The 53,175-nt window shown below is 36.7% G+C and overlaps 1 protein-coding gene across 1 annotated transcript; it reads right to left on the bottom strand.

Moving 5' to 3' along the window:
- Window positions 1-26,193: 26,193 nt before the first annotated feature.
- LOC128552864 (putative methyltransferase C9orf114 homolog) lies at window positions 26,194-42,341 on the bottom strand. The gene is made up of 5 exons (XM_053533934.1): window positions 42,216-42,341; window positions 30,645-30,675; window positions 28,501-28,632; window positions 27,069-27,265; window positions 26,194-26,235 (listed from the first exon to the last, which is right to left on the bottom strand). Exons 1-5 carry the CDS (start codon window positions 42,264-42,266, stop codon window positions 26,194-26,196), a joined length of 453 nt encoding a protein of 150 aa, XP_053389909.1. The 5' UTR covers window positions 42,267-42,341.
- Window positions 42,342-53,175: the final 10,834 nt, after the last annotated feature.

Genomic DNA, 53,175 nt, shown 5'->3' with positions numbered 1-53,175 from the left:
TAGCAGCCCTAAAATGCAGTCAAACAAAACCATTTGCACAATCAAGTTTGATGTACATCCATCAACCGAACACATCTGAAGGTTTTTTGTATTTTTAGCTCTGGCTACTCCAATATGCAGTCAAGACATCATTGGTACAACAAAGATGTTACAGACTAAGTTTGGTGTACAACCATCAACAAAGAGAAGAAGTTGTTCAAAGGTTTTTCTATCTTTGTTTGTTTGTTTGTTTTGGGTTTTACGCCATTTTTCAACAGTATTTCAGTCAGGTAACGGCGGGCAGTTAACCTAACCAGTGTTCCTGGATTCTGTACCAGTACAAACCTGTTCTCCGCAAGTAACTGCCAACTTCCCCACATGAATCAGAGGTGGAGGACTAATGATTTCAGACACAATGTCGTTTATCAAATAGTCACGGAGAACATATGCCCTGCCCGAGGATCGAACTCGCGACCCCGCGATCCGTAGATCGACGCTCTACCTACTGAGCTAAGCGGGCGGGTTTTTCTATCTTTAGCTTCAGCGACTCCAAAATACAGTCATGCTAAACCATTTGCACTTACAAAGATGCTACCACACCATGTTTGGTGTACATCCATCATGTGGTTCATGAGAAGTTGTTTGAAGATTTTTCTCATGTTTACAGGTCAAGTTTGATGTACATCTATGAGAAGAAATTATCTTAAAGTATTTCTATTTTTAGCTCTGGTGACCCCAAAATGCAGTTCAGCCAAACTATTTATACATACTAGGATGCCCAAGGTCAAGTCTGATGTACATCCATTAACCAAGAGAAGAAGTTGGTTAAAGGTTTTTCTATCTTTAGCTCTGCTGACTCCAAAATGTAGTGAAGCTAAACCATTTGCACTAACAAAGATGCTACACACGAAGTTTGGTGTACATCCATCTAGTGGTTAATGAGAAATTGTCTGAATTTTTTTGTTCTTTTTATTTTTATCTTTGATGACTCTAAAAAACGCTGTCAAACAAAACTGTTTGTACAAACAAGGAAGCTACAGGTCAAGTTTAGGTACATCCATTTAATGATTCATGAGAAAGTTGTTAAAACTTTTTTCTATGTATAGCTTTGGTGGTCCTTACATGCAGTTCAGCCTAACCATTTGAACACATTTGAAAAATGTCAATACAAGGGTACTTCTGACTGCCAAAGCTAAAAATAGAAAAAACTTCAAATAACATCTTCTGACGAATAACTTGATGGATTTTCACTAAACTTTGCCAAAACCGTCCTTGCAAGAACCATATTCAAGTTCGTTCTAATGGTCCTGTTCTTTCTTAGGTCATAATTACCATATTTCAGGATGAATATTTTTCGCGACACTCAAAATTGTTGCCTTTCATAATATTGGCTAGATAAAAACAAAGGAAATTATTCCTTGCATCATAAAATTTAGTAACTTCAGGTCCATATTGGTGTATTTTCTAGATTTTCTCTCAACAAGACATCTAAACATTTTTTTTTGCACTTAGCATGACAGCGACCAAGTATGGATGAAGGTCAAGAAATTCTTAAGATATCAAGCGGAAATATTTTTTTTGTATTAACAGTCACTTTGACTTTGTTTTTGTCTGGTTTAATGTCGCACCAACACAATTTATTATATTGTCATAAGGTGACTTTATAGCTCTGATGGTGGAGGAATACAGGCAGGTACCTGGGAAGAACCACCGACCTGAGGGCCTGTACGTGAGCTGGTAATCACTGTCACGTTGACCCACTGATCTAAGAAGCAATACAAGTCATCCACTGCCTACAGTTCTTGTCCCTGACAAGTTGATATATCCTAGGAAAAGGCATTCTGTAGACATTGTACAGAAATGATTTTTGTATTATTAAACACTGACCTTGATCTTTGACCCAATGACACAAAATCGATCAATAGATGTGTCTACTTCCATCAGTAATATGCATATTAAGCTTGAGGATCACAGGACAAGGCATTCTTAAGTTATTGGGCAGAAACTAAGTTACTAACAGAGAGACAGACAGATGACCAATGCCATTATATTATGTCCCTTCAGGCATATAAAAACATTTTGGTCTAATGACAGGGCGCTCAACTATTTGAAGTCCTCTCCGCTAAAATTAGCTTACCTACAAAACTTTAAAGCAAACTTTTTCAATGGGAAAATGGGGCATAAATTTGCTAAAATGTAAGCTAGAGTTATGGAACCTGTCAGGTGAGGTCATCCCATGATGCAAAAAAAAAACGTGTGGAGAATCTGAAAACATTTGGTCTAGTCATAATATTTCTGAGAAACATGATTAGACATGCAAAATTGTCACATAAAATAAAATTATTTTCTTAATTTTTAAGCTACAGTCACATATACGGATATTTCCATGCATTGAGGTATGGTGCGGATCGGACTGATCTGTGGGGGAGTAGATACGGATAAGAATGGAGCAGTGCGTCTTAGTACGGTAATAATGGTGAGAAACGTGGAACAAAAAGATACAGGACGCGAATAAGTATGGATAGGTACGGCGTACTACGCTGAACTACATTTTACTGCACCTGACAACTTGCCCAGCGTGTTGACGGTTCTACAGTTAACTACGTTGAACTACGCTTAAGTACGGACAGCCTCGGATAACTATGTTAACCTATGGATCAATACGCATGACTATGTTTGCATTAAGGTTTAGCAACAGGTCGCTAAGTTTCATATAAATAGGCCACGTGTAGCCAGCATTTTCATTACGATTATCTTTTTCATGTCAAAGTCTGAAACTGTCAGGCCTTAAAGTTTCACAGTAACCTGCTATACATACAAATTTTTAACCTGAAGTTCTAACTTAAGATGGGACAAAATTTTGTCAAAATAAATTCTACAGTTTTGTAAATGGTTCTGCTGGGTCATCTTATGATGCTGACAGCATGTGTGAAGTTGGAAGCATTTGGCCTAGTAGTATCTATTTTAAGTCTGAATCAAATCCATCTAGTAATAATCTCATAAAATTTTTACCTGAAATTCAAAGCAAAATGGGAGCCTAATTCATAAAATATTTAAGCCAGAGTTATAGATCTTGTGTCATGTGATATATAACAACATCTTTAAGTTTAAATCAAATCTATTAGGTTATAAGAGAGCCAGAGTGAAAGTGCATAAAAACTTATACCAGAAATTGTAAATAAAAAAGAATACATTAGATAATAGTGCTAGAGTTATGGCCCTAGTGTCATACAATACTGGTGATGTTGAACAACTATACCTTTAATTTGAATCAAATCCATTTTGTAATAACAGAGAAAGAGAGAAAGTGGATCAACACCTAAACCTGAAATTCTAATCAGAGCAAATCATTCACTTTTTTTTCAGAAGTTTTTTCTCTCTAAAATATAGGGTAGATAAAATGTGGGTGCTGTGATAGTGATAACAGGTACAAACTGATTGACATATGAATTTTGCAAGTCATCTAGAAATTACTAAATATATAGTATAGAAGAGGAGTAAACTACTGCAATGCTTTTGACACAATGGGAGAAAACAGTCTTTTTTTCTATTTTACAAACTTTTATCTAATACTTTATCTCTTTTCAGTGTCACAAATACACTCTACACAAAACTTTGTGGAAATGAACATGTTGAAAAATTTCCCCGAAACTGCCCAGAGTAGGGTTAACATAACAATTTTCATTAAAAACTAAACAAGTATGTGATTTTGGTACTCTCTGCTAGTAATGAAAATGCAATTTTCTTTTATGGCCGAAGGATTCCAGCTGAATTAACATACGAAGAATTAATACATAATCCCACGAACACAAATGAACATTCACTTCCTCAAGAAAAATTCAAATATGCTTGTTTCTGTTAAAATACATGCTAAAGTCACATTAACGTGCAAGGATTTCAATGTTATTGAAGCGAACAAGAAAGAGTGCTACTATATTTTATTAAAATTGAATTAATATACAGCAAAATCATGTTTTACCTAAATTAATAGACTCAACTCTTTCCCTCCATTTATAACATTAAAACATTGTTTTTCTATGCATTATTTCTTAAATAAAACAAAATCTATGATGTGATCAACTTCAACTGTTCATTCAAGTTGGCACTAACTCTACTACAGTCTTTTCTATATTCAATAACATAGTCTGTATCTGTCACCAACAATAAAAGTCAGGCAACACCAAATTGATTACTTGGTCAACGAATTCCCCGCTCCATTTTTTTCCAAAATCAAAAACAAATATCTTTTTTTTGAAAATCAGCTTCCGCTCACTTCAGCAGTCAGGGGTGTAACTGTTTTAAGTTATATGTAACCTATTTCAGTTACTTTTTCAAGCATTATAACCTGTATTAGTTATAAAATATAGTTAACTCAGGTAAGTTATTCAAAAAAAGTCTTTCTGCTGTTCTCACAAGGTGACCATTAAAGTGACATTAGTAACAAACTGTGGTTAATCAAATTCACTTTGAGCCTGATCATGACCTATTAAGCATAAATTGATGATAATGGGATGTTAAGAGTTTTACTACTTTAAATCTTTTGCGTAAAGTTTTATCAGCCTTGCTAAAAAAATTTACTGCATAGCTGGAAAGATAAAGGTTCAAGGATTCAGGAAATAATTGCATTAGTCTCATTCAAAATAAGGAATTGGCACAGGAGGGCTTTGTAATATTTAATGATAATTGAAACAAGTTATGAAGGAATAAGCAGTAACTCAAATGGGTTATAAACTGCGGTAACTTGAAACAGTTACACCCCTGACTGTTCAGTTTTTGCAGACCGATTTCAAAATTTCAGAGCGGGCATTTTTCACTGTTTAGGGGCCTTATTATCACTGTGAAGCGACAGTAATTCATAAAATTTAATACCTGTTATCATAATTGTCCATTAAATCACCAGAACATATTTGAAGCTCTGTGTTGCCCAAGTTTGCAAAACTGACAGCCGAAATGACAGTTAGATTGTGTAAATAAATCCTTGAAAGATCATTAGAAAGAGTTTCGGCAAAACATTTTTTTCTTCTCAAGACGAACATCAATTTCTCATCAATTAAAACTGTATCATTTAATAATGGCTCGTGATTAAAACGTTTTGCTGCAATCCTTAAAATTATACACATATATCAGCAGTAATTTGGTAGTACTTAAATGATGAACAGGCGGTATAATTCAGTTTGGACTTCACATATAGTGTTACATCATAAATAATGTATTATTGAAATACAAGGGGTGTTCCAAAAGTAATGTCACTTGCATCGGTTCTCCTATACTGCAAATGTTCTGATCATTTTAACTTGCTCTGCCCTTCAAAATACTCTCCGTCAGCCTGAATACACCTTTTGAGCCGATCAATCCTCTTTTGGAAGCATTGTTCGTTCTCTTCTATGGGAACACCCGTCAGATACTGATAAACAGCAGATCCAAGGGCATTTCTCGATTTGTATCTCTTTGGGAAACAGAAAATAGTCGCAGGGGGGCCAGGTCTGGCGAAAACGGAGGGTGTGGAAGGACGGTAACCTCTGACTCCAAAAACTCGGTCACAATGCGTGCCTTGTGAGCGGGTGCATTATCATGCAAAACTCGCAGGTACTTAAGTCCTGTTTTGGGGCGGCGACTTTTGTAGCAGTTCTTCAATTTTCTTAGAACAACTTTTTTTTATAGAATTTTCCTATGACCGTACTGCCTTTTGGTACCGGAATTTGAATGATTGGACCATTATGAGTGAAAAAAATACATACAAAACCTTCTTCACCGTTCATATTCGTTTGGCAATACTTGGGCGTCTCACATTTTTGGTGATCCAAATTCGGTTGGAATACTTCCGCTTTGGTTCAAAATAGTAAACCCTGAGGTTCCATTACCAGTAACTATATTATCAAAAACCTTTTTGCTGTATTTTAGGTACATGTTCAGAAGTTTTTCTGCCATTGTTACACAGGTCCTCTTTTGTTCATCTGTTAACAAATGGGGTATCCATCTTGCATTTATTTTTCTAAGTTTTAGGTGTTTCTTTAAATTCCATGAACTCGTGCTAACGACAAGTTTGTCAGTCGGGCTAATTGCCTTACGTTGAATCGGGCATCCTTTTTTAGCAAATTGAGGATTTTTTCGATGTTACCTTTCGACGTAGTTGTTGCAGGACGATCTGTGCGAGCAGCATCTTTGAGTTGCTGCTGTCCGGTCCTAAATTTAGCTACCCACCTACAAATAGTCCTATGAGACATTTGACCTTCCCCATAAATGTCGCACACCTCACAGTGAATATCTACAAGCTTCATGCCGAGTAGTGACCTATCTTGTATGTAGGCCCTAATTTCAAGCACATTTTCAGCTCTTTTCCCAGTCATTTTGTGTAAAGTGTAATGAATACGCTATAAAGTAATGTACATGTACCAAAGTCAGTGAACGTGTGAGCGCGATATTTACCTATGTTACGATTCAGTGATCGTTCTATCGACACGAGGTGGTTTTGTGTACACATGACACGATTTCCGCGAAATAAAACACAACTGACATTATTTTTGGAACACCCCTCGTAACTTTGATTTTAAGGACTGGAACATTGCTTCTGTCAGCTATGTAAAATAAATACAATTTTTTTGCGGAGAAGGGGTATGCACATGGAACTTTATTAGGGCAAAGGAATCCTAAAGAGCTTACAAACTCACAATCCAAGAAAACATGCATTAAAGGCTTACTCTTTTATTTTTCAAGTAGAGTTGAAAAACAAGAATATTATATAACTGTTTGTAGATCCTTTTTCAGATTTGTTTAATGGGTACCATCAGATCTATTTATCAAAAAGAAACTGAAGATGATAATGCATTTATTGTTAAGACTTGCGTCATCAAAACTAAGTATTTCCTTATTTGCCAAAGTTAAATGTGAAAGCAAAGAACAACAGAAAGTGCAAAATTTGTCATTAAATTTACAAGTAAATTTGGCCATCAGCGGATGATGGATTTCCTGGTATCCTGTGAAATTGCATTAAAAGTTGACAGACACTAAGATATATAGGTCATGAGTATACCTAATGTACTGGTGAGGTGATTGCAGAATTTTCCATATCTGTTATACACAACATGAGAGTAACAGCTTTCTTATTCTTATGTAGTGACATAAAATCGAAGGCAAAACCCTCTATGTGGCCAGGGTACTGGCTTGCCTGGATAAAACCCAGCAAACACATGAGTTCTATACACTAGAAATACGGTCAAATTGCAAGACTTTATGGTATCTGCCTGTTGTCCCTCCAGTTTGTTTAAATGTCTAAATGTTTAGGAACAGTTTGTAATTAAACCTTCAACATTTAAAGATCTTTGGTTCTTTTATGCATTATCAAGCCATTTTGGTATGTTTTTGCAGTGCTTGTTGACTTTTGTGACAAGGTTTTTCATTTTTTTCTTCAAATCGCTCCTTGCCCACTCCAAAATTAGGTGAAATCCAAAAACAAATATTTTTATTTTTATTTCGCTCGCTCGCTCCTAAATATTTTGGAAAGATTACAATGACCAAGAAATTAATTTGGTGTGGCCTCACTGTCTTTTTGTTGCACATCCACATTTGCCCAAGAATTACTTGTTCTTTCATACAAAGTAGTGAGGTTATCCAGATACATTTGTGACACAGACTTTTTTATTCTGTCTCTATCATAATCATAATTGTTGTTTTTATCTGACTTTTGCAATGACCTGAAATACACAGTCACAGATTGGAGGTACGGTACCACAGGTATTGGGTATTCTGCATCTTCAAAACCAAAAAAAAAATTTCCCACTTGACTAGTGCTTTCAAGAAAGTTTGTCATAATTTGCATTGCTGCTGGCACATGACTGGCCAGCCAAGGAAAACTGTCAATGTCTTCATATTCACTCATTTCATCTAACACTTCTAACAAACAAGCTCCTATTTTATTTGGGTCAGAATTTGTACATTTATAATGATGGCGTACCATCATTTTTTTCATCATATAGGAAGTATAGACTTTCTGGTTAGGCATTACTTCACGCATATAGCAACCCAATTTTTCACCATCCTCATGACCATTCACAAGATATTTAAGGATCCTGTACACCTTAATGTGACCTTTGGCCAAAATACTTTTCATAAATCGTTGCTCTGTCTCAGTAAACGTGACACCAAGGCCGCCATCTCCAATAAGTAAGTAACTTCCTGTGTGCAAGACCTCTGTGCGGAATTCTGTAAGCTTACATGTTGCATTTACAGCCTGTTCAAGCTTGTTCCCAGTTACTTTAATTGCCGGAACAAAGTCTACTTGTATATCTCTTTTTTCATCTGACCTACACTTGTAAACAAAGAGTAGTTTCCCGGCAGGGCCTTTTGCATCATAATGTTTATCAAAATATAGTTTTCTTTTCCTATCAGCTGATGTATATTGTAAAAGATCTGTATATTTATTAGTTACATACGATAATCCTGTAAATGTTATGAAGCAAACTTTTAGAGTTGTAGTTCCAGGGATGTGAATACCCCCATCATCTTTGCTGCAATAAAGTGAATTATCACTGCTGTAAAGAGGAAAAATGAAGTCAAATTCATCTGGAAAGCCATTCTTTGTACCGTCGTAAAAGCTTCCCACTTTGATAATTTCGTTCGGAGATGTTGTATGTTCTCTATTTTTCAAAATTTCACTAAGACCTTCATCTAAATTCTGCTGTAACTTCTGTTCTTCAAAATAGTCCAGTATCCAATAAGCAATTTTATTCACAAGAGTTTCTATTCCAGTCTGAATAAATTCAACTTCCTCTTCTTCTATTTTGAACACACATTCTCTTTCAAATACATCATTCAGGTATAATTCCAGAGTATCCACTTGTTTATCTAAATATAACTCAGTTTCCTTCGACGCAGTTTTTCTCTCTTTCACACAATAAACACCCATCTGAAAGCTTTGTCATGTTATGTTTTAAAGTCTTTGAATAAAATTATTTTAAGGCTTCCATTTTGAAATCCTCTTAGACTTATGTTGTTTTTTTCTATCATTCAAACCCTACCACAAATATTCTGTCTAAACTGAGATTCCAAATTTAATCACTTCTATATCCAAACATAACTGGTTTAGACACAAAGATAGAGAGGTGCTTTTATTTCCTTCTCGAGGGAGGGCAGAATATGATAACAAATAGTTTCAGGTAGACATACATGAGCATATATGAATTTCATATTTTGGTAAACTGTACCCAGACAAAAGACTTACAATCAACATGTTCGATATTTCTAGAAAATGTCACTCAACTTTTCTTTGTCTGACAAGTAGTTGTTCAATGCAGGTCAACTGTTCAGGCTGATAATGTTCTTTTAAATCTGCACAGTGTATGTTCTCTATTTTTCAAAGTTTCACAATGACCTCCATCTAAATTCTGCTGTAATTTCTGTTCTTCAAAATAGTCCCGTCTCCAATCAGCAATTTTCTTCACAAGAGTTTCTATTCCAGTCTGAATAAGTTCAACTTCCTCTTTCTCTATCTTGAAGACACATTCCCTTTCATATACATCATTCAGGTACAATTCTAGAGTATCTACTTGTTTATGTAAATATAACTTCTTCCTGACAGTTTTTCACACAATAAACACCCATTTGTAAACTTTGTCATTTTCATTTTAAAATTATTTTAATGCTTTTCGTTTGGTTATCTGCACAGACTGGCGTTGGGCTTTGTTTTCCCCCACCGATTTTTAAACACATATTTATTAATATAAACAGGCTTAGCACAAGACTATCGTATCTTGTTATTTATTTATATACAGTTACAATAGTCTTGTGCTATGCTCTTGAAATGACTGTTTATATCCAGTTACAACTGGTTTAGATAAGACCTGTATCAATAATGACAAAAACTACAGTGAACAGAGGACTCAAATAGAAATTCTGGAATGTTCTCAGTATGCTATATTTTAAACAGGATGTGTTTGTTAAGCATTTCCCCATGATGGCCTCCCATGCTTTGCCCTTTGACCAACAGACCCTAAACAAGAGGACCATGATGGTCCTGAATCACTCACCTGTTCTCATCAGTTTTGAGTATGACATCATTTTTTCTATTATTTGACATAGTGACCTAGTTTTTGAGCTCATGTGACCCGGTTTTGAACTTGACCTAGATATCATCAAGATATCACAAGGATTTTCTATTATTTGACCTATTCACCTAGTTTTCGAAGGTACGTGATCTTGTTTCGAACTTGACCTAGATATCATCAAGGTGAACATTCTAATTTTCATGCAGATCTCATGAAAAAAATTACCTCTAGTGAGCTCACAAGGTTTTTCTATTTTTATACCAATTGGCCTAGTTTTTGACCGCACGTGACCCAGTTTAGAAAATGAACTAGATATCATCAAGTTAAACATTCAGACCAATTTTCATGAAGATCCACTGAAAAATATGGCCTCTATAGAGGTCAACAGATTTTTCTAATTTTAGACCTACTGACTTAGTTTTTGACCGCAGTCAACCCAGTTTCAAACTTGACCTAGATATCATCAAGATGAACATTCAGACCAACTTTCATACAGATCCCATGAAAAGTATGGCCTCTAGAGAGGTCAAAAGATTTTTTTATTATTTGACCTACTGACCTAGTTTTTGATGGCACGTGACCCAGTTTCAAATTTGATCTAGATATCATCAAGGTAAACATTCTGACCAATTTTCATGAAGATCCATTCAAGGGTATGACCTCTAGAGAGGTCACAAGGTTTTTCTATTTTAAGACCTACTGACCTAGTTTTTGATCGCAGTTGACCCAGTTTCAAACTTGACCTATATATCATCAAGATAAACATTTAGACCAACTTTCATATAGATCCCATGAAAAATATGCCGTCTAGAGACCTACTTTTTGATGGCACGTGACCCACTTTCGAACTTGACCTAGACATCATAAAGATGAACATTCTGACAATTTTTTATGAAGATCCATTCACAAGTATGGCCTCTAGAGAGGTCACAAAGTTTTTCTATTTTTAGACCTACTGATCTAGTATTTGACCGCACATAACCCAGTTTCGAACTTGACCTAGATATCATCAAGATGAACATTCAGATCAACTTCCATACAGATCCCATGAAAAATATGGCCTTTAGAGAGGTCACAAGGTTTTTCTATTATTTGACCGACCTACTGACCTAGTTTTTGATGGCACGTGACCCAGTTTCGAACCTGACCTAGATATCATCAAGGTGAACATTCTGACCAATTTTCATGAAGATCTTGTGAAACATACAACCTCTAGAGAGGTCACAAGGTTTTTCTATTTTTTGACCTACTGACCTAGTTTTTGACTGCACGTGACCCAGTTTCAAACTTATCCTAGATATCATCAAGGTGAACATTCTGATCAATTTTCATAAAGACCCTATGAAAAATGTGACCTCTAGAGTGGCCACAAGCAAAAGTTTACGCATGCATGGACGCACGGATTGACGACGGACGCTGCGCGATCACAAAAGCTCACCTTGTCACTAAATTGTGACAGGTGAGCTAAAAATTCAGGGGTTACTACTGACCACAGATGATCATCCTATTAATTATGATACCTGTCTACAGTTTTTTATGGAATACAGTTTTCTGTCTGAAGGTCTATCGTATGATCTTGGATCAGTTGACCCCAAAAACAATAGGGGGTCATCTACTGACCACAGGCAATCTATGATGTATGACAACTGTACCCTAAAGCTTTCTCCAGATATAGATTAGTTGGGAAGTTGGCAGATACTTGCAAAGAACAGGTTTGTACTGGTACAGAATCCAGGAACACTTGTTAGGTTAACTGCCCGCCGTTACATGACTGAAATACTGTCGAAAAACGGTATTAAACCCAACACAAACAAACAAAACAAAGAAACTATTTTTAGTCTCAAGGTCATTGTGACCCTGACCTTTGACCAACTGACCAAAAAGGAAAACAAGAGGGTCATGATGACCCTGGATCGCTCACCTGAGTAATATGAGCTACATGTTTCAAATGTCAAACTGATGATTTTTAGAAATTGTTTGGAAGATTTTCCGATGTACAATCAAGTAACCCCTGGGGCGGGGCCAATTTTACCCCCGGGGTTCATGATTTGTACAAAGTTTGTAGAAGTCTACTAGGCAATGTTTCATATCAAATATCTAAGATCTCGGCCTTCTGGTTTATTTTTAGCAAATTTATGAAGATTTCCTTATGTACAATCAAGTAACCCCTGGTGCCGGGTCAATTTTGACCCCGGGGTCATGATTTGAAAAATTTTAGTAGAGGTCCACTAGTCAATGCAACATGTCAAATATCTAAGCTCTAGGGCTTCTGGTTTTTGAGAAGAAAATTTTTTAAGTTTTTCCTTTCGGTTGCCATGGCAACCAGAGTTCTGCATGGAATTCAATTCTTTGAATAAATTTTGTAGAGCTTCAACCAAGGAACATTCCTGTGAAGTTTGGATGAAATTTGCCTAGTGGTTTAGGAGGAGATGTTGTTTAAAGGAAAGTGTGGACAGACGGACGATGGATGGACGGTGAGCGACCACAATAGCTCACCCCGAGCACAAGGATCATTCAAGCAATCATCCTATGAAGTTTGATGCCTGTAGGCCAAAGTTTTCTTCAATTTACAAAATTCATAAAGTAAATAGTACAAGTTCTGTTTATTCTTTATATAAGAAACAATATTCATCATATTTCAGACATAATAAAATATGGGTGCTGTGAAAGTGATTACTGGTACTAATATGCTTTGATAATGTGGCAGTTGAGTCCAATAAGTCCAGGGGTGTTCAACGATAATCCGTCACAGATCTATTGTAAAGCAATCGTTGGATTTACCTGTATTGGAAAATAAACAGTGTCGATTGTATTGGGGTCAACTGCCACATTATCAAAGTTTATTAGTACAAATTGATTGACATATAAAATATAAATTACTAAACATAGTGCGCAGAGGAGAATAAGCCATTGCAATACTGCATACATAATTGGAGAAAACCTTATCTTACATAAAATCATTTTTAAGAGTCACAAATACATTCTATGCCAAATTTGGGGAAAATAAACATATTGCAGAATTTCACCAAAACAGCCAAGACTAGCTTAACAACTTTTATTCTTTTTTTAACATTAAAACTGAAAGAAAGACAGCTAAATCCCCCGCCACTGCTATGGATAGTGAAAGGGTAAACCTTTGATTTTAGCTGTGACCTTGACCTTGAACTGACATGGCTGACTCATAAATTCCGCACAACGTCTTGATGAGGTGATCATTTGACCCAAGTTTCATGAAAATCCTTCAAGAGGTTTAGGAGATACAGAGCTGAAACCTTTGACCTTCAGTTGACATGACTGACTCATGAGTTCTTGATGAGGTGATCATTTGACCCAAGTTTGATGAAAATCCTTCAAGGGGTTTAGGAGATACAGAGTGGACACAAAATGGAAGGCTCAAACCTTCGACCCTTAGTTGTGACCTTGACCTTGAGCTGGCATGGTTGACTCATAATTTCTGCACATTGTTTTGATAAGGCAATCATTTGACACAAGTTTTATAAAATTCCTTCAAGGGGTTTAGGAGATATAGAGCGGACACGAAATGGAAGGCTCAAACCTTTTACCTTGAGTTGTGACCTTGACCTTGAGCCGACAAGGCTGACTCATGGGTTCTGCACATTGTCTTGATGAGATGATCATTTGACCCAAGTTTCATGAAAATCCTTCAAGGGGTTTAGAAGATATAGAGCGGACACAAAATGGAAGGCTCAAACATTTGACCCTTTGTTGTGACCTTGACCTTGAGCCAGCATGGCTGATTTGTGGGATTTGCGCATCGTCTTGATGAGATGATCATTTGACCCAAGTTTTATAAATTTCCTTCAAGGGGTTTAGGAAATATAGAGCGGACACAAAATGGCAGGCTCAAACCTTTGACCTTGAGTTGTGACCTTGACCTTGAGCCGACAAGGCTGACTCATGGGTTCTGCACATCGTCTTGATGAGGTGTTCATTTGACCCAAGTTTCATGAAAATCCTTTAAGGGGTTTAGGAGATATGGAGCGGACACGAAAGTGTTACGGACAGATGGACGGAAGGAGACCATTCCTATAACCCCCACCACTTGTGGCGGGGGATTACAATTGTTTCAACATCCACAGTATATAATAACATAAAGACAAGCATTATTTTTTGGTAAAGAGGTGCAAATCCAAATTTCATGATAAGGAAATGTACCCCCAATTTAAGGAATTGTCAAAATAACTGCGTAAGTGAATTTCCAGTCACCTTGACAAGCCATTATAGTAAAAAAAAAATCAAAATCAAGAAATTTTTCCACTAATGTGTAACGTCTGGAAATAGCACTTAGCGATTATTTTGAACCATGAAAATATGCAAATATACAGTAAATACCTTAACAATATTAAATTGATAATGAACTTTTTTTTTTTTTGTCTCTTAAGGTAGAGGGCCCGTGAATTCAGCATTCTTCAATCATTATGAAAATGCAATTTTCAGTTACGGCCGAAGGACATCGAAATAGCATGCAAAGAATATATAATTGCACGGATATTACAGAGTACCATCACTGGTCAACTACCTTAAGAACAAGAGCTGTCATTATTGGTGACAAATGCCCCTCGAAGCATGCCCACGAATGCTTCAGTTGTCTGAATTTTGTGACCTTGACCTTGGCCCAAGAGACCCAGGTCATAAGCGTGACACACCTCAATATGGTTAAAATTTGTGTCAAATTGTTTTCAAATCCCTTGATAAATGGCATCAATATTGACCAGGCAAGAAACATATCTGACTTCTAAGAGTGACCTTGACCTTGGAGCTAGGGGACTGGGTCTTGTGCATAACACGTCATTTCAATATAGGGAACATTTATGCCAAGTAATTTTAAAATCCCTTATTCAATGGCAGTTATGGACCAGACAAGAAAGTTGAAGAAACAGTCCATGTTTACTTTTAACCTCTCTGACTTTGACCTTAGAGCTAGAGATCTGGGTCTTGCGCATGGCACATCATCTCATTACGGGGAACATTATGCCAAGCAATCTTAAAATCCCTTCATCAATGGCAGAGTTATGGACTAGACATGAAACAGACCCTGTTAACCTCTGACTTCTAATAGTGACCTTGACCTTGGAGCTAGGGGACTGGGTCTTGTGCAAGTTATGTCGTCCCATTATGGTCAACATTTCTGCCAAGTTATTCAAAAATCCTTTCATAGATGGCAGAGTTATTGACTGGACATGAAACAGACCCTGTTAGCATCTGACCTCTAAGTGCAACCTTGACATAGGAGGTAGGGGTATGGGTCTTGCACAAGACACATCATCTTATTACGGTGGTGAACATTTATGTCAAGTTATTTCAAAATCCCTCTATGGATGGCAGAGTTACAGCCTATCAAGAATTTACAGTTGGACGGATGGACGGATGCATAGTGCGGTTTATATATGCCAATCTTAGGGAGGCATAAAAAACAAGAGCAGTCACTAATGGTGACAAATGCCCCCACATCACCTTGACCTTTAACCTGAACCTTTGACCTGGTGACCCCAAAGTCAGTAGGGGTGGTGTACTCAATAAGTACTATCAGCATGTGCAGATTGAAGGTCCTAGGTGAAGTGGTTCGCGAGTAAAGTGCCTTCATGCAAAAAGTTATCGTTGACCCCTGTGACTGTGACCTTTGACTTGGTGACCCCAGTCAGTAGGGGTGGTGTACTCAATAAGTACTATCAGCATGTTAAGTTTGAAGGTCCTGGGTGCAGTGATTCGCGAGTAAAGTGCCTTCATGCAATAAGTACTATCAGCATGTGAAGTTTGAAGGTGCTGGGTGCAGTGGTTCGCGAGTAAAGTGCCTTCATGCAAAAAGTTAAAGATGGTCCCTGTGACCTTGACCTTTGACCTGGTGACCCCAGTCAGTAGGGGTGGTGTACTCAATAAGTACTATCAGCATGTTAAGTTTGAAGGTCCTGGGTGCAGTGGTTTGCGAGTAAAGTGCCTTCATGCAAAAAGTTAACATTGACCCATGTGACCTTGACCTTTGACCTGGTGATCCCAAAGTCAGTAGGTATTGTGTACTTAATAAGTACTATCAGCCTGTGAAGTTTGAAGGTCCTGGGTGCAGTGGTTCGCGAGTAAAGTGCCTTCATGCAAAAAGTTAACGTTGGCCCCTGTGACCTTGACCTTTGACCTGGAGACCCCAAAGCAAAGAGCTATTCAAAAAAATAGATTGGCAACTTGAAAGGCAATAGAGCAAATCTAGCACAAAAAAAACGTGACAACTGAATGAGAACACGTTTATTGGAAGTGACGCGTTCTCCCCGCACCATTTTGTACGCAAAAGCAATTATTCATCGGTAAATTAATTATCACCGTATGACCACGCTTCTTTTGTTGGTAAAAAACATGTACTTTGTGTGTTAAGACTATTTCACATTAAACTTATGTTGTTTTAGAAGCTAACATGTATTTTAAATGTAGTTTTAAGGTACAAATTGTAACTCCATGCTCGCAGATGTTTGTTTTTACTATGATAATGCTATGATAATGCCGATTCACGCTCTGACACGAGATTACAGCCATTATGTGTATTTTATGCTTCTCTGCCCAAAGTCAGTAGGGGTGGTGTACTCAGTAAGTACTAACAGCAAGTAAAGTTTGAAGGTCCTGGGTGCATTTGTTCACGAGTAAAGTGCCTTCATGCAAGAAGTTAACAATGTGATGAATGAACAAACTAACGAAAGGACAGACAGTTGAAAACTAATATGCCTCCCCTCCCTTTGGGGGACATAAAAACAGAATCTGTGATCTGATAAATTTCAACTGTTCTTCAATAGGGACTAATTCCACTATAACAGTACAACATTTTCGACATTTGATAACATAATGGATTCCCCAGCCATAGAAGTCATAATATTATGTCTTTTTGTTGCACGTCAACATCTGCCCAAGAATTACCTGTTCTTTCATACGCAGTAGTCAGGTTGTCCAGACACATTTGTGACACAGACTTTTTTATTTTGTCTCTATCATAATCATAACTGTTGTTTTTATTTGAAATTTGCATTGACCTCATATATACAGTCACAGCTTGGAGGTATGGAATCACAATTATTGGGCATTCCGCAGCTTCATCACAAACTAAACGTTTATTTATTTGACCAGTGCTTTCACAAAAGGTTGTTGTACAAATCAGCTGCCTAGCCATGGTGCGTGAAGTCAGCCAAGGAAAACTGTCATAGTCTTTATATTCACTCATTTCATCTAACACTTCTAACAAACAACCTCCTATTTCATCTGGATCAGAATTTGTACATGTATAATGATGCCATATTATCATTGTTTTCATCATATAGGAAGTATAGACTTTCTGATAGACTTTCCAGTTAGGCACTAATTCATGCACAAAGCGTCTTAATTTTTCACCATCGTCATGACCATTCACAAGATATTTAAGGATCTTGTAAAGCTTAGTATGACTTTGTGACAAAACGTTTTTCATAAATCGCTGCTCTGTCTCAGTAAATGTGAGAAAATCTGCCTCTGAAACAAGTAAGTAACTTCCTGTGTGCAAAACCTCTGTGCAGAATTCTGTAAGCTCACAATCTAGATTTACAGTCTGTTTTAGCTTGTCCCCAATTACTTTAATTGCAGGAACAAAGTCTACATGTATATCTCTGTTTCCCCCAGACCGACACTCGTAAATAAAGAGTAGTTTTGCAGCCGGACCTTTCGCATCATAATATTTATAAAAATATATTTTTCTTTTGCTATCAGCTGATGGATATTGTAAAAGTTCAGAATATTTTTTAGTTACATAAAATAATCCTGTCAATATTGTGAAGTAAACAAAAGGAGATGGAATACTGATGTGTACACCCTTCTCATCTTCGATGTAGTGATTTGAACTCTCACTGCAGTAAAAAGGAAAAATGAAGTCAAATTCATCTGGAAATCCATTCTTCGTACCGTCGTAAAAGCTTCCCACTTTGATAATTTCGTTCGGAGATATTGTATGTTCTCTATTTTTCAAAATTTCACAAAGACCTTCATCTAAATTCTGCTGTAACTTCTGTTCTTCAAGATAGTCCAGTATCCAATCAGCAATTTTCTGTACAAGAGTTTCTATTCCAGCCTGAATAAATTCAATTTCCTCTTTCTCTATTTTGAGCACACATTCTCTTTCATATACATCATTCAAGTACAATTTCAGAGTATCTACTTGTTTATCTAAATATAACTCAGTCTTCTTGGAGAGAGTTTTTCTCTCCTTCACACAATAAACACCCATCTGTTAATCTTGTCATTTTCTTGTTTACAGTCTTTGTTTTTAAATTAAATTATTTTGATGCTTCTTCTTTGTTATCCTCATATATTGTATTTAAATCCTAATACTTTATGAATGAAAATGTTCCAATGAAAGGTAAAAAATTCCGAGCTTCAAAATTCCATCACTTTGGTTCTAATAAAGATATCTTTAAAATTTAAACAGATAAATGAATGTCTTTCATAGCTCTTTCTGTTTGTGTCATTATCTTCAATATGTATGGACACTCTGACAAAATGACCTGCTGTTGCTAATCCTATGACAAATGTTTTTTGTAAACTGAGATTCCAAACAGAATCACTTTATATCCAGTTTCAACCAGTTTAGATTGACAGATAGATAGTTGCTTTTACTTCCTCCTAGAAGGGAAGTATAACATATCTATAAAACATTTTATGTTAAATATACAACAAGCTAATAGGAGGATGAACCCCATGTTTTGCTAAACTGTAACCAGTATGAAGAATTATGTACCGTATCAATATGTTTGATACTGCAGTCACGCTGATCCACATTTCTTTTCACACTTCCTTCTTTAACAAGTACATGTAGTTGTGTAAAAACCTGTTATGTTTTACAAAGATTCTGTTTTAGATTCGGTTTTAATCTTTCTAGATAACGTCGGTTAATATTTCTTAACCTTTGTTTTCTAAGGTTTTGTTAGCTTGGTTTCTAAAGCACATTCTTGATCCAGGTTGATAATAGTCTTCTTTCTTTTAACATCTGCACAACAGTGCCTGTTTCTGTAGTTGCCTTTTACAAACTGTACAATCAGTATTATCCAGGGAGCTATGGGTGTTTTGGTTTATAAAGCATTAAATAAACTGGCACCATCTTATATTTGTGACACTATTGGAATTTGTGACAATACATACTATAGCCTTCGTTCTAATAAGAAATTTGATCTACAGCACCTTCGACCTAAAACAAACTTTCTTAAACGTTCGTTTTCTTTTATGGCTGTAGAAATTTGGAAAAATATACCTTACTCAATATGAAATGCTAGCTCAGTAAAGTCATTTAAATATTTACTTAGAAACTTTCCTTTAATCAATACAGTCACGGTGCAGAGTTATGTTATGTGACTGTTAACATGACTTGTGTTGTTTTTTTCTTCTTTACAAGTCTGCTCTATGGAATGACTGTGACATTTTCATTTGTATGAGTAAATGGTTTTGTGTTTGTTAGAGGGCCTCATTGAAAATAAGATTTGTATGTTATGTATGAATCTTAATGAGTCTTACCCTCTTTAAATAAAGAATTTACTATTATTATTATAATTACAAGATAGTTTAATTCCCATTGTTTCATGTTCAAAAATTGGTATCAACAAATTCATATTCCACTGAAATAACTGTTTTGGCCAAAACCACTCAATTTCGTGCTCACGATATTAAAGTTATGACTGCTCCTCTATCTAACATGTATACTATATTCCTGTAAAAACTATAATTTGTATCTGTAAGACTCTTAAGTTTTAAATTGTTTCTATTTTTAGCTCTAACACTACCTAGGAAGTGCCAAGTGCCCACCCCACACAAAACATCTGGAAGAAGACCTAACAATGATGCTACAAACAAAGTTTGATGAAAATCCATCAAATGGTTCATGAAAAGAAATCACTTAAAACTTTTTTCTGCTTTTATCTCTAGAGGGACTAATTACCCTACATTTGAAAATAATCTGAAAGAACATGACAGTGAAATAAACTAGAGCTATCACTGAAGTGATAATATCCCAGATTTGGATAATGATGTGAGATAACAGTGATCAGTCTGAGCCAAATCCATTTAGTAAAAATACAGATAGTGGACGTGCATCACAACGTCAATACAAAATGGACATAAATCAAAAGTGCATCACAACATCAATACAAAATGGACACAAATCAAAAGTGCATCACAACATCAATACAAAGTGGACATAATCTGGAAGTGCAGCAAAACATCAATGCAAAATGGACATAATTCGGAAGTGCAGCAAAACATCAATAAAAAAAATGGGCATAATTCATAGAATATACATATATATTCCTTCCAGAGTAATGTATCTTGTGTAATATGATCTGTGGATAATGTTGAACAATCGTTTCAAATTTGATTCAAATCAGTTTAGTAACAAGAGCTCAAAGAACACGAAATGCCCCTTTGATGCATTCAGTCACTGAACAAGGACCAGAAATTATTTGGTCACTGTGCGCAAAAGTTCTACTGTTCTTGGTGAAAGTGATCTTGACCTTTGACATATTGATCTCAAAGTAAATATGGTATATCTGCTGGTCATGACAAGTATTTTCAAGCAATCATCCAGACACATTTTAACTGTTCCAGGTCACTGTGATCTTGACTTTGACCTACTGACCTAAAAATCTTATGGGATCATCCACTAGTGAGGATCAACCTCCCTATCAACTTTCGTGACCCTAGGCCCAAGTGTTCTTGAGTTATCATCCGGAAACCGTTTAACTGTTCCTGGTCAATGTGACCCTGACCTTTGACCTACCCTGGTAGGGTGCTTGGTCATGACCACCAGATGACCTAAGTGTTCTTGAGTTATCATCTGGAAACCGTTTAACTGTTCTGGGTCACTGTAACCTTGTCCTTTGACCTACAGATCTAAAAATCAATAGGGGTCATCTGCTGGTTATGACCAACCATCCTATTAACTTTCATGATCCTAGGCCAAAGCATTCTTGAGTGCCAAGCTTCATATGCTGTATAACAATCCAACAATGTTTTAGGATCAATGTCAAATACTTTTTGATATGCATGCAACACATTCTTGTATGCCATGTATGCATATTTTTGACAATCAAGGGTAATAACTCTGGTCTGTCTGATAGAAATCCCAAATAAATCCTCCTGGCCCCAGCGCACAATTTCCTTTTATGTTACATGAACCTAGGTCAAATACGTTTGAAGACATTTGTGACACAAACTTTAATGCCCTTTTAAGCATACTTTTAACTAACTCAAGGGACATAACTCTAGTCTGGACTTGTGAAATCCCTCACAAAACACAAGGTGAACAACTTCACATGCTGAATAATATTCCTGTAATGTTTCATAATCCGATGTCTAATAGGTTTTTAGATACATAGGACACCAACTTTTCAGCCCTGTTGATGCATATTGTAGACTTATACCCCAGTCACACATATGGCGCAGATAGCTATGTCTAACCCACTGGCACCAGATCAGAAAGAAAATGCCTCTGCACATGTTATACCCTTAGGTATTCTAAAAGAACCATGGTCATGAACGGGAAAATATACTAACCCATTTCAATCGCGTATTTCATACCTAAAACACGCAGTTCAGTAAATGTGTACTATTTATATTAAACAAGTGGTAATTTATCTTCCATTGTGTACTGGTCACATTTCTTCAATGCCTCTTATCTTAGAAAAACAACGCGTAGTTTACAGTTTTTTCAAAGGTACACAAAAAACTTGCTTGAATTTCCCTGGTGAAGTTCCGGTCTAGATTAGCTGATGTGAAAATGTATGTCAGTCGTCCTTTTACTACACGTGTACGCTAAAATGTTTATACGTGGGGCTATCAAACAAGAGGACCATGATGGTCCTGAATCGCTCACCTCTTCCCACATGACCCAGTTTTGAGTATGACATCGTTTTTTCTATTATTTGACATAGTGACCTAGTTTCTGAGCTCATGTGACCCAGTTTTGAACTTGACATAGATATTATCAAGATAAAAATTCTGACCAATTTTCATGAAGATCCATTGAAAAATATGGTCTCTAGAGAGGTCACAAGGTTTTTCTATTATTTGACCTATTGACCTAGTTTTCTAAGGTACGTGACCCTGTTTTGAACTTTACATAGATATCATCAAGGTGAACATTCTCACTAACTTTCATGAAGATCTCATGAAAAATATGGCCTCTAGAGAGGTCACAAGGTTTTTCTATTATTTGACCTACTGGCCTAGTTTTTGACTGCACGTGACCCAGTTTCGAAACTGACCTAGATATCATCAAGGTGAACATTCAGATCAATTTTCATGAAGATCCATTGAAAAATATGGCCTCTAGAGAGGTCAAAAGATTTTAATAACCTAGTTTTTGACCGCAGTTGACCCAGTTTCAAACTTGATCTAGATATCATCAAGATGAACATTCAGACCAACTTTCATACAGATCCCATGAAAAGTATGGCCTCTAGAGAGGTCACAAGGTTTTTTATTATTTGACCTACTGACCTAGTTTTTTAAGGCACATGACCCAGTTTCAAACTTGACCTAGATATCATCAAGGTGAACATTCTGACCAATTTTTATGGAGATCCATTCACAAGTATGATCTCTAGAGAGGACACAAGGTTTTTCTATTTTTAGACCTACTGACCTAGTTTTTGACCGCACATGACCCTGTTTCAAACTTGATCTAGATATCATCAAGATGAACATTCAGACCAACTTTCATACAGATTCCATGAAAAATATGGCCTCTAGAGAGGTCACAAGGTTTTTCTATTATTTGACCTACTGACCTAGTTTTTGATGGCACGTGACCCACTTTCGAACTTGACCTAGATATCATCAAGGTGAACATTCTGACCAATTTTCATGAAGATCTCATGAAATATATGGCCTCTAGAGAGGTCACAAGGTTTTTCTATTTTTAGACCTACTGACCTAGTTTTTGACCGCACGTGACCCAGTTTCAAACTTGACCTAGATATCATCAAGGTGAACATTCAGACCAACTTTCATACAGATCCCATCAAAAATATGGCCTCTAGAGAGGTCACAAGGTTTTTCTATTATTTGACCTACTGACCTAGTTTTTGACGGCACGTGACCCACTTTCGAACTTGACCTAGATATCATCAAGGTGAACATTCTGACCAATTTTCATGAAGATCTTGTGAAATATATGGCCTCTAGAGAGGTCAGAAGGTTTTTCTATTTTTAGACCTACTGACCTAGTTTTTGAAGGCACGTGACCCAGTTTCGAACTTGACCTAGATATCATCAAGGTGAACATTCTGACCAATTTTCATGAAGATCTTGTGTAATATATGGCCTCTAGAGAGGTCACAAGGTTTTTCTATTTTTAGACTTACTGACCTAGTTTTTGATGGCACGTGACCCAGTTTCGAACTTGACCTAGATAACATCAAGATGAACATTCTGACCAACTTTCATAAAGATCCCATGAAAAATGTGACCTCTAGAGTGGTCACAAGCAAAAGTTTACGGACGCACGCACGCACGGACGGACGACGGACACCGCGCGATCACAAAAGCTCACCTTGTCACTTTGTGACAGGTGAGCTAAAAATACGTAGACACATGTAACTGACTACTGAAATGTGGCGTTGTCTATAACTGATTTGTTCATTTGTGTTTATTCATGTACAATGTATAATTTACCTAATATGAAAAACAAATAATATATTATAACGTTATAAAAATGTGTTTCTTGTGTTTAAACGACCATATGTACGCTCCTATGGCGCAAGCCGAAATAATAACCAAATAAGAAAAATACTCCAACTTGTTTATGCATATTGTCCTGGTGATTAAAGTCAAATTGCGCCAAAACATCACGTTTACGTTGTCTGACGTCATTATAATAAGTGTGCAAAATTATGACGTCATAATATAACACGTTATTGAAATATTCAATGTTTTGTAGTACAGGTGTGAAATCGTAAAACGAAAAAAAATGACAACGCCGAAATTGACGGAGCAGCGCGCTGCTATTAAATTCTGTGTTAAACTGAATAAAACGCCCTCGGAAACCATGAATATGTTGTCAGATGCCAATTTGAAACCACCGGTATGTAGGGCACTTGTGTATAAGTGGCACAAACGTTTTCGAGAAGGAAGGGAATCACTCGAGAATAATTCCGGAAGAGGACGGCCAAAACTTGTGTCTTCTGCAATGATTCAACGAGTGAACGACGTCATGGATGAAGACAGGCGAATCACTATAGGGGAAATATGCGATAGAATTCATGTGAGTTACGGAACTATACAAACAATATTAACTGAGAAACTCTATATGCACCGTATATGTGCCCGTTGGATACCTTGTTTACTATCTGCTGGTGACAAAAGCCGTCGTGTTGTGGCATCCAGGGAATTTCTGCGCCATTACAACAACCAAGGCGATGCGTTCTTGAAAAGAATCATCACGACAGACGAAACCTGGCTGTTCTTTTATGACCCGGAAAGTAAACAACAATCGTCCCAGTGGAAGAGATCATCATCACCACCTCCATTAAAAGCAAAAGTTGTGAAATCGGCAAAAAAGAATATGTTTATATTCTTCATGGACATGGAAGGAATGATCCTAAGTCACGCACTACCACAAGGACAGACGGTCACAGCAGCATACTATTCAAAGGATTGTTATGATATTCTATATAACAATGTAATATGAATATTTGTATTTTTGAAACTACTATTATTATAATAATCTAAAGTAATTCAGTATTTGAATAACATACATGAAGTATTTAATTTGAACAAAATGCGTAAGCACGTGATTTGAAGATAAGACATCATTCTCTCAATTTTCAGGTCATCAGACGAGACTTGATGCATGCGTTACGAAAGAAACGACCACACATAGCAGCTGAACATATTATATTTCATCAGGACAATGCACCAGCCCATCGTGTCGAATCAACCACCCTTGAAATGGATATTCTGGGGTTTGAACGGCTGATTCATCCTCCATATAGTCCGGACCTCGCACCCATGGATTTCAGTGTTTTTCCTGCCTTAAAGTCCGAATTGCGCGGTCACAAATTTGACAATCTTGATCAGTTGCGATACGCCACGAGAACTATACTTTCCCAGAAGTCATGTGATTGGTACAGAGGTATCTATAACACTTGGGTCCGGAGACACACGAAATGTATAGAGAAAAACGACGAATACTTTGAAAAAGTTTAAATGACTGACGTCACTGACGTCGTTTTACTTGCACCCTGTGCGCCGTGCTGTAAGCAGTGACTAATTTTATAATACCATGAAAATGTAACTACTGATTTGTTTACTGTAAAATTTTCAACAGTTATTGGGTGAAAATTAAATATTTATGCTGTGTATATTACGATTATCTATTACAAACCATTTGCTTAATATACCGAATGTCTACGTATTTTTTGATAGCCCCTCGTATGCAGTATAAATGTGCAAAATGAATTAAATAAACAGAATAGATGTATACTAATGTATGATTTCAAATTCAAAATCATTAAAGGATGAATTTCAATCATCATTTCAAGTCTTATCGTAAAACTGTGAATATATTGCATTCTGTTTTTGTTTGTTTACATTTCGCTTAATTAAGATGTGCACACTGCCGTGACCTCTAGACCAGATGTTCATTAGGGGAGTTCACGCAAGTTTTTTCTGTAACGTTGACTAAAGCATAAAATATATGGAGCATCTCTGCAATATGGAATATTGAGACAATGTGACTGGTGCACGATGGAAGATAAATTATCGCTTGTTTACTATCAGTAGTACACATTTACTGAACTGCGTGTTTTAGGTATGAAATACGCGAAATGGGTTAGTATATTTTCCCGTTCACGACCATGGTTCTTATAGAATACCTAGGGGTAGGGTATAACATGTACAGAGGCATTTTCTTTCTGATCTGGCGCAGGTGGTCTAACCACGGATAGAAACATATTAATCCGTATCGATTCTTAACGATCCGTACCCGAGCCGTACCATTTACTGAACTGCGTGTTTTAAGTATGAAATACGCGACTGAAATGGGTTAGTATATTTTCCCGTTCACGACCATGGTTCTTATAGAATACCTAGGGGTAGGGTATAACATGTAGAGGCATTTTCTTTCTGATCTGGCGCCAGTGGTCTAACCACAGATAGAAACATATTAATCCGTATCGATTCTTAACGATCCGTACTCGAGCCGTACCTGAAATTAGTAATCCATATCAATCCGTACCTATCCGTACGGCTCAGGTACGGACCGATACGGATTACTGCATTTCTATCTGTATCTAGATGTAGCTACCAGCACCATATGTGTGACTGTGGTATTAGTCAAGAGCCATAACTGGTCAGGTAAATTCACAATTACAACACTAGCTGCACAACTATATATGGTAAACAACAATCTTGTTAGGTTTGATGACTCTAGCTCAAATACTTTCTGCGATATATGCACAACACAAATTCAAACAGGCGGATAGACAAGGGCAGATTACATCAAGACAGTTGGCAGTAAAACAACTAACTGTTTGTAACATGTTTTATTCAACATGTCTTTTTCTGGATATGATTACAATAGGTAATTATCAACTGACTAATGTCAATAGGTGATAAAATTTGTGCATAATAACTTACGCATTGAGTTTTATTAGCAGGGCACTAGGACTATTTAGCTTGGCAATGTGCCCGATTGAAAGGGCCTGGTGATAAACCTGACCCTGCAAACTCATGTCCAACTTCGTTAGGCAACTATAGACCTCAAGTTAACAATTGTAAGTCCTCAATTCTGGAAATTGTGCATTACAAGGGTTGTCCCAGAAAATCGCTAACTTTTTTTTATCATTTCGAAAATAAGAGACGCTTCAAAAATTATTTTTACTGATGTTATTTCAATGAATACTCTTCAGGACTATAGTTTAAAATTAAACATCAGTCCTGTTATTTGAGTGTTTTTCAAATAATGGACTTTTTTGGGACAAACTATAATCTAGCCGCTGCGGGCAATGTATATGATATATAATAATTAACTTGACCTACCTGTCCAGCAAGGTAAGTTCTCAGCTCAGGTGATTGTGCATTGTCTAGAATAGAGCCAGGTAATGCTATTGACAATGTATATGATATATAATAATTAACCTGACCTACCTGTCCAGCAAGGTAAGTCCTCAGTTCTGGTGATTGTGCATTGTCTAGAATAGAGCCAGGTAAAGCTATGGACAATGTGTATGGACGACCTGAAACAATAAAATTACCTATGAAACTATATATATATATATAATGAAAGTCATCATCTTACATTCTAGATATCACAAAGTACAGAAAGTTTCAACGATGGGTTATCTCCAATTTTCAAAACATCTGGTGAAGATGATTTTTTTTTTCTTAATTACCTAAAGGAACTGAAATATATCTAATATAAGTCACAGTTTAAAATTTGAAAACTATGTTGGCATATTTCTGCATATGATAACCAGATAAGTTTTGCGAAAATGTATCAAGTTTTAGCAAAACCAGAAAATTTTTCGTGAAAACAAAAGCTTTCATGAAAACTGCACATATATGAAATGGAAAAAATTTGCGTTAGTGCCCACATCTGCTTAAGAAAACAAGATAAGTTTCGCGAAAATGGACCAAACTTTTCTCGAAAATAACAGTTTTCATGAAAACAGTAAAATCTTTCAGATCGCTATACAACATAGTACATTCAGTATCAGTCTGTGTCTTTCATTTCAAGCATATATGCAACAGCCTAACACATGTGTACTATTGTTGTTTAAAGCGTTCCGCATGTTTCTATTTTTAGATCAGTAACAAATTTTAACAACTTTTCATGAAAAGATTAATTTTTAAGATCTCATATCTTAACTGCAGTAGTGGGCACTATCGTGCAATTTTCCACTTAATATCTACATTAATTTTCTCAAATAGGTTTTATTTTTTCGCAAAAGCTTTCGTGTTTTTCGCGAAAACTAGATATATTTTCATGAAACTTTTTTGGTTATCGTATGCAGAAATATGCCACCATAGAAAAATTTCTCAAAATTTTGCAAACAACATAACATAAAGGACTTCCTGTATGTTTTATCATGAAAACTGTTGAATAATAACGAACAAACTAGCCAATTAATATCCAGACAATGGTATGCTCTCTACTTCAGTCCTATTTATACAGGCATGCCTTAAACGTTTTTTTTTTCTTAGAAGAACAGATGCAAAATTTTCTCAAAAGTTCTCTCAAAATCTCATTCTCACATACCAGAGGTCTATCATGGTTGAATCTCTGGCACATTTTGTTTGGTTACATTACAGGTAAAAAAGGTTCAGTTTCATGACAATTTTCGCAAACCAACTAAAAATTCATGGTGAAAATAATGGTCCTTCCCGGTATTGAAAAAGGAATATCATTAATTTAATTCTTCAGGTTAATTACTAAACAACCAATTAGCAGAATAAATCATTTCAATTCTACCTAATCTTTCTTGTACTTCCTCTTCTTCCTCTTTCACTTTCTTTGCTTCTTCTTCTTTCTTCTCAAGCTGTCGTTTCTTTGCCAACTGTTTCAGTAACTTTTCTTCCTTCCATTTTCTCTTTGCTGCTTTGCCTGAAGAATTCAGGTAAAAAATAATAGTCTGAGTTAAAATGAAAGTTTAACCATTAACTAGCACCTTAATATAACTTACATAGGCAAATATTGAGGTATTTTCATTTTATTGTACGTAAACAGAGATTAAAAATTGTTATATTATATAAACTGAGAGGGTCATGATGACCCTGTATCGCTCACCTGAGTAATATGAGCTACATGTTTCAAATGTCAAAGTGATGATTTTTAGAATTTTTTTGGAAGATTTTCCGATATACAATGAAGTAACCCCTGAGGCGGAGCCAATTTTACCCCGGGGGTCATGATTTGAATAAAGTTTGCAGAAATCTACTAAGCAATATTACATATCAAATATCTAAGATCTAGGCCTTCTGGTTTATTTTAAGCAAATTTATGAAGATTTCTATATGTACAATCAAGTAACCCCTGGGCTGGGTCAATTTGACCCTGGGGATCAAGATTTGAATAAATTTTGTAGTGGTCCACTAGGCAATGCAACATGTCAAATATCTGAGCTCTAGGCCTTCTGGTTTAATTTTAATAAATTTTGAAGATTTTCTATGTACAATCAAGTGACCCCATGGGGTGGGGTCAATTTGATCCCGGGGGTCATGATTTGAACAAATTTTGTAGAAGTCTACTAGGCAATGCTATATGTCAAATATCTAAGACCTAGGCATTTTGGTTTATTTTTAGAACTTTATTTTTAAAATTTTTCTTAGTAAAATCAAGTGACCCTGAGGCGGGGTCAATTTTGACCCTGGTGGATATGATTTGAACAAATTTTGTAGAGGTCCACTAGGCAATGCTACAAGTGAAATATCTAAACTCCAGGCCTTCTGGTTTATTTTTAGAAACTTTTTGAAGATTTCCCTAAGTAAAATAAAGTGACCCCTCTGGGGAGGGGTCAATTTTGATCCCGGAGGTCATAATTTGAACAAATTTTGTAGAGGTCTACTTGGCAATGCTTCACACCAAATATTTAAGCTCTAGGGCTTCTGGTTTTTGAGAAGAAGATTTTTCAAGATTTTCCTAAGTAAAATCAAGTGACCCCTGGGGCGGGGTCAATTTTTACCCCGAGGTCATGATTTGAACAAACTTGGTAGAGGTCCACCAGGCAATGCTTCACACCAAATATCTAAGCTCTAGGCTTCTGGGTTTTGGGGAGAATATTTTTAAAGTTTTTCCTTTCGGTTGCCATGCCAACCAAAGTTCTGCATGGAATTCAATTCTTTGAACAATTTTGAAAGGGGGCCACCCAAGGATCATTCCTGTGAAGTTTGGTGAAATTCTGCCCAGTGGTTTTCAAGAAGAAGATTTTTTTACAAATTGTTGATGCACGACGCACGACGGACATCAAGCGGTCACAATAGCTCACCTTGTCGCTTCGTGACAGGTGAGCTAACAAAGATCAGGTTTGTCAATACTAATGTTGTCTAAAAAATGCTATATAACCCAAGTCATGGAAATAACTTGGTGAATCAGGCCCCAGGCCATTTAAAACAGTTTTTGCTCAAGTGATCTAAAAAGTAACTGTTTGTTTGTTATGGGCTTAGCCCTGTTTTTCAACGATGTAACAGCAGGCACCTTCCAAAATTATTTGCATGAATCAAAGGTTGAGGATAAAATGACTTTAGACAGTGTCTTTCATTATCTGCCACAAAGAACATAAGCCTCACCAGGGCATCAAACTCACAACCCCCACAAACCATAGAGCTACACTCTCTTTAGTTTATACTAGTTTATTTGAGGTCGATTGTGAAGCAAGGTTTACATGTACAACTTATATTAATCACTCTCGACACCTCATTCCTGACGGAATCCATCGCCATAAGGCTATGAGAGAAGAGGCCAGTTTCCCTCAAGAGAGCTACTGGTACCATTTTTCATGCCTTTGGTATGAAGTAGCCGGAATCCAGGACATGAACTCCCGCTCTCGGAGAGGACGCTCTACCACTAGGCTCTTTATGCAGACTAACAAAAAAGAAACAGAATAAAACTGTACTTACGCTCTTCTTTCCACTTCTTTAGTTCTTTTGGCTGAAATTCAGACAATTCTGAATATAAATACATGTTATATAGATGTTCTAGCTGTAAACTGACAAAAGGTATAATGTTTAGCTTTGTCTTTGCTGCAACAAGATACTGTCATTGTTGCAACAAGATACTGTCATTTCTGCATCAAAATACTGTCATTGCTACAACAAGGTACTGTCGTTGCTGCAACATGATACCATAGTTGTTGCAACAAGATACTGTCAATGCTGCAACAAGACATTGTCACTTACATAGATGTATGAAGTGGCCTAGGCTACAAGTATATCTTTTTGTGAAACAAATTTTACAGATCTATAGATGATTCATTGTGCAACAAATGTGATGACCAGCTGGTTCTAACGTTCATTGGGCAATGCACACTTATCATAGGAAGCTTGGAGCTGCAGTTCAACTAGTCAAGACATTTTGTAAATGGAGTGGGATTTTTTAAAATAATTTTTATTGCAAAATTTCTTGTGTTTCTCTGTTGGCAACAGTGAAGTACAAGTGCTATCATGAATATCACAATGAACAATAACGTGTATTGCACTGAAGAACAGCAGAAATATATATAGGAAAGATGCAAAAGAAGTTAAACAAGAGCTGTTCGTACGACAGTGCACTCAACTTTTCTCAGTGGTTCTCTGGGTCGAGTGGTTCTCTAGCTATTGATTGAAAATGGTTTTTAATGTTCAGGACCCTGTGACCTTGACCTTTGACAGAGTGACCCCAAAAACAATAGGGTCATCTACTCTACATGACCAATCATCCTATGAAGTTTCAACATTCTGGGTCAAGTGGTTCTCTAGTTATTGATCGGAAATGGTTTTCAATGTTCAGGCCCCTGTGACCTTGACCTTTGATGGAGTGACCCCAAAAACAGCAGGGGTCGTCTACTCCAGCAGCCCTACAAGCCTATTAAGTTTAATCTATTTATTTATTTATTTTGTTGGACTTAACGTCGCACCGACACATGATAGGTCATATGGCGACTTTCCAGCTTTAATGGTGGAGGAAGACCCCAGGTGCCCCTCCGTGCATTATTTTATCACGAGCGGGCACTTGGGTAGAACCACTGACCTTCCGCAAGCCAGCTGGATGGCTTCCTCACATGAAGAATTCAATGCCCCGAGTGAGGCTCGAACCCACATCGATGAGGGGCAAGTGATTTGAAGTCAGAGACCTTAACCACTCGGCCACGGAGGCCCCCTCTGAAGTTTGAAGGTTCTAGATCAAATGGTTCTCCAGTTATTGATTGGAAATGAAGTGTGACGTACATACGGACGGACAGGGCAAAAACAATATGTCTCCCCCAGAAGGGGAGACATTATAAATTAGAACTGATAGAAGGGTGGTAGCAAATACTTCTAAGCTGGGACTAACTTGCAGACACAGGGCGACTGTTCCACAGAGGTATATGCTTCTTGGAAAAAGGAGTTTGCATGATAGTGTGTCTTTGAATATGGTATCAAGTAGTCCAAGTATCTAGTAGGTCTAAGGTGACTGTGGTCTACAAAAAACAAGGTGTTGTTGGATCTTGTACAATATAGTAACTGCGCTATCTTACGGCGTTGTTCTAGGGTTTGCCAGTTTAGTTCATTTAACATTTTGGAGACACTACTGGTGTAACTGTAGTCATTATAGACATGATATCTTGAAGCAGATCTTTGGACTTCCTCTATTTTATGGGTTAGGTATTTAATTTTTTGCCATGGTTACCATATGCTGGAACAGTACTCTAACTGGGGTCTAACATAGGTTTAATATACAACCTCTTTATTTGGGGTTTAGACATTTTGTTTGAGAAAACTTAGGGAATTTTTTGCTTTGGATGTTACACTGTTGATATAATTGGCCCGAGATAGGTCTTTACTAATGGTTACGCCTAAATATTTGGCAGAATCAGTCGATATTAACTCGATGTCATGCAGCTTATAAGGGAAGATAACTTTTGCAACTGATTCTTAGGACTCCCCTATGTGGATTGAATTCCATGGACCAACCAGACTCCCAGGTTTCAAGACTTAAAAGGTCTTGCTGTAGAGCTTAGGCATCACTGTTTGATTTGACCGTAACATAGACTATTTATCATCTGCCTCACCTTGCCCTTAAGGTATTAGATCACTAATAGTAATGTTTACACAATGGCCTTTGCTTGGTATTAGAGGTGCGCGGTATTACCGGTAACCATGGTACAATCTTCCCGTGGTATGGTACTAAGGGTCATTAATCTAACTAACATAAGTCAAGTTAATATTCCGGTGTATTTCTTTCTTTAATTCAAGTAACTAGTCTTCGTTGTTGCTCACAGTAAAATAACTTATAATAAGTACTTCTGATTTTTTACAATATTTTTATGACCAATACCTTCAATGACCTTAGCTGTTAGTCTTACGATAAAAATGGTGGTATACCGTGGTATATACCACAGTAATAAGGAAAAAACCGTGGTATACCGTGGTATTTTTTTCAAGGCGGTACCCAGCCCTACTTGGTACATGAATATTCTGAAAGGTAACCATATTTTGCACTAATTTGCAATTTTTAAACAATTTTTACCATGCCATTTTTTTTTTAAATATAATTTTTGTATAACTTATAAATGGTATTTCTTCAAGCTCAAATACAGACTAATTACAAAGTGATAGCCACTATCCAAAACGTTTGCAGAGAACTCATTTTACCATTAATTTTAAAAAAGGCAGTGGCTACGTAGCCGGTTCCGGCTACCTAGACTAAAGGTCTAGGTAGCCCGCTCTATATATACATATCCTATATGGGCATGTAAGTAAAGGTAACCGGCTTTAATAAACTATCTATAAAGGATTATAAGGATCATAATATTAGTTAAATAAGATACATTTTTTGTGATTTATTATGTATTATTTGTGTTTTACCTGTTTATTTTGTGGTATTTACGCACTCATATTATATCGGCGGACATTTTGTTATGTTAGAATGTACTCGATACATATTCGAGATACAGTGATTCATTCTTAAAAGAAAACAAAACAAACAGTTAAAAAAGGCAAAACAAAGAGCATCATCGTACATTAAATTATGCGGCTCTACTAAACATAACAGCGTTTGATAATTTCGAATGCCTTTTTTAAGCGTAAATTTTAAGTGATCATCACTTTCGCACTTCTATGAGCATCTTTAATTAATTAACTAATTTCTTTCTCATTTTTTCGCCGATTTGTCTATAAGTCAATGATCTTGATTGGTTCTTATTGTTTGTTTGAACATTTATTCAAAGGCAGCGTGATAAATGTGAAATGTAAAATTACATGTACTAGTACATATCAAAAGACCTAATTCTAAAGGATCGCCGACAACTGAAATCATCTATCAAAAATGTTTTTTGTTTCTTTTTTTCAATTTATAATTTATACAAACTACAAAAATTCATGAAACAGTTTATTTTTAATTAATAAACATGCCATTTAAACACGCTGATGACCATAACGACACTTTGGTCATTTGTTGATAACATAATATCGGCCGATATGATACGAGTGCGTAAATTTATACGGCGAAATGAACAGGTAAATTACAAACTCTTAGTAAATAGGCCCTAGTAAATAATAAGTCACAAAATGTAATTTATTTAACTAATATAATGACCCTTTATAATAAAGTTTATTAAAGTTGGCTACCTTGGCTTACGTGTTCATATATAATATGTATACATAGAGCCGGCTACCTAGACCTTTAGTCTAGGTAGCTGGAACCGGCTACCTAGCCACTGCCTTTAAAAAAAGAAACATCAAACTATTGGTAAACAATTATAAAAACCCTACATTGGTAATACCAAAGCTAAGGTATTTATATATGTTAATCGCTTTTATTCTTGATATTGTTTAAACTTTTGAGGACGAAATATCCGTTTCTCGCATTCTCGGGGTTTCTCATATTCTCGTTTTTTGCCTTAATGTTGTCAAATAATTTAATGTTTGTTTTTATCTAGACAGGAATGGTACAAAACAGATACGCTGAAAATTTCAAGTGATTTGAACGCATATTGACGAAATTATCAGCATTTTACTCAATTTTCATTTTTGATTTTATAATAGAAAGCCATTTAACCTTTTTCTGTTTAAAACACTGCATTAAAACATAATATTTTTGGACTTCAAAAATTATGCATCATAAAAATCTGAAAAGGGGAAGTAATTCTAACTAAACTGAAGGCAACAAAGTTATTTCTATCTTGATAAGCATTATATGTAATGTTTAATAAATGCAGGGTTTCCACTGGCCTTAATTTTTTTTCGCCACAAAATATCGAAGTCGGTGATGCGTCTGCGGGGTTGGGGTGCATGGGGGTGCATGCACTGTGCATGTTGCTTTCCCCCTCTTGAAATTTTTGAAGTACAGGCATGAAATGGTGGCCTTTGGTGCATTTTAAGGTCCAAAATTTTGAGGTAATGGAGGGGTTAATACCCTCTTGATGCTGGGGAGTGGAGGGGTGGGGGGGGGGAGGGGGTCAGGTGGCTTTCCCTCTTGAAAAGAAATACAAGTATGGAATGGTGGCCTCAAGTGTTTTCTGGGTCTTAATTTTGAGAAAATATCATTCTTATTCCTTTGCCAAAATAGCAGGGTGCATCTTTGATGAGTATAGGTCATTTCTCAGCTAACTGGGGGAAGGGAGGGGGCGGGCTCCAGCCCCTGAAGCCTGGCCTGGAATTATATTTCAAATAAAAGGGCTTTATATTAAATAAAACAAACAGTATTTTGCATCTGACAAAATTTTATTTTAAATTAAAAATACAATTGTATAGGCAGGTCTGAAGTACCAAAATTAATCTGAAATTGGGGTCGCGAAAATGTGTGACAAACGAAAAAAAGGACAATCTAGACTAGCATTAACTATAAAATGAAAATTTATAACTTATTTTCTATGAGTTGAGTTTTACTATTGATTTCTGCTTGTTTATCACAGTTTTTCATTGGAATTTGCCAAAATCAATCTACGAACATGATTTAAAAATTATTGGCAATTATCACGGATGTCCCGTCGTTCTACAAAATATAACTTTGAAATGGCTACTTTGACACTTCTTTCGTGATTCTGCTAGTAAAAACATGTATAAAACAGATTTATATGAAAAACATTGATTTATGTTTTTCATTTAACACCTGCCATTGGCTTTTTATTCAGTAGATCTCTAACAGTAAACTATCTGGCCAAATTACTTCAATCAGCGATGACAAATGTAAAGGCGGAGCTAAATAAATTTACCGATAAAATACGTCACGCATTATACATGATCCAAAGCTGTTATTGGTTTATCGCATATCTAAATTAAAGTCAAAGATCAAGATGCACGTGGCAGCGTTGTGTAATGGATGTTGAATCGCTAATCTCTCGGTTGGTGACACGCTGTGTATTGTGTATTATGAATGGAAATGGCCGCGGGTAATATTGATTTTTAGGCTAGATAGAGAGAACTTTTTGCAAAGAAATACACATTATAAAAAAACATGAACGGCAATATTTTTTCGTCACCTTTTTATTTTTTTCGCCATTGGCGACTCTTGCGAATTGCAGCGGAAACCCTGAAATGGACCAAGTTTGAAAGAAATATCTTCATTATTAATTTTTTCAAGAAATATTACTTTTTGCAGTGTTCAAAATTCGCGGTAGTCCGACAGCCCGTGGCTACCAAATTTCAGCTCGGGCTACCGATTTTCCGCAGGTACAAGCCCGACCAGGCTACTGAATTTTCCTAATTTGTTTAAAAAATCATGCCAATTAAACGAGTACTGCATCCAGACTGAGAAACGCTTATGGAATTATTGTTGGTTTTGCACTCTCATGTGTTGACAATCAATCACAGTGTCAAAGACGTAACCGCAGCGCTAATTGGCTGAATACAATCACCTCTAACATAACGGATTATTTGATTAGCTTTCATACTTCTCGTGAAAATCTCACAAGTACCTGCAGTAGGCGGAGCTTAAATTATGCTATCAGCGTGTGTGTAAATGTGTATTCAGCACTCATTATTACATCTTGCAAATTGTCAACAGTCCGAGTTGCAGTAATTGGTGAGTGCGGATCCTAAAAAATCAGGCGTAACAGTTTAGATTTTGGAAGTGTCTAGGGGTACGGATCCGTACCTCTAGACATGCCTGTTAGGGGTTTTCTAGGGGTACGGACCTCCTTTTTCTAGAGATTTAGAGTTATTTACATCTTAAATTTTGTTGAAAATGAAATAACAAATAAGTCTTAACCAGTCTTCAGTTAAAACTTGGATCTAATTGGTTTACAGATACCAGCGTTCACCCGATTGTTTATCTTCTCTTTCAAAACCTAAATAACCGAGGAACTCCAAATGAATACACTGTTCCGTGTTAACTGTTGATCCATAACAGCTAGATTAATGAATGAATCTATCCCTTAAATGACTTCTATTTGAAATTCAGCAAAAGATATAAATAAATTAATTAATTAGGCATAATAATATGCACCAATTTATTTTGTTATTTTATTTTGTTATTTAACAAGGTGTAATGATAATCGGCACGGAACTGATTGTTTAATAAATTATCAGTTAAGCGACATTAAGTAAAAGAAACTGTTTGTGAAAACGTCCCATGTATCTCGATCGTAACAACTACCAAATGTGTGAAAAACACAAATACACTAAGAGTTAATTATCAATTAAAGAAAGTTTTTCCCCAACATATTTAACATAATTTTGTTCAATCTTTATATATCTTTTTTTCTGCCATTTTGAATCCTCGTGATTTATTTGGTGTTCCTCGGTTATTTACGTTCCGAAAGAAAATGTAACAAATCGGGCGAACGTTGTTATCTGTAAACCATTTAGATCCAAGTTTAAGGTGAATTCTGATGAAATGTCATTTGTTATTTCATTTTCAACAAAATCTGAAATGTAAATGACCCTGAATCTCTAGAAAAATGGAGGTCCGTATCCCTAGAAAACCCCCAACAGGCTTGTCTAGAGGTACGGATCCGTACCCCTAGACACTTCTTAGATTTTGTTTTGGCAAGGAGTGTCATGTCCGATGCTTTTGAACTCTGACGATGCTGATCTGGACTGGAGTATTTAGATTTAAATTTTTAAAAAACATGGCAAACATGTACTGTATGTTTTTTTTATTACTTCAAACATGCATAGAGATGTCTGTAAAACAAAATGTTATATGGTGCAAAAAATTAGTATTTTAAGGTATTAAAGTTCGGGCTAGTGAAATTGGTGTCGGGCTTGGAAAATTTCCAATCTGGTAGCCCGAACGGGCTAGTGGATTCAAATCTGAATTTTTGTACACTGTTTTGTGTCATACTCAAAAGCTAGTTCAATAACATTAAACTTGCACAGGGCGCCTTTTAATATTTGGACGTTCAACATGTCCCTGTGTCAAGCTTAATCGAATGTCAGCCATTTGCATAGCACAGATTACAACTTTATTTTATTGAAGTGTAATGTAGGAAAACTCTCAAACACGTGAAACATTGGTTTACCGTAACTAAAACTGCACCACCAATCACTTCCCCGACGCATTTCACAGAAACTTCTAGCGTAATTTATTGAAATATCACGAACAATACAACACCGAATAAATATATAGAATCAATTATACATGCTTAAACGAAAACAAATACGTTTAGCCCACGACACTTGTAAAAAATCTGTGGACATTATTTAACGCATGGGTACCGCCGAACGCATATGGACTAGCCTTTTAAACTGCTTTGACAGCGACTTTACAACTAATTTAAGTAACTTTTAATAAAATTACAACCAGTAAATGCTGATTACACCCTAGTGATGGGACATCGGTTGGAAAACTCCAACCGATTATCGGTTGGAATCGGTTAGCAAACCGATGCGATGTATTGGTAAAATAATCGGTTGAATGTTATTTATTTTCATACTTGTTTATTCAGATAGTCATGTCTTTAAAGTGACTGTTTTACTTAAAATTCATATGCTCTTTTGAAAAATAAAGAACTACCATTAATCAGATGTTTTAAAGCTGGTTCATGGTAAACAGAAACTTGTTTAGTAATGACTAATTAGTTGCAGACAGGGAAACAACAATAAATTGCAATCTGGTTTACATACATGTATCATAGACTCATAGCTGTCATTTGTGACAGTTGACTGGTATACCTGTACTTGGAACATATCTAGCATATAGCAAGGAAGTACAGATATTTCAGTCTTTCTCCGGCTGACAAAAATAGTGATTGTAGAAAATCATTAAATGAATTCAGTTATTTTTCGGTAATATTAATATTTTCATACAATGGTTACCATAGCCTGACACTACTGAGCAGCACCATGTTCCAACTACTTGTTGCTATGGCATATAGCAATGCCAGGAAGCTTGGTAAAAAATGATCAGATAAAAATCAGAGTTTAATCTGTTTCCATATGTACACTGGTCAGCGATACTGGGTAAACGGAATTTTGGCAGAAAAAAAATTATGACAACTGCAACTGAAACACCAAAGTTCTTTCTACTGAAATTACGTCATGGACACTGAAATTTGACTGCATTAGTGTCCAGTTTCAACAGATAAATTCCCTCGGGCATACCGTTGTAAAATACGGAAATTTATCAATGCTTCGTTAATTGTTTTGGCCCCACTTTTATTGACGCCGCCATGTTAACAGCTGATCCTAACTGTAAGATGTTAAATCCATTTTCATTGGATAACTGAAACGAAATACTAACGTTTGATTGTCGGCATACTTCTGTTTTACCCGTTATGCATGCAGGTAGTCCATATTTCGGATATTCCTAAGGTAAACATAAATTCTCACGCACCGTATTTCCCTTCGGAAACCTTCGTTCACACCAGTGTAGATTCGTACCCGCTATCGACTCTAAGAAAACATAATCGATTATCGGAATCGGTTGGACTTTTCTAGCCGTCAATCGATTATAACCGCTAATCGGCCCATCACTATTACACCCATTGATTATAAACGTATGCATACTACATAGACAATACGTTAGTAACGGGCCGCATTTTGTTTTCAAATCTGACCGTGATAATATTTTTTCGTCTAAAATTAATCTTTATAATAAAGAAGATTTGACAGTTCGTGTTGTGTTGTGAAAGTGAATGGATGTAAATTTCATTTTCAAAGTGCGGACTGATCTTCAATATCTTCAGTAAGACAGTATGTTCAATGGATGTATAAATTAGGTTTCTTTGTAAGTTGTTGGTATTTAGCTATCGCTTTCAAGTCACTTCTACCGTGAACTTGTAAAACCTTCCGCAAGAACTTTTGCGGAAAGCTCTACTGGGAAATTCATACTTTTGATAAAATGTCGGACTATATGAAATGTCAAAATCGTAAAATATTGAAGTCCGACATTTATTTATAGAACTAACTCAAAAGCCCGATCCGGCAATGTTACCTGTAGGATACCTGTAGGATGATTTTGGGCTCTGAAGTAAAGACTAGGTCCTTTTTAAGCCCCTCTTCTTTCGGACTTTATTTATGACGTTATTACTGCAAGTTCTCAAAACAAATTTGGTAGTTGTGTTGGCAACAGATAAAGAGTACTTAGTTACAAAAGTTGTCCTGACAACATCTATTCTGTTCTCAAAACTGGTACAGCATGTCTCCCTGCCAGTGATGGTCAAGTCTGGTCTTGAAACTATGGACATCCTTGGCATCAACCACTTCTTGAGGCAACCGATTCCACATGTCAATCACTCTACGTGAAAACTGATTTTGACAAAAGGTTGTTCTACAACGGGGCTTTTCAAGTTTTAAGTTGTGTCCTCTTGTAGATGATGAATAACAGAAAAAATCTTCAAAGGAACAGTCATCTATACCTTTAACAATTTTGAAAGTCTGGATAGCATCACCACGAATTCTACGATGAGCAAGTGTTGGTAAATTCAATTCCCTAAGACGTTCTTCATATGTAAGATTTGTAACAGAAGGCACTAATTTGGTAGCTCTTTTCTGAAGTCTTTCTAAACTATCTATGTCTTTTCTAAGATATGGATACCAAACAACATTAGCGAATTCCACATGTGGTCGAACCAAGGCTGTATACAGCCTCAAGAATGCATACTTGTCAAGATATTCAAAAGATTTACTTATAAGTGCCAAAATACTATTTGCTTTATTAATCTTAGTAGAAATGTGTTTACTAAATTTCAAATCGCGTTCAAACAATACTCCAAGGTCTGTTTCTTCTATATCAGATTTTAGTTTGTTTGTGTTCATAAAAAATTCTTTCTCTGGGTTCCCATACCCGTAATGAATTACTTTACATTTGTTCAGATTAAAAGTTAGTTCCCATTTTTCTGCCCAATCGCAAATTGAGTTCAAATCAGTCTGAAGATGGTCAGATTCTGTAGTTGGTGCATATAACTTTGTATCATCAGCAAAGATTTTAATGTTGGTGTTAATTCCATCTACGACATCATTTAGAGTCAGTGTACCTGGTTTCGCACACTTTTTACACACTTCTTGAAATAAACTGAAATATGTGGAAGCAATTTATTATTTTGCATTTTCAGGCAGAAGAATAGATACATGGCTCTTTATTTATGCACTAGGTTATTCTTCATGTGATAACTGCTCACCACTGTTAGCTCTCCAATATAGCCAGAAAATGACCCATTATTCGGACATATTTGTACCCGGTTTCGCACACCGTAACTAAAAATTCTCTAATTCTTTGTACAGTACGGATATTGGTTGAATCGAAATTGCACAACACTGATACTTCTGTAGAAACTGTATTTTAGCTGTCATTATCATAATGATGTCGCTATACCATGCACAAGCGAGGTACTCTCAGTGGTGTCTAATTTTATGCTGTCTGGGTGATACTTTTACTAGAATGTGGGACTTTATGTACCAGTCCACTTATGTACCAGCCCTTTATGTACCACTTTATGAGACTTTATGTACCACATATAAAGTAAAATAATATTTAAAAAAAATCCAGCATTAATTGATCTCTATGAATTGTTCCTTATTCCAATTTTGTGAAATGCATTGTTAAACTGTTTAATCACTTTAAATATTTAATTTAAGTCAATTTAAAATGTTGGCCCATATTGTTGATTTAATCAACAATTTCACAGTAAATTACAACCAAATTATCACCTATTATCACCTATGCACAATAGGTATATAGATAGAAAGTATAGCTACTATATAATATATGTGGTACATTAAGTCTCAAAGTGGTACATAAAGTACCTGGTACATAAATGAACTGGTACATAAAGGGTCGCACCCCTTTTACTACACTTTTATATATCTTTGTCTTTTATCAGGATGCCTGCTTGTCGTTCAGAAAACTATAGGAACATTCAAAAGGAGACCTGGTCCCTTGATTTCACCAGTTTAAATTTCTCTTGGCAAGTATTTCATTACAAGAAACGGAAAATTCTTTGGTGTGCGAAACCGTGAACTGTGCGAAACCGAGTACACTTACTCTACATATATAAGTCTTCTTTTTTTTGCCTTGGCTATTGAGCGACTCTAATTTTAAAGAACAAGTCTATTAGGGAGACAACATACATTTGTTGGAGGTTCTTTACTTGGTCTGGCGTATGTATTTGCTGACTCCATGAATAATATCGCAAGGTTTTCAAAATCTTGCGATTTTGCAAGTTTTCGGACGCTTGTGCTGAGCGTTCCCGTGATAACGATCAAGTTTAGAACATAACCTGTTTCACGGACTGTTCCGGACAATTCCAGCAACCGGCAGGTGTCTCTAATCAGGTAGTGGCTAGATAAAGACAGTTTTATAAATAGATAAATACAAGTTTTTACCACATAAAACATATAATAATTACACTTTAACGGAAATATATAACCTAAGAGTACATTCTCTACTGTAATCTACACTAAAATGGAAATGTTGGACTTTATTGAAGGTGTTTTAAAACACCAAAGGACTCTATCGACGAAATCATGGCGTAAACAGGAGATTATTCAGCAAGAATAGATTCTAAATAAAAAAAGTAAAGGTCTTGTTTATTATAGTGTCACCCCTATTGAAAGGGCCAGCCAATTTGACTTATGAGACACTTTTTATTGTGCGTACCAATTACCTCCCAACTTCTACCACTATGCCAGGCGCCAGGCATATAGAAATCAGTAACCATTTATTTAACTAGCTCGCGCCTCACGAACCGGCCATTTCGGAATGAGTCCCATGATAAACATCCCCCGGACGAACGCTCCCCATGCCCCAACGCGCCTTAACCACTGGGCCACGGTGACCGGTTTTTATATATATATATTATATATATTTATATATTTATAAATAATTTTAGGGAAGGGAATATGTATTATATACGTAGTAATTAAAATATAAAAACAGGAGTGGCCAAAAAGCCAAGTTATGGTAAGGCATATTCAATATTGCTAACAAAACCTATAAATTGCTCAGTGGTTGAGAGGTAGGAAAATCACGTGGGAGACTATCCACTGGACTGTAGAACTTTTTACTTCTTAAATAAATTTACAGCACTGTCGTGTTTCACATTCGATGATTTCTGTTCAAAAAGTGTGGTAGAGCGTGAATAACATTCATTTCCACTGTCCTGTGACTTTGGAATGGGATAAAGAATTAAGTCAGGTGCCTATCATAAAGCGGTTTTAGCCCCCTTTAGTTGTTTTTTCCAGTAGACGTACCACATAGACATTGTGTTCATTTATTTGTATGATTTGCCCTCGTTTGTTCGTTTTCTCTCTCTCTCTCTCTCTCTCTCTCTCTCTCTCTCTCTCTCCCCACCTCTCTCTGTGTGTGTGTGTGTGTGTGTGTGCGTGTGTGTGTGTGTGTGTGTGTGCATCCGCGCCCACGCACGTGTGTGTCCTATTTGTGGAAATGTGCATCTGCTATGGGATACTGTTTCAGGAAGCTATGTTTTTAGAACGTGGCTCTCACTGTTTGATTGATTGATTTATTTCGGCAAAGGAAAACATATAATGGTTTACAAACATTCTTATAATGTTAAAATTCTAACATATTGAAATATTAAATAAATAAATAAATAAATAAAAATGGATAAATAAATTAATATTAAATAATACAAAATTAAACCATGATATGCACCCAATACCAAGGATAACACAAAAAAGCGCCAGCGCTTGTTTCCATTGTGGTCCTTTGGCACTGGTGGCATGACATAGAGAGGCACTATTTAAATTTAACACATATTACAAACATTATTAATATATCACAGAATAATTCTAAATAGAAATATCACAGGTGACTGACATCAATTATTATGAAAATAATATCGTATCGTACAGAAACATATCTCAGGAAAATATATCATCACAGTAATTACTATATGTATGGGAAATTGAACACTGTAAGCACATCATGGATAGATGGTTAAGAATAAAGATGTTGGTAAAATATTAAGAAATAGTTTTACCTTAGCCGAAGAAAACAACAAATTTTAAAAATGTATTACATGTAACTTTAAATTTAAAAATTCAGAAGATATTTAAAAACTGTTCATTAAATGTTTTTTGGAGGCATCCTTAAAAACTGCTAATTTTGTAATGTTTGTGATTTCAGAAGGTAGCCCATTCCATAGTTTGGCTCCTAAAAAACAAAATGATTTTGATCCCGACCCCTTTACCTTAGGAAGACCATAACCCCTTTATTCCTGAAACGGGTATTATATCTATGTAAAGAATCTTGAGCAACAAAATAATCATTCATATACCCAGGGGCCATATTGTTTCTGACTTTAAAAACATGACACAACATCAAATAATTAACCCTTTTATCAACTGGTAACCAATTAAGTCTATTAAAATGTTCAGAACTAATATGGGATCTGGGATCAAGATCAAGTACCAACCGAACCATTTTATTTTGAGTAACTTGTAATTTATTTTTCAAATTCTGAGTCAAACTGTTGTACCAAACTGAGCTAGCGTAATCAAAGTGACACTGAACCAATGACATAACAAGTAACTTTTTAGTATACTGAGTAAGAAATTCTTTTTTACGATAGAGAAACTTTAATCTAGCATTGGCTTTCTTGATAACAGAATCTGCCATAATACCAAATGATAAATGTTGGTCTATGGTAACACCAAGATATTTTACAGATTTTGTAGATTCAATTGTAGTGCCATTACAAGAAATATTCAGGGATGACTTTGACCTTAGTTTTTGTTTGGAGCCAAAGACAATGGACTCAGTTTTACCTAAGTGTAACGACAATTTATTATCAATGAGCCATTGACTTACTGATTGTAATTCATCCGTCAAAACCTGTTCAACATAGGAAAAGCATTTATGTGAAACCAAAATTGCAGAATCATCAGCATAGAGTAATAACTTGTGTTTAACCACTGCAGACATGTCATTTACATAAATTAAAAAGAGCAAAGGCCCAAGTATTGAACCTTGGGGTACACCACAGGTAATTTCTGCATTAGAAGAATATATACCAGGTACATCTACAAGCTGCTTTCTGACTGAAAGATAGGAGGTGAACCACCTTAAAATGTCATTACCAAGACCAGCTGCTTTTAGTTTCATTAAAAGAATTGAGTGGTCCACTGTATCAAAAGCCTTCTGTTGGATTATTATCTTGTTTTTCTGTATAACAGTCAAAGGTTGAAAATATTACCTTCTGGGACATAATACAGTAATGCTGGGATTTCCTGGTAAAGTGGGATTGCAAGCAGATGATTTGTCGCGAGTTTATGCTCCTGAAATGTAACCTATCTATCTATTTATACTGCAGCGCTTCTCTCTGCGAGTATTATGTGCAGCTGCGCGCCTGTACAAGAAGTTAAAAGTAAATTGGATAGGAGAATAAAAGTAATACACGGTGTGTATTGCAGTATAAATACAGTTGATAGTGTTAAAAACAAGAAGGATTTACAGATAAAAGCAGTTTAAAAACAGGTCTAACATGTTAAGCATTGTGTACAAGTTTGGTCACACCCTGCTTAAACTGATTCAGGGTGGGGGCTTGCACAAGTTGTACTGGAAGGGCATTCCAAAGTACTATGGTGGCTGGGAAGAAAGAGTACTTATAGTAATTACAGGGAGTGAGGATCTGAGTGTAGGAGTGGGGATGCATATGTCTTGTTAGACGGGATGGGGGGCTGACATAAGGTGTGTGGGGGGGGGGGGGGGGGGGGGGGGGGGGGGGGGGGGGGCGGTGTGGAGTGGCACAGCAACCAAACCATTCACTGTCTTGTAGAACATAAGGAGGCGTGAAGCAGATCTCCTATCTTCAAGGGTACGCCATCTCAGCTGACATAGCATGTTTGTGACACTGCTGTAAGGGGAGTAGTCATGATTTACCCATCGCGCTGCCCTCCGCTGAATCATTTCGATCTGGTGGATGTTTTGTTGGGTGTAAGGGTTCCAAACACAGCTAGCATATTCTAGCTGTGGCCTGACTAGTGATTTATAAGCTACTTCTCGAACTTTTGGGTTCTTGCAAGGGATGTTTCGTTTAATGAAATTTAGTGTTCGAGTAGCTTTGGACGTGACTAAATTGATGTGTTTATTCCAATTTAGATCTGAGGATATAGTGACCCCAAGGTACTTTGCATCAGGAACTGTTTCCAAGACTTGGCCATGGAGTGTGTACTTTGATTACCATTTAGAGCGTGTTTCAGTGACACTCCATTTTTTAAAGTAAATGTATAGTCTATCTCTTATGGAATATATATATGACTATGACTGAGTGAAAATCTAGAATTATACTAATGAAATTATATGACTCTAAAGTTTTGGTTATAATTCAGACGGCATTTACTCACGACTCCTTGTTTTTTACAATCACACTACAAAGTTTAAATGTTCTAGGTCAAATCTATTGACCCCCCAAAAAATAGCTGCCATCTACTTCACAAGCTTAACAATGCTATCACGTCTGAAGATTCTGGATCAAGTGGTTCTCAAGTTATTGAGTGGAAAAAACAAAGACAAATATCAAACAGGGAATGCTACGTACCAAAATCGCAGCCTCCCCAAAACTAAACCTACAGCACGCAGACGTGCACACCACACACACACACACACACACACACACACACACACACACATACACATACACGCGCGCACACACAAACCCAACACGGACAAAACGGACAACCAGAGGAACACAGTGGGGAACCGCCTTGGAACGGTCAGTGGCAAAAACACCACTGGGGAGCTTAAACCGGTTATGGTGCGCACCCAACCTCACTCTTACCCCTACCATGTTCCAAAGACACGGGACAGTGTAAATAAAAGTAATCCCCTCCAGGTGAATCTCTAACACACGTAATTGAAACAAAAAGGCATGGCATGTAAAACACAAAAATGGTCGTGTATAAATATATAAAAAGCAGACCTTTAGAACCAAAAACGTATATACTAAATGTCTTTTCAGAAGACAGAGCAACAAGAGAAACACCCTTAAGGGCCCGACGAAACAGGCCAGAAGACAGATATCAAAACAGTTCAGTCCTGTTAGGATTTAAAAACTGCTTTATCATAGAGTCCCCCCCCCCACCCACCCTCATCCGTCAGACACAATCAAAGAGGGAAGCGTAGTGTCCAACTGTAAACGGGTTGAACACTAAACATGCGGTATGTCTCAAAACAGTTGGGTCGTAACCTCTTTTAATAAAACGTTTTATAATTTTACCAAATACATTTGGAAAATTACCATGATCCAAGATCTTACAAAGTTTGTAAACCACATCCCCATAAAAACGGGTTTAGAAATACCTTCTCGCAGAAGTGTCTTTAAATTACCATTGCATTTTAAAACTAAATCAGAATTACGATAGTAAAATTTAGCAAAATATTTACGCAATTTGTAATAACGGTAGCCTTGCTGAAGAAGTTTACTTGTAATATATAGATTACGTTCATTGAAATGCTTGACATGACTACACGCTCTGGCAAACCGAATTAACTGAGAAATATATACCCCATAAGATGTAGCCTGAGGTACATCCCCATCCAAATGGGGAAAATGTACAATATTAAAGTTAAAATCATCCCTCTTGTCATAAATTTTGGTATGTATAAGCCATTTTCAAGCTTCAGGGCCCTATGTCTTTGACCTATTAACCCATAAACTATAAATGTCATGTACTTTATGTGCTTAATCACATCACGCTACCAAGTTTAAATGTTCTGAGTCAAGTGGTACAAAAGTTACAGTCGTGTTATCTACTTTATAAGCGCAATCATGTGACCAAGTTGGAATTTAAGCTTCTTGGTCAAGTGGTTCACAAGTTATTGGCCGGAAACCGGTTTTAAGATTCAGGCCACTGTGAACTTGACATATTAACCCCCAAAACACTAGCGATTATCTTATTTATAAGCCCAATCATGCTGTCAAGTTTGAAGGATCTGGGTCAACTGGTTCTCAAGTTATGGGGACCGTTTTTAAGGTTCAGGGCTCTATTACCTTGACCTTTGACTTCCTTATCCCCAAAACAATACGGGACAATTTTCTTCGTTAGTCCATTCATACTATCAAGTTGGAAGATTCTTGGTAAAGTGGTTTTGAATTTATTGACAGAAAACCATTTTCAAGGTTCAGTCCCATGTGACTTTGACCTTAGACTCCAAAACGATGAAGGTCGTTTTTCATTATTGGCCAAATCACGCTACCAAGTTTAAATGGTCTGGGTCAATTGGATCTTAAGATACTGGACGGAAACCGTTTTCAACGTTCAGGTCCATATGACCTTGAACTTTGACGTACTGGTCCCAGAAAACAAAACGGACCAACTACAGTGCAACCTCTGGTTTATAGGTTAAGACGTTTTCAATTAATTCATAGGAAACCACATTCAACGTTCAGGCTCTTGTGACACTGACCTATTAACACCCAAAACAAAAACGTCTTCTACTTTATACACCAAATCACGCTACGATGTTTAAGTGTTCTGAGTCAAGTGGATCTCACGTTACTGTGCGAAAACCGTTTTCAACGTTCGGGCCACTGTAGCTTTGCTCTTTCACTTACTGTCTCCACAAGCAAGAGGGGTCCGTTGCCAAGGTTAAGGCCCTACTGACCTAAAAGAACAGGAGTTATCTACTTCATTAAGTCTAGAACCTAATCAAGTTCTAGGTAAAGTGGTTCTCAAGTTATTGAGCGAAAACCGTTTTCAAATTTCAGGCCCTGCGACATTGACCTTCCGCTCACTTACCCCATTTAGCAAACAAAAGCTCGTCGAACACGAAATGACCCCGCCCCCCTGATGCATTCAGTAAGTGCACAAGGAACAGAAATTCTTGGTCAAAGCGACCTTGACCTTTGACCTACTGACTTCAAAATCAATAGGTCACGATACAACTCCCAAGATTCGTGATCCTAGGCCCAATCATTAACAAGTTATTGTCTGGACACAGTTAAACTGTTTCAGGTCGGAGTGACCTTGATCTTTGACCTACTAACCTCAAAATCAATAGGGGTCATCTGCTGGTCATGATCAACCTCCGTATTAAGTTTTGTTGTCCAAGGCCCAAGCGTTCTCAAGTTATCATCCAGAAACCGTTTTACTATTCTGGGTCACTATGTCCTTGATCTTTGACCTAGTGACCTCAAAATCAATAGGGGTCATCTGCCGATCATGAACAACCTCCCTGTCAACTTTTGTTACCCTAGTCCCAAGCGTTCTTGAGTTATCGTCCGGAAACCATTAAATTGTACCTGGTCACTGTAACCTTGACCTTTGACCTACTGATCTCAAAATCAATAGGGGTCATCTGCTGGTCATGACCAACCTCCTTATCAGCTTTTATGACCCTAGGCCCAAGCATTCTTGAGTTATCATCCGGAAACTGTTTAACTGTTCTGGATCATTGTGACCTTGACCTTTGACCTACTGATCTCAAAATCAAAGGGGTCATCTGCTGGTTATGGCTAACCACCCTGTCATGATCTTTCATGATCCTAGGCCAAAGCGTTCTTGAGTTATCATCCGGAAACTGTTTAACTGTTCTGGATCATTGTGACCTTGACCTTTGACCTACTGATCTCAAAATCAGTAGGGGTCATCTGCTGGTTATGACCAACCACCCTATCAACTTATATGATCCTTGGCCCAAGCGTTCTTAAGTTATCATCCGGAAACGGATCTGTCTACAGACATCTGCAAAACAATATACCACTCTTTCTTCGAAGGGGTGCATAAATATAGGTGTCAGCTACTTCATAAGCCCAATCATGCTACCAAATGTGAATGTTCTTGGTTAAGTGGTTCTTAATGTACCGTGCAGAAACAGTTTTAAATGCTCAGGTCCCTGTGAACTTCACGTTTGGCATCGACGGCCGAAACTATAAGGGACATCGACTTCATTATCTTAATCATACTTAAGATTACAGTTCTGAGTCTAAAGTTATTTGCTGGAAACCATATTCAACGTTCAGGCTCCTGTGACCTTGACCTTTGACTTACTATATGGGCCATCTATTTCATAAGCCAAATGATGGTTTGGAGATTCTGAGTAAAGTGGCTAAAGTGTTTCTCAAGTAACTGGGCGGAAATCGTTTTCAAGGTTAAGGCCCCTTTGGCTTTGAGCTTTGACCTACTGACCACAAAAGCAGTAGTGTCTTCTACTGCATAAACTCAATCAGATTATTGAGTTTGATCGTTTTTAGTGAAATGGTCCCCAACTTACTGAGCTGAAATCGTTGTCATGGTTCAGGCCCATGTGACCTCGACCTTGGGCCTGCTGAGTTTCAAATCAATAAGGGTTATCTGCTTCATAAGTCCCATTTTGCTACGAAGTTGGAAGGTTTTGGTTCAAGAAAGTCTCACGTTATTGTCCAATTTTCAGAATTCAGGCCCCTCTTTGCCGTTTGACCTATTGACCACCCAAAACAATAAGGGTCATCTACTTCATCAGTTCAAATATGCTACCAAGTTTGAAAGTTTTGCGTCCAGTGTTCAAATGATTGTGTAGAAACCGTTCGCTACACTAACAGATTGACAAACATGTGAAGAGCAACATAGCCCCATTTCTTACGAGGGGAGCATGAAAATAATTTCATTCAATTGGGCAAACAGCCATTAACGCTTCGCTTTATATCTTAAGAAAAAAATCAAACAACACCAAATCATAGAAAGAAAGAGTTGTTTCACATGAAAATTGAACAGCATGTAAAACATGTAGATTACTCTACGAAACAAGTGTCAGTTTTGAATTCCGGAAAAGGACTGCATAAAGGGGCCACACTTCCAGGTCAGTTAAACAAGTTTAAAACTGGCCAATTTTCAAACAACTGTTACATATGTTCGTTTTGATGCATTTGCAATAATGTACAAGTATTGAAAATTCACATAACTAGGTGGAACGCAGTTTTCAGCAATTGTTTATTTTTATTTCTTTAAAATGGCATTCATTTTCAAAGGGGAAAACGTTTCCAGAATATTTTATATATCTGTCGTACGGGACAGTACGGCAGAACAGAACTTGTAATGGTCAGATAAAATATTGGTAAAGATGTTGTTCATTTATCAAATATTTCTGTGTTTTGATGATATGTTCCATACTCCTAAACCTTGAATGTCATATGATTTTTGCCTGTAGTCAGTAGATGACCTGTATTATTTGTGAAGAAGTCAAAAGGTCTTTTACAGTAGAATGTTTGGACCTACATTTTTCAAACTTTGTCAAAGACCAATGTAACTACATAACTAGAGAATAAAAATTACATACTTCTAACCAGAAATGACATAAAGGAGTCAGTAAATGAAAGCTCAAGGTGAAACTGACCTCGATATTGTAAACTTAATCCTATCACTATGGTGGCTGGAAGAAAAGAGTACTTATAGTAATTACAGGGAGTGAAAATCTGGGTATAGGAATGGGGATGCATATGTCTTGTTAGACGGGAAGTGGGGCTGACATAAGGAGGTAGTGGTACAGCAACCAAACCATTCACTATTTTAAAGAACATAAGGAGGTGTGAATAAGGTCTGTTTTCAAGGGTACATCACCCCCAGCTTATTTAGCATGTTTGTGACACTGCTAAAGGGAGTAGTCATGATTAACCCATCGCGATGAATCATTGCGATTTGGTGAACGTTATGTTGGGTATACTGACAACAGACGCAGCTAGCATATTCCAGTTGTGGCCTGACAAGAGCTTTATAAGCTAATTCCCGAACTTTTGGGTTTTTGCATGGGATATTTCGCTTAATGAAGTTAAGTGTTCGGGTAGCTTTGGACGTGACTAATTTGATGTGTTTATTCTAGTTAAGATCTGAGGATAAAGTGACCCCAAGATACTTTGCATCAGGAACTGTTTCCAAGACTTGGCCATGGGGTATATACTTTGATCTGAAAGGGTTTTTGACCTTGTTGTGTTCATAACTGTGAATTATGAAGGATTAAACTCCATGTTCCGTTTAATTTCCCATAACTGTAACCTATTAAAGTCTTGCTGGGGCATGTTTTCTTGGGCAGAACTATTTACAGTTAAAAAGACAGCAGTGTCATCGGCGGATAAACGGACCTGTGAAATCAGATTTTCAGGAAGGTCATTTAGTAGAATAAGAATAGAAGACGGCCTACGACGGAGCCCTGTGGGACTCAGGACGTTACTGGAACTTCATCTGATTTTTTTCACCATTTACAATGATGGATTGGCGCCTGTCAATCAAGAAAGATTTGACCCATAGCAACGTGGTGCCCTGAACACCATGTTGATGAAGTTTGTACAGAAGTTTCAGATGGTTAACCTTGTCGAATGCTTTAGAGAAGTCCAGAAGGATTAAGTCCGTCTAATGGCCTTTCACTAAGGTCTATTGCCGCAAAGCTTCATGGGTAACTGCCTGTACTTGACCCATATTGCTCTCTGCTTTTAAAATCAAAGTTTCGTGACAGTGGTCTTGTGGCTGACGACAATTTATCTGCAGAATACTAGAATCTATCGCCTCAAACTTTACAAGATAATCGTTTGTTGTCAGAAAATGATAGCCTGGGAATCCAGTCTGACGATTTCAAACTTTTTTTCTACCTGCAAATTGACAGCCTGGGGAAACCTGACCGCAGCGCCACCTGTATTACACCCGATATATGCGGGTGTTTGATAAAGAACGATAACTTCCGAAAGCAATAATCCATGGCTACAAATAGAAACGGAATTCTCACGGAAAAGAAAGATCGGAATCATGTACTTCCGAAGGTTCCGAACATTTCCGGGCCATAGACAAATACCAGTTTGTACCTCCCATAGCTTTCCAGCAAGTTGTACAACTTTTAAATATGTTCAGTATAAACTTAAATTTGCGTCATAGCTATCAAGATGTTATATTAATGCAGACCTAGTGATCTACGAAAATTGCCGAAATTGCATTGCCTCGTTTTCGTTTCAAACAAGCGAAAATATGATCACATGTTAATTAGGCTAATTATAGAAAATCGATAATAAGTAGCGACATGGAAACTCTTTCAGATTTCCCCAGGCGTTGATAACATCAGAAACTCGATGAATGCCAATTAACACTAATTAGCGCAAATTAAGTGATC

The sequence above is a fragment of the Mercenaria mercenaria genome, unplaced genomic scaffold (assembly GCF_021730395.1).
Source record: "Mercenaria mercenaria strain notata unplaced genomic scaffold, MADL_Memer_1 contig_3242, whole genome shotgun sequence".
In the NCBI taxonomy this organism is placed as follows: domain Eukaryota; kingdom Metazoa; phylum Mollusca; class Bivalvia; order Venerida; family Veneridae; genus Mercenaria; species Mercenaria mercenaria.
This window is presented reverse-complemented; position numbering and strand designations above follow the sequence as displayed.

Coding starts and splice junctions, on each gene's coding strand:
- LOC128552864 (XM_053533934.1), bottom strand. CDS start 42,266: ATGGAGTCAGCAAATACATACGCCAGACCAAGTAAAGAACCTCCAACA. Junction 28,633..30,644: donor AAAGAAGTGGAAAGAAGAGC/GTAAGTACAGTT, acceptor TGAATTCTTCAG/GCAAAGCAGCAAAGAGAAAA. Junction 26,236..27,068: donor GAACTTACCTTGCTGGACAG/GTAGGTCAAGTT, acceptor TACTAATTTCAG/GTACGGCTCGAGTACGGATC.